At 39.2% G+C, this 72089-nt stretch overlaps 1 protein-coding gene across 1 annotated transcript; it reads left to right on the forward strand.

Moving 5' to 3' along the window:
* The first annotated feature begins 32377 nt into the window (after positions 1-32377).
* Positions 32378-55446, forward strand: NPU (ATP-dependent helicase/deoxyribonuclease subunit B). The gene is made up of 9 exons (XM_089150523.1): positions 32378-32634; positions 32744-32806; positions 32899-32954; positions 38251-38344; positions 48387-48447; positions 48879-48960; positions 52244-52299; positions 53872-53935; positions 54077-55446. Exons 1-9 carry the CDS (start codon positions 32494-32496, stop codon positions 54138-54140), a joined length of 681 nt encoding a protein of 226 aa, XP_089006649.1. The 5' UTR covers positions 32378-32493; the 3' UTR covers positions 54141-55446.
* Positions 55447-72089: the final 16643 nt, after the last annotated feature.

A 72089-nucleotide genomic window follows, 5' to 3' on the forward strand; every position in this document is an offset into this window, starting at 1 on the left:
ATTGGATTAGTTGATGGTCTTGGAGTGGTCTCTGTATTGATTCAAAGGCATTTCTAACTCCTAGGTATGTCACTCTAGAGGTGTGCAAAACCCCTTGATGTTTGGACTTGATCTGAGCCTTCAATTCCCTGTTTTGAAGTTGTTGTCTTGATTGGTCGACTCATTGGTCGATTGGACCAATCGACCAATCAATCGACCAATTAATTCTGTTTTTGAAATTTGAATCCTGTCTCTTCTATTTAAGTCTAATCTCGGGAATACTCCACCTCCTCTGCCTCCTAAGCCTCTGGAACGAGTTAGAACCCTAATCTAACCCATTCCCTTGCATTCTCTGTTGATCTCTTACAAAGACTTGAAGAATTCTTCATCTTTCTACGGCAAAGGTATGATCTCACTCACTCTCTCTTCTATCTCTGATTTTCTTTCTTTTATTCTGTTTTCATTGAGATCAGAAAGGTGATGAAGCATTCTTGTAATCATCAATTTTCTGATCTCACCATATTCTTTAAGACTCATGATCATCATCATGATCTTAACCTTAGCCAGTGGAATCTTTGAAAACCCTAACCCTAACCCTAATTCTTTGAAACCCTAACCTGTGTGATTGTCTGGAGAACTTTTGGTAACCTACCTTGGGAAAGGGAAATCCTTTTTGGGTGACCTTGTGTTAACCTAAAACTTAATCATCTATACTTTCCTGTTTTGAATTGTCTTTGTTCATTCAGATCTCACAATTATTTGTCCAGGGGAGCCAAAGGGTGAAACCCTAATTCTCTTGAATTAAACCCAGGAATCCCCTAGTTGATCATGTTAACCCAATTATTATGTTTTCTTTACTAGATCTGAATTCTTTCATATCCTAGTTCATTATTGTTGGTGCAACCTAGAGGGGGGGTGATTAGGTTGCAACTAGTGGATTGTCCCAATTTTTCAGTTTGTGCGGAAATACAAAGTAAATTGAAAATTCAAATGAAATTAAACAATACAATCAACCACAAGACAAGTATTTTATAGTGGTTCGACTTTGCAAGTCTACGTCCACTCCTCTCTTGGCCTCAAGAGAGTATTCCACTAGTGATTCTCTTTCAATACAATGGGTAGAGATCAAACCCTTTACAATCTTTGTTACGGGGCAAGAGCACCCTCTTCAATCTTTGTTCACGGGCAAGAGCACCCAACCAATCTTTGTTCACGGGCAAGAGTACCCAAAACCAATTCTAATCTACCTAGACTAGAATTGAAAACAGATACAAGAGAAGGATGTTACCTTAACAAGAGGTGTGACACTTTACCTCTTGTGTGTGTGTGATGCAATAAGAGTTGTATGCTCAAGATATGAAATGTATGCACCACCAAAGCCTTCAATCACCTCAAGCTTACTTTAACACCTTGGTATGTTCTTCAAGGTTGGGGAGAAGGTGAAAGGCAAAGCCCAAGGCTTTCTTGCAATTTGAGAGCTTTAGGATCACTTGGGGAGTGGGTGATCAAGTGTGAGTGTTGTTACTCTCAAATGAGGTGAATTGGGTTTATATAGAGCACCTTTGAGTGCCAAAACCCAATCCCCAACGGATAGAAAACGGACACATTTTTGTCCTATTTTTCAGCCCAGACGGACGTCCGTCTGGTCAGACGGTCATCCATCTCAAAAGTATCCGTTGCAAACAGCTGTAGAGGATATTCTCTTTAAACTAGCCGTTATAGTCAAATCTAGGCCAGACGGACGTCCGTCTGCCCAAACGGACGTCCGTCTGGCCTGGACTGGCTCAAACGGACATCCGTCTGCCCAGACGGTCATCCGTCGGCTCGGGACTCGGCTCAGACGGACATCCGTCCGCGTACGGAAATTCCGTCTCGCCTTCGTTGTTTTTCGAGAAACGAGTTATCGGAAAGACGGACGTCCGTCTGCTCAGATGGACATTCGTCTGGGCTCTGTTTTTCTAAACAACTTTGGGCTGGGATATGGCTTGGATTTTTGGATCGTTTTGACAATCCTAAGCATTGTACACCTTACTAACATGTCCTAGGTCACTCTAGTAACATGGATTACATATTATGGATGCATTTACATGTGTGTGTATGCAAAGGTGTCCTAAGCCCTGATTTAGCCTAAGTCTTGATCTTTGACTTGGTCTTCAACTTGATTTTGTGCAACGGTCTTCATGTCCATCTTGGCATGGTCATCTTGACTTAGACTTCATGTCCATCTTCATGTCTGTCTTGGCATGGTCATCTTGACTTAGACTTCATGTCCATCTTCATGTCTGTCTTGGCATGATCTTGGCTTTGACTTGCATATGGCTTTGACTTGGAGTTGGTCCACTTGTTCTCATCTTGAACTAAAACATCATAACTCAATATAGCCATTAGTAATTCATGCTTATTATCATCAAAACCAATAGAGGCTGATGTGGCAAATGCTGACATGGCATTTCCCAACAATTATCTTTAATCTTTCTATTTTTCCCTCCTAACCTATGTTAACCCTAATTAGGTTAACCTCATGATTTCTAGGTTGTAACTTGAGAACTTGTTTTGAGTTATGATTTGATATCCTCTATACCCTAGAATACTACCATGATAATTCCCCTCTTAATTGTACCCTTTTGAACCATCGAATTCGGTTCTGGATTCTCAAAATTCGGATTCTTGCAGGCCACTGTCTACATTGGTCGACTCATTGGTCGACTGGTCCAGCAGACCAATCAATCGACCAATGAGTACAGCAACCTCAATCTTGGTCTGTTTCGATTGATTTATGATCTTTTCCTTTATGCATCTTTCCTAACATGTTGTGTACACTTGTTTAGAACTGTCTTCTCAGGTTTAGTCAAGATCATACTTGATTCTTTAAGATTCCATTCAAGTTAGAAGGTAAGGACAGTTAATTCCTTAACTAAATAGATTACTTGTTCTCTGGTTTCTACTTTATGAAACTATGAGATTACCTACTGTTGTTGTACTTTAATTCTGATCTCTTACTGTGGGAATAGTAGCACTTGTTTATATTGTCTTTTTATTATTCATGATATATGAATTACTTATTACTGCTTAATCCGATGTTGCTTTTACATTCTCTTTTATATGATGAACTACTGGTTGTGGATGTCATGATTGATCTGAGAATGTGTTTGCTTAAGTTTGGTTTGGGATTGGGAAGTGTCCTTTTGACATTCTGTCCTTGGACATTATCGGAAATAGTATGGGATGTTTCCGGGGTTGCCCATCGACACTTTCCCGAATCAATGGTTGTCATACCTAGGGATGTCTAGTAGTGTTTGGCTAGGATATACCCCTGTTATATCAGACCCAATTCGAAAGGGTATTGAGACCGAACGACCCATGGTAGCAATGGGGATTCACGGGCGCTCAAGACCAGTGAAATGATCCGTGAGAGGACGGGAATCACATTGTGGGGGCCATTTATTGGAGGGTTGCATATGGCTAGACTTGGGCTCATGGGCGCTCAAGACCGGTGAAATGATCCGTGAGGGGACATGAGAGCTTCCCGTTTACCATATGTGGATAACCATAGGGTTGATGAGTCCGGTGAGTAATATCCGTGACTCTAGTGGAAAGGATACTGGAAAGGATCGCCCGAGGCGAGGAATGGAAGTATCTGGACCTGAGTTGATGTAACTGAGTAGATGACTTGCATTGGGCTAGGCTTTTCCCTGACATGCGCCAAGACTTATGCCAAATGGTTGTGAGAGAGTGTGTTGACTTAACCCCTTGCCATGGTTTGTCCTGAGGGATGAAGGACCCATTACCAACCGGCTGCTCAAGACCGGTGAAATGATCCATGAGAGAATCCAAGATATCTTAAATGGTTGAGGATGTGAGCGGACCTTCCCAAAGAAGTACGGTGCTATGACTTAAAGCATGTCTGCCATAGAGACCAGCATACATAGAGTTAGACGCATGCATACATTATTTGTTTCATACTGCATTGCATCATGTTATGTTTTGCCACATGTTATCTATGATGTTATGGATTAACTACCTTACTGAGTTTCTTCGAAACTCATTCCTGTTGTATATTTCTTTTTGTTAGATTATCCTGTAGGTACAGAATACTATGACGAGCAGTACAGCGAAGCACAAGCTGATGAAGCGTATTACACGCAAAGTGCTAGCAACGATCAAGATTACTTTGATGATCCCCCGGCGGATCAAGCTGCGTACTACTTTTGAGAACGGCATAGAGTTAGAACGGATTCATTGGATTGATGAAGTCCATACTTGTGAAGACGTTATCTATAAACTTGAAGACGCTTGATCTTAGTTTATTTCTTAGTACATTTGTTTCAGTTGTAATCCCTTTTGATTTTTATACTACGTTCCTTTTTTTTTGGTAAAGTGAGTTTCCGCCTCACTTCACTCCTTTTTGATATCATTGGATATCTGGTATCTTTCCGCACTTTGATTATACTGATTGTTCATTTCTTGTTTTGAACCTTGTTTATAATATTAAACCTTGATTTATTTCTGTTTATGATTATGTTATTGTATATGTGGGAGGAAGATTTCCTCGATACTTGATCTTCGGGGCTGTGGATCACACTCTCGGGTATGCCAGTTAGGATACCGGCTGGGAGGATGTGACAGGATGTTTCCGGAGATGCCCTTTGGACACCTTCCTAAACTGTTGGATGACATATTTAGGACTGTCTAGTAGTGTTTGGCTAGGATGTCTCGTTATGTCAGACCCTAATCGGACGGGTATTGAGACCGAACGACCCGTGGTAGCAATGGGGATTCATGGGCGCTCAAGACCGGTAACCAATCCGTGAAAGGACAGGAATCACATTGTGGGGACCATTTATCGATAGGGTTGCATATGGTTAGACTTGGGCTCACGGGCGCTCGAGACCGGTACCAACCCGTGAGGGGACATGAGAGCTTCCCGTTTACCATATGTGGATGACCTATAGGGTTGATGAGTCCATAGTCAGGGACTATGAGGACTCTAGTGTAAAGGATACCGGAAAGGATCGCCAGGGGTGAGGAATGGACGTATCTGAATCTGACTTGATGTAACTGAGTAGGAGACTTGCATTTGGCTAGGCTTTGACCCTGACATGCGCTGGTACTGAGACCAATGGTGATGTGAGAGAGTGGTGACCTATACCCCCAGCCATGGAATGTCCCGAGGGATGCTGGACCCACTACCAAAAGGCGTTGTGTGATTAGACCTTCCTAAAGAAGTACAGTGCTATGACTTAAAGCATGTTTGCCAATAGAGACCAGCATACATAGAGTTAGAATCATATTGCATCATGTGTTTCATATCATATAGCATTTTACTTCGCTTTGAAATCCTGCCATTTATGTTGTTATGGATTAACTGCCTTACTGAGTTTCTTTGAAACTCATTCCTTTTGTGCAATGTTTTGTTAGACTACTCTAAAGGTTCTGAGTATCATGACTGCTCGTATGAAGAAGCGCAAGGAGAAGAGGCATATCTCCAGGAAGGTGATTGCGGTTACGACTGTCACATCCTCCCAGCCGGTACCCAATCTGGCATACCCGAGAGTGTGATCCACAGCCCGAAGATCAGGTATCGAGTAATCAACCTCCCACATAAACAATAACATAATCATGAACAATAATAATCGATGTGCGAAAGATAAACCATAGATCCAAATAAGGAAAAAATAAATCATATATAAATCAGAGTACTAAATATAATCAGAGCGTCTAAATTAGATAAGTAAAGTGAGGCGAAATCCCACTATACAACCAGCGGAAATGTAGTTCTAAAAGGTTAGAAACAGGATAGAATCTAATCCCAATAGCAGATACAATAGGTAACTAAATTGTTCTCAATCTTATAGACAATATCCCTATAAGTATAAATCTCATAAATGGCACAAGGGTGCTTCCACTCTATGGTCGGACTAAGCATCGTACGGAGCATAGCCACTCGCGGGATCTTCAGTGTAATTGTCGTAACCGCAATCACTTTCCTGGAGATATGCCTCTTCTCCTTGCGCTTCTTCATACGAGCAGTCATGACACTCAGAACCTGTAGAATAGTCTAACAAACATTGTACAAAAAGGAATGAGTTTCAAAGAAACTCAGTAAGGCAGTTAAATCCATAATAACATAAATGGCAGGATTACAAAACAAACATATATGCAATATGGTATGAGACAAACAATGAATATATGAATCTAACTCTATGTATGCTGGTCTCTAATGGCAGACATGCTTTAAGTCATAGCACCGTACTTCTTTAGGAAAGTCTCATTCACTCATCATCAGTTGGTAATGGGTCCTTCATCCCTCAGGACATTCCATGGCTGGGGTATAGGTCACCACTCTCTCACATCACCATTGGTCTAAGTACCGGCGCATGTCAGGGTAAAGCCTAGCCAAATGCAAGTCTTCTACTTAGTTACATCAAGTCAGATCCAGATACGTCCATTCCTCGCCCCTGGCGATCCTTTCCGGTATCCTTCACACTAGAGTCCTCATAGTCCCTGACTACGGACTCATCAACCCTATTGGTTATCCACATATGGTAAACGGGAAGCTTTCACGTCCCCTCACGGGTTGGTAACCGGTCTTGAGCGCCCGTGAGCCCAAGTCTATCCATATGCAACCCTACCAATAAATGGCCCCCACAATGTGATTCCTGTCCTCTCACGGGTTGGTTACCGGTCTTGAGCGCCCATGAATCCCCATTGCTACCACGGGTCGTTTGGTCTCAATACCCCTCCGATTAGGGTCTGACATAACGGGACATCCTAGCCAAACACTACTAGACAGTCCTAAATATGTCATCCAACAGTTTAGGAAGGTGTCCAGAGGGCATCTTCGGAAACATCCCATAATATTCCAGTAGTAGTCCTAGGACAGAAGTGTCAAAAGGACACCTCTCCTTTCCAAACCATACTTAAGCATACACAAGCATCAATTCATAACATCCCATATATGGTAACTTCATATATGGAAAGAAATCAATAATTACAATCAACTTGTATATAATTGGTAAGTAAATCATACATGAGTCAATTTAATATAAACAAGTAATGCTCAGGAGAGGGGCACGAAAAAAAAAAAAAAAAAAAAAAAAAAAAAATAAAAAAAACGAACAAACACACAAAAAAAAACAAAAAAAAAAAAAAAAAAAAAACAAAAAAAAAAAAAAAAACAAAAAAAACCACCCCCCCCCCAACAAAAAAAACCAAAAAAAAAAAAGAAGGTCCTAAACAAGTGTATACAACATATTAGGAAAGATCCCTAACAGAAAAGATATCAAAACATCCAAAACAAACCAAATCTGGAGTTGTTGTACTCATTGGTCGATTGGATTGGTCTATCGTCCTGCGATCGACCAATCAGTCGACCAATGGAGACAGTGGCCTACAAAATCAGAGTTTTAAGAATAAAGAACCGAATTTGGTGGTTCAAAAGGGTACTAAACAAGGGGTAAACTACATTGGTAGTATCCTAACATAGAGGACCTCAAAACACTAATCGAATCAAGTCTTCAAGTTACAAATTAGGAAACAAAAAGTTACCATAATTAGCTCAATCATGGTTCTTGTAGAATTCAAGATAGAAATCATAGACAAGAACAATAGGAGAATGAATCATTGATTCAGATAAAGATATCATGGAAGGCATACTTAGATCTTCAAGAAAATAGATCTAAGAACATAAATCTAAATAAGGAAACAAAACCTACCATAGATGTAACTATCATGATTCTTGAAGAAAGCATGGTATGGTAGAAGAGAAACAACTAGAGATTGATAGATCATGGATCATGTAAAGAAAACACAGCGATTGACTACTAACATGATCAATATAGTAGATCTAAGAAGATTAGAATTTAAATCAAAAGATGAACAAAGACAAGATCATGATTTGATCATGATTCCTTCAAAAGCTTGCAATGATCATGGTTAAGATCATCGCATTAGCCATTAATCCTTAGGAAGATCATGAGAGACAAGTTCAGAGATGTTTGCAACAGAGAATGCAGCATCTCCTCTACTGTCTCAACTCAAAAAGGAAAGAAAATAAGGATAAAGAAGAAGAAGAGAGTGTAAACATACCTTTTTGTGTAAGAACAAGAGTTTTGACGAAGATCCGTCAAGATAAACACCAAGGACGCAAGGGAGATGACTTGCAGAGGTCTTTGGTTCGTTCCAAAGAGTTTGGAGGCAGAAAATACGAAGTAGACTCGAGATTGGACTTAAATAGAGCAAGCAGGACCTAATTACCAAAGACAGAACCCATTGGTCGATTGGATTGGTCGACTGGTCCAGTCGACCAATGAGTCGACCAATCGGTTCAAACAACCTCTAAACGAGGGAATTGAAGGCCCAGATCAAATCCAAACCTAAAGGGGTTTTGCACACACACCAAGTGACTTACCTAATAGGTAGAAATGCCTTCAAACCATGATAGAGAGCACTCCAAGTCCATCAACTAATCCGATCTTCATCAAGATTCAGTTTCCATAAATAGAACCTCATCATCAACACTCATGGATTCAAAGCCAGACACCAAGTCCTCCATTGGGATGGCCCAAAGCTGACTTCTTACTTTACTTTGGTCACTTTGGACCTACAAATAACAAAGTTTCCGGGTCAAGGTTAGGGCTGGGTTTCACATTCTCCCCCCCTTAAAGAAATTTTGTCCTCGAAATTGAAAGCGTACCTGTGCTTCCAAAGAGGTGAGGAAACTTCTCCTTCATATCTTCTTCCTTCTCCCAAGAATCTTCTTCAGGGGTATGGTTCTTCCACCGAATCTTCACCAAAGGGATGGTGCGGTTCCGCAGCTGCTTGTCCTTCTTATCCAAGATTTCGGCCGGCTCTTCATCGTAGGTCAAATCAGCACTAAGTCCTTCAAGTGCTTGTTGCAAAATGTGTTCCGGATTCTCTATGTATTTCCGGAGCATCGAAGTATGAAACACATTGTGAACACCAGCAAGAGGCGGAGGTAATGCTAATCGATATGCAACAGGTCCAACCTTTTCCAAAATCTTGAAAGGTCCAATGAAACGAGGGCTAAGCTTTCCCTTTACATTGAATCTCATCACACCCTTCATTGGTGAAACCTTCAGGAAAACTTTCTCTCCAACTTGAAATTCCAAATCGGTCCTCCTCTTATCAGCATAAGATTTCTGTCTTGACTGAAGCGAGACTTAATCCTTTCTCTTATCATATCAACCATAGCACTCGTAGCTTCAATCATCTCGAGACCTAAGACTTTTCTTTCACCTGTCTCGATCCAGACAAAGGTGTCCTACAAGTACTTCCATACAAAGCCTTGAATGGAGCCATGCCTATTGTTGCTTGATAACTGTTGTTATAGGCAAACTCAACCAAAGCTAGGTGTTCATCCCAATTACCACCCATATCCACCACACAAGATCTGAGCATGCCTTCCAATGTCTGAATTGTCTGCTCAGATTGTCCATCAGATTTTGGATGATGAGCTGTACTCAAGTTCAATTGGGTTCCCAAGGCCTTCTGCAAACTATACCAAAACCTTGAGGTGAACCTAGGATCACGATCAGAAACAATACTCAATGGCACGCCATGCAGGCGAACCACATTATCCACGTAAAGCCTTGCTAGCTTATCCAGAGTATGAGTGATCTTCATAGGAATGAAGTGGGCTGATTTGGTCAACCTATCAACAATCACCCACACGGTGTCATTGCCTTTACTTGTCCGAGGCAAGCTAGTCACAAATTCCATAGAGATATCCTCCCACTTCCAACTAGGAATAGGAAGGGGTTGAAGTAATCCAGATGGGGGTTGACGAACGGCTTTCACACGTTGGCAAGTCTCACACTTGGCAACAAAATTATCAACATTAGCCTTCAAACCAATCCACCAAAAATGTTCCTTCAAGTCCTTGTACATCTTGGTGCTTCCTGGGTGTATAGTAAAGACCGATCGGTGTGCTTCCTTCAATATTTCCTTTTTAATTTCTTCGTTTACGTGCACGCACAATCTTCCTCTAAACAATAAAGCACCATCCATGGATATACCAAAGTCGGGGTCCGACTTAGGATTCGAAGAAATCTTCTCAACTTTGATCAAAAGTTCTTGATCAGAACTCTGCAGAGCAACAATCTTATCTCTAAGGCCAGATCTTGCCATCATGGCAGAAAGAATAAAATCAGAATTCTCAGGGACAATTTCAAAATCAAAGCTCTCAATAGAAGACCACAATGGTAGACTCAAAGCATTCAAATCCAAAGTCTTCTTCTGGTTCTTCCTACTAAGAGCATCAGCAACAACGTTTGCCTTCCCAGGGTGATACTGAATATCACAATCATAATCAGAGACTAGTTCCAACCATCTCCTTTGTCTCATGTTCAACTCCTTTTGGGTAAAGAAGTATTTCAAACTCTTATGATCCGTGAAAATGGCAATCTTCTCACCGTAGAGGTAATGTCTCCAAATCTTCAAAGCAAAGACAACAGCGGCAAGTTCTAGATCGTGAGTGGGGTAATTCAACTCATAATCTTTCAATTGCCGAGAAGCATAGGCTACGACCTTGCCATGTTGCATCAGTACGTAACCCAATCCAATCTTTGACGCATCGGTATAAACTCGTCATACCACCAGAACTATCAGGTATAGTCAAAACCGGGGCACTTGTCAATCTATCTTTCAACTCTTGGAAATTTTTCTCACAGGCGTCAGACCAAACAAACTTATCTTCTTTCCTGGTCAACTTAGTCATAGGAGCAGCCAACCGAGAAAAGTTCTCAATAAACCTTCTGTAGTAACCCGTCAATCCAAGAAAACTTCTTATTTCCGTTACCGACTTCGGTCTTTGCCAATCAGCCACAGCTTGGACTTTTTCAGGATCGACACGAATACCTTTAGCTGAAACCACATGGCCAAGGAATACTACTCTCTTAAGCCAGAAATCACACTTGCTAAACTTGGCGTACAACTTCTTTTCTCACAACCTTTGCAAAGTGAAACTTAGATGGCTCGCATGCTCTTCTTCGCTCTTCGAATAGATCAAGATGTCGTCGATGAAAACAATCACAAACTTATCAAGCACATCGTGAAATACTCGGTTCATGAGGTCCATGAACACCGCAGGAGCATTGGTCAATCCGAAAGGCATGACCCTAAACTCGTAGTGGCCATACCGTGTTCGGAAAGCTGTCTTGAAGATATCACTAGACTTCACTTTCAATTGGTGATATCCGGATCTTAAGTCAATCTTGAGAACACAACTACACCTTTTAACTGATCGAAGAGATCATCAATTCTGGGCAGCGGATATCTATTCTTGATAGTCAGCTTATTCAACTCACAGTAGTCGATGCACAGGCGCATACTACTGTCTTTCTTCTTGACAAACAAGACCGGAGCTCCCCAAGGTGATACACTAGGTTGTACGAAACCTCTATCAATGAGCTCATTCAACTGGTTTTGCAACTCTTTCAACTCAGTAGGAGCCATCCTATACGGAGCCTTAGATACCGGAGCGGCACCAGGGACGAGATCAATAGAAAACTCGACATCCCTGTCTGGAGGCACTCCCGATAGATCATCAGGGAAGACATCAACAAGGTCACAGACAACCCTGACTTCATCGACTCTTTTCTCCGCTTTACCCTTGCCTTCAGATGAAGCATCCTCCACTAGGGCATAGACTTGCATCAGTGCAGACAGCACCTTCTTACAAACCCTTCTTTTCTCACCAAGAAATTCAAAGACCGGACTTCCACAAATATGGAACTGAATCTTCTTTGAGGAATAAAGAAACACAGCTTTGTGGGCTGTTAACCAATCAATTCCCAAAATAACATCGAAGTCCTTCATATCAAGAAGTACAAAATTGGCTTCCAAGTTCTTCTCACCAATCAACACAGGACATTTAGTTAACCCTTTATCTAGTTTCACAACAGGACCAGTAGGTGTACTAATCAATAAACAACTAGACAACTTCTCAAGGATTAGGTCAGTCTTCTTGATGAATGCAGATGACATGAACGAATGAGATGCACCCGTATCAAATAAGACAAATGCAGAAATAGAAGCAACTAACAATGTACCAAGTAATCACTTCATGGCTTGGATCCGCTCAAGCCTTGGAAATACTGAACACTCTACCAGAGGGAGGAGTAGGAGCACTCTTCACCACTGGAGCAGGCTGCTAAACAAGGCTGCTTCGGACAGGCACGAGCGAAATGACCAGCTTGCTTGCAGTAAAAGCAAACAGGATTGCTGGGTCCAACTGGGGTAGCTGCAACAAGGGGCTTCTGAACAAATGGCCTAGGATTCGCATTCACAGGCCTAGCACTTGCACTCACCGGTGGTCGGTTTCGCCATCTTGTCTAAATCGGCCGAGCTGCTGAAAACCCGAGTTTCGGCCTACACTCCTAGGCTAAAAAGCAGGAGTGGGGTAGGGTGTAGGTCTCACAAAACGCCGATCATTACGATCCACCAACCCAGGGTTCCTTGGCTGCCAGGGCCTTTGCATACGAGCATTCTCCTTCTCTGTTTCTTCCAACTTCTTCGAGTTCTGCACCACTTGAGCATAGCTCACTATAGGCTGGATTGTGAGGTAAGCTTTAATGGCGGCGCGAGTCCTTTGAAGAACTTCTTCGCTTTGGCGAGATCGACCTTCGAGAGAATTGCGGAGCAAAGAAATGAAGCTCCTCAAACTTGTTGGTACTCCAACACAGGACAAAGATCCTTGTGTGAGAACCATAAACTCAGCTTCCTTCGCATCTTTCACCACCTCGGGGAAATAATTCAAGCAAAAAGCTTCTTTGAACAACTCCCAAGTTACAACTCCTGCATGCAAACCTTCCAAAACAGGCCGAGTGGAGGTCCACCATGCATCGGCTTCTTGTTGCAACTTCGTTCAAGCAAACGAGAATCTTACGAGCTTCCGAGCATTGCGGATGTCGGAAAGCCTTCTCCAACTCACGAAGCCACTTGTTAGGAAACAAGGGATCCTTGGTAACTCCGGTGAAAGTGGGTACTTGCATCTTGGGAAAACTCTCCATCAAAGCGAGTATGAGGAGTTCAGCTAAACCTCCCGCATTCGGGACTACGGCATGAGGATTCACATTAGCACCAGTTCGGAGTCTCATTATGCGAGTCATGAAACCCACCAACATCTGGTTGAACCGAGCCGCTTGCTTCGCTGCATCATATTGCCCATAATATTGGCAATATCACGAAAGCTTCCAACATTCGGGGCACCGGGTATCTCATGGGTACCCTGATCAACATTAGGTATCTCACCACCTCCATGAGGTATTTCACCACCTCCATGAGGTATTTCACCATCTCCCTGAGGTATTTCACCACCTCCCCGACCACTTTGGATTCACCACGCCCACTTCTCGGAGTAACCATTCTCGCAAAAAAGCGAGAACATCAAAATACCGAATTTCGAAGTTTCAACATAAACCACAAGTCCAAATGATTTGAAAACTTAAATCATGCTTAAATATATCCATATAGTCATCAAACAATAATCCATAAGGCAAAAATCACATTTTCCAAAAATTCAGCAGAAAATGAGGTCTCTGTGTCCATTGGTCGAGTGATTGGTCGTCGACCCGTCGACCGACCAATCAAGATAGAATACGAAAATTTGCATTATAAGCCTCATTTCCACATTCCAACTTCATTTTATCCTCTTTCAAAGGTGAGAGAGCTCTAGGGAAAGTCTCCAAAGGTTCTTCCAAGTGCTCTTGAGGTGTTTTGGTGCTTCAACAACAACACTTCAACACACAACCGTCACAAACAAGGTAAATCTTTCATTCTTTCTTCCATTTTCATCTTCTCATGCTTGCATTTCAACAAAACCATGTTTTGCTTGTATCCAATGCTAGAAATCATGCTTAGGAATACTTAGAAACATATTCCCTAGGTTTTAAACACAATGCCATGCATAGACAACAAGTTCTAACATATTGGTGTTCATCTCGCAACGTTTTCATACCGAAATTGTTAACTTTAGAAAATTTTCGTTTTCTCACAAACCGCTTGAAATTTCCGCACGAAATCAAATGCTACATGCTCAAGATGATATTGTAGATAGGTCCATAAAATTTGATCTAACCAATTTCAACTTTTCAAAAATCCAATTTTGACCTAAATTGCAAAATCCCCAAATTTTCCTTCTTGCTGAATTTTTCGCTTTAATTCAAGTTTTCGATCGATTTTCTTCAAACAAACTTCATAGACATGAAATTCCAAGTATTGCGCACATGCTAGTATGTTCAAATCAAATTTTCCCCAAATTTGAAATTTTTCGAAAAATTACGAAAATACCCTTTTGGCTTAAATCTTAAAGTAGCACTAACTGGAAATGTCTCTTGTCTCTTTCACAGATACACACTATGCAGAGGGGAGGGCGAGGGACGAGGTAGAGGTCGTGGTCGTATTGTAGGGGCACTTAGGGGCGGAGGTCGGGTTCCTTCGAGCCTAGACGGGAGGTTCGAGAGACCGGACATGTTCGACACACCTCGGGCCGAGTTTTGTACGAGGCCTACTTCGATTCTTCGCAACATCGAGCTGGGACGTACGCTTCACCTACACTAGCTCAGAGTCCTTAGGATTCGGCAAAGATTCGACACGTTGCAGTGGACACATCTCTTCACTGAGGATCTGCCGGTATACCCGGAGCTAGTGAGGTTGTTCTTCAGCAACCTTACTTACACAGAGGAGGCTCGAGGTCAAGGTCATCCACTTAGACTTGTCCTCGGGAGCGGGGTCTTCCCGGACTCGGATTCGCTTTTCCACCCGATCACCGGGCTGAGATCTTGCGGGTTCCTTACTATCCACAAGCAGTGTGTGTGGATACCTGCGATAGCAGATTTGGACAGACTATCCGATGCCGTATGAGCTACGCGAGATATGCTCCACACTATGGGATAGTCGTCGATGCTTCACTCCGTGGACCAGCGGACGGATGACGGATTCTGCACGGATTATCGGTCGCATAGTCGGCCGAAACATTATGCCGAAAGCCGGACATCACCATCGGGTCACAGTGATGGAGGCCTTAGTCATTTACCGCATCTACTTGGGCTTCGAGATCGATCTCTCCTACATCATTCAGCAGATCATGCTTTGGACTTGGTTCTCTGCGGCCTAGCATGCGGAACCTTTGCTATGGGGAGGCTAACGACCTTGATCTTCGGGCATTTTGGGGTGAGTTTCGAGGATACACCGGTGGACACTGGTTCACAGGGATATGTCATCGGGACTCGGACCATTCGTCAGATGAGACTACAGCAGAGTGTGAGATCTCCTGGTCCGGAGGGTGAGGATGATGAGGAGATAGAGGATGAGGATCAGGAGTCAGAGGATGGAGGAGAGGATATCGGTCCCGATAGTGATGATCGGGCCGGAGACGATACTGAGAGATGCACGAGGCTGGGCCGGTGCATCACGAGTTTCCTTCATCGCACATCGAGGCGGGTGGCCCCTCTCATGCGGTTCCGGGAGACTTCGGATCTTGGGGCACAGATGAGATCGATGACTTCCATGCTAGAGAGGATGGAGGTCGGACGGAGCAGATGTATGAGAGGATGGAGTCACGACGAGGATAGGATAGAGCATCGGGTGACTCAGCTAGCGGAGGAGTTCAGAGCATACAGAGATCAGAGGAGATCACCTAGATAGACTGTACCCTAGGGTTTTCATTTATGCATTTCAGATGTAATCGTTGTAAAAGCTTTTGAAGGCCCAGATCAAATCCAAACCTAAAGGGGTTTTGCACACATACCAAGTGACTTACCTAATAGGTAGAAATGCCTTCAAACCATGATAGAGAGCACTCCAAGTCCATCAACTAATCCGATCTTCATCAAGATTCAGTTTCCATAAATAGAACCTCATCATCAACACTCATGGATTCAAAGCCAGACACCAAGTCCTCCACTGGGATGGCCCAAAGCTGACTTCTTACTTTACTTCGGGTCACTGGACCTACAAATAACAAAGTTTCCGAGTCAAGGTTAGGGCTGGGTTTCACAACGACAATTACACTGAAGATTCCGCTGGTGGTTATGCTGCATACGATGCTTAGTCCGACCATAGAGTGGAAGCGCCCTTGCGCCTTTTTTGAGATTTATACTTATAAAGATGTCGTGTATAAGATTGAGAACAATTTAGTTACTTATTGTACCTGCTATTGGGATTAGTTTTTATTCCTTTTTCCTTTTCTTTTAATACTACTTTTCCGTTGGTTGTAGAGTGGGATTCCGCCTCACTTTACTTTATTGATATGACATTCTGATTATCTTTCGTACTTTGATTATATATGATTTACTGTTTCCTTATTTGGATCTTTTGTTTATCTTTTGCACATTGATTATTATTGTTCATGGTTATGTTATTGTCTATGTGGGAGGCTGATTACCTCGATACTTGGTCTTCGGGGCTGTGGATCACACACTCAGATATGCCAGGTAGGGTACCGGCTGGGTGGATGTGACACCAAGGCACTCGACCAATGAAGGCAGTAGCTTCAATTTTTGCTCAGTTTGATTCGTTTGCTCTCTGATCTTTTAGGCATCTTTCCTAATGTTATATCTATGATTGTTAGGGGTTTATTTGCTAAGTTTGGAGCCTCTCTCTTTGAGCTTTGGATTATCTTCGGTGATAATCAAGGTAAGAACAGTTATTCCTTAATTACATAGATCGCATACTCTCTGGTTTCTACCTTATGAAACTATGAGTTTGTTTACTATTCTTATATTTTATACTTCTGATGTACTACTGTAACTACAGTAGCACTTCAATTATGTTTTCTTTTTATTATTTAAGCTTATATGAATTGCTTATCACTATATTGTTTAATGATTAGCTTATGCTTTTACATTCTCTTTCATATGATGAATTGTTGGTTGTGTACGTCATGACTGATCTGAGAATGTGTTTGACTAGGTATGGTTTGGGATTGAGAGGTGTCCTTTTGACACTTCTGTCCTTGGACATTATCGGAAATACTATGGGATGTTTCCAAGGTTGCCCATTGACGCTTTCCCGAATCATTGATTGTCATACCTAGGGCTGTCTAGCAGTGTTTGGCTAGGACGTCCCCGTTATATCAAACCCAAATTGGAAGGGTATTGAGACTGAACGACCCGTGGTAACAATGTGATTCACGGGCACTTAAGACCGGTAACCAACCCGTGAGAGGACGGGAATCATATTGTGGGCCATTTATCGGAGGGTTGCATATGGCTAGACTTGGGCTCATGGGCGCTCAAGACCGGTGAAATGATCTGTGAGGGGACATGAGAGCTTCCCATTTACCATATGTGGATAACCAATAGGGTTGATGAGTCCGTAGTCCGGGACTATTAGGACTCTAGTGGAAAGGATACCGGAAATGATCGCCCGGGGCGAAGAATGGAGGTATCTGGACCTGAGTTTATGTAACTGAGTAGATGACTTGCATTGGGCTAGGCTTTACCCTGACATGCGTCAGTACTTAGACCAAATGGTGATGTGAGAGAGAGGTGACTTAACCCCCAGCCATGGATTGTCCCAAGGGATGCCGGACCCACTACCAACAGGAGCCGTACGCGTGACCTACCCAAAGAAGTATGGTGCTATGACTTAAAGCATGTCTGCCAATAGAGACCAGCATACATAGAGTTTAGATGCATACATATATTATCTGTTTCATATTGCATTGCATCTTGTTATGTTCTGCCACATATTATTTATGTTGTTATGGATTAACTACCTTACTGAGTTTCTTCGAAACTCATTCCTTTTTTTTGTACAATCTCTTGTTAGACTATTCTACAGGTACTTACTACTATGAAGAACAGTACAATGAAGCACAAGCCGAAGAAGCATATTACACGCAAGGTGTTGGCGACAATCAAGATTACTCTTCTGATCCCTCAGGCGATCACATTTCGTACTATGATTAGAGGCAACGTGGAATTGGAACATCTCTGTTGGATTGATGAAGTCCACTATTTTGAAGATGTCATCTATAGGATAGAAGACTCTTAGTTTAGTTTATCTTTCTTATTTCCTTTGATTTAGTTGTAATTCCTTTTAGACTTACATACTACGTTCCGCTGTATTTGTGGAGTGAGTTTCCGCCTCTCTTTACTTCTTTTGATATCTTTGGATATCTGGTATCATTTTCCGCACTCTAATTATATTGTTTATTCATTTCTTGATTTGAATCTTTGTTTATAATATTTAAACCTTGATTATTTCCTGTTTATGATTATGTTATTGTATATGTGGGAGGATGATTTCCTTGATACTTGATCTTCGGGGCTGTGGATCACACTCCCGGGTATGCCAGTTAGGGTACCGGCTGGGGGGATGTGACAGTAATACGTTAATAGGGCGAGGGTTGCTATTTATAAAGAACATGGGTAAATTAGGGCAATTTCCCGCAAGTAGGACCTAGCGGTCGCTTGGGGCGATTGATTGCCCAATCAACTGCCTTAAGCAACCGCCCCCTAGTACATTGCTGTACTTGAGTGCTTTGATCAAGGTGTTGACACCCAACCTCAACCTAACCTTAATCAACACATGGGGGAGGTCTTACCTTCATTCCGGACATCTCCGAACACCTCTTGCCTTCCACCAGAGATCCAACTTCCCAGTAAGGCAGGTTCTTCATAAAGAGAATCTAGATCCATGGGTTCAGTGTATGGATCATGGACTTCTATCCGAACACTCCACAACTTAACCCAGCTTGACCTTCGGGTTATCGAACTTGCAATACGGATTCCGGGTTAGAATTATGGGGGTTATTACACAGCCAGCCTCCAGATCACCAAGAGAACCCAAAGCTACCAAGAATAGTTCAAGGATCAAAACCAGCAAGTGTTTGGAAACATAAAGAAAAAAAAATCAAAGACCTATGGAAGAAACTTCAGGCCTTCCAATCCAAAGACTAGAGAGATTTCTCGATGGAAGCAGTCATAAGGGTAGAAAAGAACTAGCAGCTAAGTTAGAGAAGGAGGAAATCTTCTGGGCTAAAAAATCTCAGTTGGAATGGCTGAAATGGGGTGATAAGAATACAAAATATTTCCACTCAACTACATTACAGAGGCGGATGTCGAAAAAGATCCTTGCCATGAAGGACAGAAATGACACCAGGATAAATTTTGAATCAGAAGTGAAGTCTCTTATTGAATCACATTTCTCTAATCTCTTTACTTCTGAGTCTGTAGATCAAGATGCTTTGTCCTTTGTATTAGATCAAGTTGACCCTATCGTGTCAAGTGACATGAATACTCTTTTGTGTGCTATCCCTACCCTAGATGAAATTCACTCTGCCATTAAAGCCATGGCCCCTTGGAAAAGTCCCTACCCAGATGGGCTTCCCCCAACCTTTTATCAGAAGTATTGGAACTTGGTCAAAGATGATGTAGTGCAATTTGTCTTAGAATTTTTTTTCATACAAGTGCTATGCCAAGAGACCTTAATGGGACCTTGATCTGTCTGATCCCTAAAGTTCTTGTACCTGAATTTGTGGACTAATCGAGACCCGTCAACCTCTGTGATGTCGTTTTCAAAATTGTAACCAAGTTTATGGCTAACAGGTTATAGAAGGTTATGGATGAGATAGTTGGTATAACCCAATCAGTGTTCATTCTTGGCCAACTTATCTGAGACAATGCTTTAATTGCTCATGAGCTTTTCCATTACCTAAAGAAAAAGAAAAAAAGTAACCAAAAGTTTGTTGGTCTTAAAGTGGAGATGAAAAAAGCATATGACCGTCTTGAGTGGGCATTTGTGGAAGGAAGGCTCAAGAGATTGGGATTCCATGACAAGTGGGTCTCTCTCACCATGGCTTGTGATGAGCACATTTATGTGTGAAATCTTAGGGCATAAAGCATGCATTTTATACACTTAGCGTGGAGTTACCTTGGGTTTTATGTTGTTTTTGCAGATTTTAGGACTTTTCAAGATTTAAGCAAATATTTGGAGTTTTGGGCTTGAATCATGCTATTTTACACGTCAAGAAGTCCATTCAAATTCTCAAATGCGAAAATGGGCCTGATCTGGAGCATGATGGGCTAGAGATGTGTGATTATGGGCCAACTCCGAAATATTGAAGAGATAAAGACGGCAAATTTGATCTACGACTGAGATTTTAAATCAAATCTACAGAGATATTATTGAGAGAGTCCAAATGGAAAAGAGTCCTTGCATACCTCAATATCTTATCTCTTATCTTGGATTTAATTAAAGAAAGAAAAATAGGAAAAATAATTATATTCAAAAAGAAAAAGAGGAAAAATCCCGTTTTTGAATGCCTCTGTCCAGTTTCGATCAAACCCTTCATCGAACGGTCATCCGATGTCCGATCGTGCTGATTTTTGGAGGAGAGCTTCACGACTACTTAAACCTCAAATCCAACGGTGGAATTATGCATCTGATCTCTCTAAGTCAGCGCGATTACTACATCAAAACCCTAATTGGTTGAGTTAGATAGAAACCCTGAGTTTTATTCAAATTCAGTCGTGCTTCATATCTCATGTAAACTCTATAAAAGGAGAGCATACTCCATCAAAGGAGAACATGTTCTAGAGCTTAGTAGAAGCATTCTTTCTTCTCTCTTCAGTTTATTTAAGTTTTCTTTAGTTTTCTTTGCTTGCATTAGTGAGATTTAAATTTCTAGATTAAATGTTTAGGTTTAATTTTTTTACGTAATGCAATTCAAGTTCAAGTTCAAGTTTCAATTTTTTCAGATTCGTTTTTCTCTGGGTCTAGCAATTGCAGATTTAGATTATTCTAGATCTATATCTGGTTGTTAGGGTTGGTTGAGATTCGAATCGTTTGTTCAATTCGCAAGTAAGTAACCTTCTTTATTAATCTTCTCTCCTCCCTCCATTCCCGCTTCTATCTACCCCTCCATATTCTTAATTTAGGATTTACTTTCAGCATTATTTATTGTTCTGCCTATTCATTCATAATCTCGGACCACATAACCGGAGCAAGCCTACAGTCGTGCCTCTGCTTCTGGTGACGGGTGGTGTTGCATCTGCATTTTAGTTATTTCCTTTTCCTTTTATTGCTCTGTTTATTGCTTTGTTATTTACTTTCTGTTATTTACTTTCTACTATTTACTTTCTGCCTATTCATTCATAATCTCGGACCACATAACCGGAGCAAGCCTACAGTCGTGCCTCTGCTTCTGGTGACGGGTGGTGTTGCATCTGCATTTTCCTGTCTTTTATTTATGCATTGATTGTGTTTAATTTATTGTTCGTTTCAATTCGATTGCATTAGACGTATAGATTAGGATCGTTTAGTTTAGTTAATTAGTTAACAAAAATTGAATCATTCCACTCTCGCATTACTATTAAGAAGTTGAATTATAAGTGGCATATCTCCTTGAGATCGACCCGTTAGCTACACGATACCGTGCGCTTGCGGTTACTTTTAAAATTTCACAGACAGCTTGCATCACCTCGGCACATTGCAAAATTCTTATTAATGAAGTTGCAAGAGACACAATCACACAACCAGAGGTATTCGATAAGGAGACCCTCTCTACCCAGCCATCTTTATTTTGTGCTCACAAGCTCTATCTTCTGTGATCATTAAAGCTGAAGAAGCAGGTTTGGTCCAAGGTGTGAAGATTCGAAGTCGTGGCCCATCTATTACTCATCTTATGTTTGCAGATGACTGCCTCTTGTTCTCAAAGTTGAAGCTAGAATTAGTGAGTAACTTGAAGGCATGCATTGATATTTATTGTCGTGCCAGTGGTCAAGCTGTAAACCTCAAGAAATCCACCTTGGTCTTCATCTCAAATACACACCAAAAGTTTCGAAGGTGGTTCGACAGAGTCCTAAGGATACCTTATGGTGAACGCCCATCTAAATACCTTGGACTCTCTATAGAATTCGGTATATCAAAGAAATATTTTTTTAAAGAAGTGGCGGACCGAGTTGAGAAGAAGTTCCAAGGTTGGAAGAATGCTCTATTATCTCTAGCAGGTTGAGAAGTCATTCTAAAGTCGGTAGCTTTTCCTATTCCAAGTTACCAAAGCTCGCACTTCAAACTTTCAATAGCAACCCATGATGAGATAAGAAAGAAAGAAAGCTGCAGGATTTTATTGGGGTAAAGGGGGAAAAGGATCTAAGATCCATTGGATCTCCTGGGAGAGATTGAGCAAACCAAAAACAAATGGTGGGTTGGGCTTCAAAGACTCATAGATCCAAAACAAAGCTCTTCTATGTACGATTGCGTGGAGGATTCTCTTGCATCCCAAAAGCCTTTGGGCCCAAGTAATCAAGAATACATATTTCCCAATACTAGTTTCCTTGAAGCAAAGTTGGGTCAACAACCATCATGGGCTCGGAAAAGTGTGACTGAGGGAAAAAATCATTTGATAAATGGGATTTGCTATAAAGTAGGCGATGGAACCGGTGTTTGAATTTGGGGCGATCCATGGATACCTCAATCCCTGGATTCAAACCAATTACCCCGAAGCCTCTCAGCTGCATATCCTACTTGTATAAGAATTGATAGACAAAGAAAACAATTGCTAGAACTACCAAATCATTGAAGCCCTATTTGAAGAGAAAGACGTAATAGAAATTCGGAAGATCAAACTTAGCCTATTCAGCAAAGAGGATACTTTTTTGTGGGCTGTAGCCAGAAACAACAACTTCTCAGTGAGGCTAGCCTACAATATGAATGTGGGAGAAGAAGAAGAAAAGAATAAAAACAAGCCATCATCCTCGAAAGGGCACACTTGGGATGAAGTTCCAGATAGCACATGGAAGAGTATTTGGGGTTGTTTGATCTTGCAAAAAATTCAACAATTCCTATGGCGAGCATGTCACATCCTCCCAGCCGGTACCCTAACAAGCATTCCCGAGAGTGTGATCCACAGCCCGAAGATCAGGTATCGAGTTATCAACCTCCCACGTAAACAATAACATAATCATGAACAATAATAATAGATGCGCGAAAGATAAACCATAGATCCAAATAAAATAAGAATGAATCATATATAAATCAGAGAACTAAATATAATTAGAGTGTCTAAATTAGATAAGTAAAGTGAGGCGAAATCCCACTCTACAATCAGCGGAAATGTAGTTCTAAAAGAGAAGAAACAGGATAGAATCTAATCCCAATAGCAGGTACAATAGGTAACTAAATTGTTCTCAATCTTATAGACAATATCCCTATAGGTATAAATCTCATAAATGGCACAAGGGCGCTTCCACTCTATGGTCGGACTAAGCATCGTACGGAGCATAACCACTCGCGGGATCTTCAGTGTAATTGTCGTAACCGCAATCACTTTCTTGGAGATATGCCTCTTCTCCTTGCGTTTCTTCATACGAGCAGTCATGATACTCAGAACCTGTAGAATAGTCTAACAAACATTGTACAATAAAGGAATGAGTTTCAAAGAAACTCAGTAAGGCAGTTAAATCCATAATAACATAAATGACAGGATTTCAAAACAAACATAAATGCAATATGGTATGAGACAAACAATGAATGTATGAATCTAACTCTATATATGCTGGTCTCTATTGGCAGACATGCTTTAAGTCATAGCACCGTACTTCTTTAGGAAAGTCTTATTCACTCATCATCAGTTGGTAATGGGTCCGGCATCCCTCGGGACATTCCATGGCTGGGGGTATAGGTCACCACTCTCTCACATAACCATTGGTCTAAGTACCGGCGCATGTCAGGGTAAAGCCTAGCCAAATGCAAGTCTTCTACTTAGTTACATCAAGTCAGATCCAGATACGTCCATTCCTCGTCCCTGACGATCCTTTCCGGTATCCTTCACACTAGAGTCCTCATAGTCCTTGACTACGGACTCATCAACCCTATTGGTTATCCACATATGGTAAACGGGAAGCTCTCACGTCCTCTCACGGGTTGGTTACCGGTCTTGAGCGCCCGTGAGCCCAAGTCTATCCATATACAACCCTACCAATAAATGGCCCCCACAATGTGATTCCTGTCCTCTCACGGGTTGGTTACCGGTCTTGAGCGCCCATGAATCCCCATTGCTACCACGGGTCGTTCGGTCTCAATACCCCTCCGATTAGGGTCTGACATAATGGGACATCCTAGCCAAACACTACTAGACAGTCCTAAATATGTCATCCAACAGTTTAGGAAGGTGTCCAGAGGGCATCTTCGGAAACATCCCATAATATTCCCATAGTAGTCCAAGGACAGAAGTGTCAAAAGGACACCTCTCCTTTCCAAACCATACTTAAGCATACACAAGCATCAATTCATAACATCACATATATGGTAACTTCATATATGGAAAGAAATCAATAATTACAATCAACTTGTATATAACTGGTAAGTAAATCATACATGAGTCAATTCAATATAAATAAGTAATGCTACTGATATCAAGACAGTACCACAGTAGTATAACATTATAAGAATCTAATTAAAGAAATAAATTAACAAGATTCAAATATAGAAACTAAGAGATGCAATTTATGTTGTTAAAGAAGTAACCATCCTTACCTTATATAACTTGCAAAAGAATCCTAAGAAATCAAATAAGATCTTGACAAACTTGAGAAGAAGGTCCTAAACAAGTGTATACAACATATTAGGAAAGATCCCTAATGAGAAAAGATATCAAAACATCCAAAACAGACCTAATCTGGAGTTCTTTGTACTCATTGGTCGATTGGATTGGTCTATCGCCCGATCGACCAATCAGTCGACCAATGAAGACGATAACCTACAAAATCAGAGTTTTAAGAAATAAGATCCGAATTTGGTGGTTCAAAAGGGTACTAAACAAGGGGTAAACTACATTAGTAGTATCCTAACATATAGAGGACCTCAAAACACTAATCGAATCAAGTCTTCAAGTTACAAATTAGGAAACAAAAAGTTACCATAATTAGATCAATCATGGCTCTTGAAGAATTCAAGATAGAAATCATAGACAAGAACAATAGGAGAATGAATCATTGATTCAGATAAAGATATCATGGAAGGCATACTTAGATCTTCAAGAAAATAGACCTAAGAGCATAAATCTAAATAAGGAAACAAAACCTACCATAGATGTAACTGTCATGATTCATGAAGAAAGCATGGTATGGTAGAAGAGAAACAACTAGAGATTGATAGATCATGGATCATGTAAAGAAAACACAGCAATTGACTACTAACATGATCAATATAGTAGATCTAAGAAGATCAGAATTTAAATCAAAAGATGAACAAAGACAAGATCATGATTTGATCATGATTCCTTCAAAAGCTTGCAATGATCATGGTTAAGATCATTGCATTAGCCATTAATCCTTAGGAAGATCATGAGAGACAAGTTCGAGATGTTTGCAACAGAGAATGCAGCATCTCCTCTACTGTCTTAACTCAAAAAGGAAAGAAAAACAGAGATGGAGGAGAAGAAGAGAGTGTAGACATACCTTTGATGCAAGAGGAAGAGTTTTGACGAAGATCCGTCAAGAAAAACACCAAGGATGCAAGGGAGATGACTTGCAGAGATCTTTGGTTCGTTCCAAAGAATTTGGAGGCAGAAAATACGAAGTAGACTCGAGATTGGACTTAAATAGAGCAAGCAAGACCTAATTACCAAAGACAGAACCCATTGGTCGAGTGGATTGGTCGACTGGTCCAGTCGACCAATCAGTCGACCAATCGGTTCAGCAACTCCTAAACAGGGAATTGAAGACCCAGATCAAATCCAATCCTAAAGGGGTTTTGCACACATATCAAGTGACTTACCTAATAGGTAGAAATGCCTTCAAACCATGATAGAGAGCACTCCAAGTCCATCAACTAATCCGATCTTCATCAAGATTCAGTTTCCATAAATAGAACCTCATCATCAACTCTCATGGATTCAAAGCCAGACACCAAGTCCTCCACTGGGATGGCCCAAAGCTGACTTCTTATCTTACTTCGGGTCACTGGACCTACAAATAACAAGGTTTCCGGGTCAAGGTTAGGGCTGGGTTTCACAGAGCATGTGCACATGGACTGCCTACAACCCAAGCCCTAAAACACCGAAATATCCCAGTCGATTCGAATTGTATGAAATGTAGGAAGGGTCCATAATCGGTTGAACATGTCCTTCTCAAGTATGAGTTTGTGAGAACAGTCTGGTTCGGATCCGAATTAAACCATAGAGAAAATCAAGAGCAGATGATACATGGGTTCAATGATTCGTGGGGTGTCTTCAAAGAAGAGAGTAGAGAGAGTTAAATTTGGGTTGCCTAGGATTACTCTCTGGCCCGCCCAGCCCATCCTGGCCCATCCCTAATTTTGGCCCTGATTCAGGCCCTGATTCTAACCTTGATTTTGGCCCTGATTTTGGCCTTGATCTTGGCCCTGATTCTGGCCCTAATTTTAACCCTGATTCTAACTCTGATCTTGGCCCTGATCCTAGCCCTAATATTGGCCCTAATCTTGGCCTTGATCTAGGCCCATGATTTTGGCCCTGATTTGAGTTTGGACCCTTCACCCATATGGAGAGAAATTAATTATAATCCACATGGGTGAATATTTGACACCTGTCAAATTTTAAAAACATGATCATGTTTTGTAAAAACATTAATAAAAATAAATTATATCTTCATTACCAATGTAGTAAGCATACAACTGATTTTGGCCCGATCCTGACCCTAATTTTGGCTCTAGTCTTAATGTTAATTTGACTTTGATTATGTATTAGATTTTTACCCTAATCTTCACATTAACATTGATATAACTATATTCTTGACTTTGACCTTCAATCATTTTGATAATATTAGATTATGAGTTCACTTTTTATATTATTTTTAAGATAATTTTTATTTTTTGAATTAAGTCATTTTTAGTTCAAATGATTTTTTTTTTGACTAAGGCGAGATAATATATTATAAATAATAAAAGCTAGTATATAGAGAATTTATATCTAACAAATCTACACCCCAACTTCTCATCATGAATATTGTCATATTTCTTTTGCCTCCAATGTGATATTTCAAAGAAAAGAAAAGGAAAAAAAAAAACTTATTAAGGATAGATAGCTATGTTTATAACTAAAATATAATTTTCTTTAACCATGAAAAAAAAAATCAATACTAAATTATTGTTGATTTACTTGTTAACAAAGTTTTAAATATTTTATTTTTATTTTTTTTGTTGTTGTTGTTGTTGAATAAGGATGTCAATGGGAGGAGTTTTCAATTTCCATCACCAAAGTAATGGGAGAGGTTTTTAATTTCCATCATCAAAGCAATGAGAGACTTTCAAAGATCAATATAGAATTATGGAGTATGAATTTATTTATGTTTAAAGCAACACTATTAACTTATTGACTATTTTATCATTTTGTATGAGCTTGAATCATCTTATAATTCTATGAATTTTATTTTTAGTTTACTTATGATACTTTTATTATTATTATTATTATTATTATTATTATTATTATTATTATTATTATTATTTTATGAATTTACATTTGTTATTTTAAGTCAAAGAATATGACCAATAAGGCTAGGGCCAAGATAGGGTCAATTATTGTCACATCCTCCCAGCCGGTACCCTAACTGGCATACCCGAGAGTGTGATCCACAGCCCAAAAGATCAAGTTTAGGAACGATCATATCCATTTAGCACAATAATATAATCAAAAGCAAGAACAAATCATTGTATTCTAATAAGTTAATAATAAAATTCAAGAAAAGATCTCAAAAGAATCACTAAGAATATCAGAGTGCGAAAACATGATACCAAATCAAAAGACAACTGTAGAGTACAGCGGAAATATACTCCACAACATATGCGGAAGGTAGATCGAAATCTAAGTAAAGCTCTAAGCTAATACATGTAAAGTAAAAGATAAGTCTAGAAGAAACAAGAGAAATCTAATCCACGTCTTCAGTCTGCTCTTCTTCGTCTTCAGTCTTCATCTTCTTCACCTTGCCCTTCCTTATATGGACCGTCATCATATTTCAAACCTGCAGAGAAGTCTAACAAAAGATATGGTACAAAAGGAGTGAGTTTCGAAAGAAACCCAGTAAGGCCGTTAAATCCATAATAACATAAATGGCAGGATTTCAGAACAAACATAAATGCAATAATGTATGAGACAAACAATGAATGTATGAATCTAACTCTATGTATGCTGGTCTCTATTGGCAAACATGCTTTAAGTCATAGCACCGTACTTCTTTAGGAAAGTCTCATTCACTCATCATCAGTTGGTAATGGGTCCTTCATCCCTCAGGATATTCCATGGCTGGGGGTATAGGTCACCACTCTCTCACATCACCATTGGTCTAAGTACCGGCGCATGTCAGGGTTAAAGCCTGGCCAAATGCAAGTCTTCTACTCAGTTACATCAAGTCAGATCCAGATACGTCCAATCCTCGCCATTGGCGATCCTTTCCGGTATCCTTCACACTAGAGTCATCATAGTCCCTGACTACGGACTCATCAACCCTATTGGTTATCCACATATGGTAAACGGGAAGCTCTCACGTCCTCTCAAGGGTTGGTTACCGGTCTTAAGCGCCCGTGAGCCCAAGTCTATCCATATGCAACCCTACCAATAAATGGTCCCCACAATGTGATTCCTGTCCTCTCATGGGTTGGTTACCGGTCTTGAGCGCCCATGAATCCCCATTGCTACCACGGGTTGTTCGGTCTCAATACCCTTCCGAATCGGGTCTGATATAACGGGGTATTCCTAGCCAAACACTACTAGACAGCCCTAGGTATGAAAACCAATAATTCAGGAAGGTGTCAATGGGCATCTTCGGAGAACATCCCATACTATTCCCTTCAATGTCCAAGGACAGAAGTGTCAAAAGGACACCTCTCCTTCCCGAACCATACTTAATCAATCACAATCACAAATCAATCATATCATACACTTTTACAGTATATAGAAAATATACCATAATAAGATCCATCTCATATATAGTTGACAAATAAAGACATTCATAAACTAAAGAAAGCAAGTAAATAATACTACTGTAATTGAAGTAAATACAACAGTAATATATTCATAAAAGAATCTAATTATGGTAACAAATCTGAAAGATTCTAATATAAAAACTAAAATCACACAATCTATGCTATTATAGAAGTAACCATCCTTACCTTATATAACTTGAAGAGAATCTCCAAAGATCAAGGAGAATCTTCCTAAACTTGGCAAGAAGGTCCTAAACAAGTATATATATCATATTAGGAAAGAAACCTAGAAGGAAAGATATCAAACATCCAAAACAGACCAAATCTAGAGTTGCTGTACTCATTGGTCGATTAGATTGGTCTACTGTCTCAGTCGACCAACAGAGACAGTGGCCTACAAAATCAGAGTTTTAAGAATAAAGAACCGAAATTGGTGGTTCAAAAGGGTATCAAACAAGGGGGAAACTACTATGAAAGTATCCTAGTATATAGAGGACTTCAAAACACTAATCAAACCAAGTCTTCAAGTTACAAATTAGGAAACAAAAGTTACCATAATTAGATCAATCATGGTTCTTGAAGAATTCATAGTAACAATCATGGACAAGAACGATAGGATGATGGATCATTGATTGTGATAAAGAAATCATGAAAAGCATGCATAAATCTTCAAGAAAAATAGATCTAAGACTGAAGAACATGAATCTAAATAAGGAAACAAAACTTACCATAAATGTATCAGTTATGGTTTTCGAAGAAAGCATGGTATGATCAAGAAGAAAGAACTAAAGATTGACAGGTTACAACTCTTGTAAAGAAAACACAGCGATTAACTACTAATATGATCAATAAAACAGATCTAAGAAGATCAGAATTTGAATCAAAAGATGAACAAAGACAAGATCATGATTTAGATCATGATTCCTTCAAAAGCTTGCAATGATCATGGTTAAGATCATTGCATTAGCCATTAATCCTTAGGAAGATCATGAGGGATGAGTAGAGAGATGTTTGCAACAGAGAATGCAACATCTTCTCTACTATGTCAGCCCAAAAAGGAAAGAAAAACAGAGATGGAGAAGAAGAAGAGAGTGTAGACATACCTTTGATGCAAGAGGAAGAAGATTACTTGAGTTCTTGCGAGGGATCAACCAAGGATGCAAGGAAATTGATTAGAATGGAGTTCTAACTCGTTCCAGAGGCTTAGGAGGCAGAGGAGACGAACTAATCCCGAGATTGGACTTAAATAGAGCAAGAAAGACCTAAATCTGGAAAACAGATCTCATTGGTCGATTGGATTGGTCTACTGGCCCAATCGACCAATCAGTCGACCAATGGAGACAGCAAGGTACAGATTGCACTGTTTTGGTCATAACTTCTTCGTTTGAAGTCCGGTTGATCCGAAATTCGAAAGGGAACTTCACACAAACATACTAAGACTATCTAGCATGAATTGGGCATCATCCATGGTCCAAAAATCAGTACTTTATAAATTGGGAACATGCGTTTCTAAATTGGAAACAACATGGTTCTCATAGCAAACTCACCATGGATTCAAGGGAAGAATTAGAGAGAACAAGGCTTCTCTCTAATGGAATATCAAGAACATATCAGAGGCAATAATAACTAAATAGAAAATCAAAAGAATACTAATCCTAGACTGAGAGGAATCAAAAATAGAAACTTATTAGAATGCTTATATCAATGGTCAACATAGAAGGCTAAAATGGCTAGAAAGAAAGGGGAATTGATTCAAAGAGATGAAACACATTGGAACAGCAGTAAAGGCTAAGATCAAACATGTTAAACATTATTGAGAAAAGAAGCTACAGTAGCATGATCATGCTGTCCAAAACTCAATCAAAATCAGTGAAGAATTGAGGAGATTCACCATGTGGTTTCAAGGAATGGATAGAGTGATTGGGGGTTCACTCTAAGACATAAGGAGATTAGAGAATAGGAAGTTATAGTAGTGTAACACCTTCTCCATAATCAGAACATCAAGATAGAACATAAGAAGAAGAAAAGAGAGAAGAAGGAGATAGAACACTGAAATCAAGGTCCAACTTCAAGGTGTAACATTAAACTAACATTTCTTCACCCAAAATAGATAGGGTGTCCTGGCTAGGTTTGGGCTGGATTTCACAATTATGGCTAGGGACAAGGCTAATTAGGGTCAGGGAGAGGGTCAATCAGGGCTAATCAGGGTCAGGGCCAATTATGGCCAATCAAGGCCAATCAGGGTCAGGGCCAAGACCAATTAGGGCCAATCAGAGCCAACCCATCCCGACCTTGCCCAATTAGGCCCAATTAGGGCGGGAATGGGCTTGGCTTGGCCTTGTAGGGCTTAGGGTCAGGGACAATAATCCTTGGCCCTAAACTAGGGTCAGGGTGGGAATGGGCTCAGATTAGAACATATAGACCTGGGCTTGGGATTGCAAAAGCCTAGCCCAGCCCAGTTACAACCCTAATTCCGATGTTGCAACCAAAAAAGGCTCGAATTCGGGTGGAATCAGCATTGTAATTAGAGACCACATGGGTATTTGCAAGCTAGGCATCTCCCTCCTTACCCAGTTCACGTTCACTGTTCACCCACCCTTTTATTGGTGAAGCTTTGGGCCTCAGACATGGAGTGCTCCACGCCCTCGGAGAATGCTACGATATAGTAGTCGCTGAATGGGACTGTTTGGAGCTCATTACCTGCCTAAGAAACCAAGGAAGAGGCTGAGAGCTCAAGCACAAGTGATTATTGATGATATTTTGTACCTTGCATCTAAGTTTGTTTGGTGCTCTTTTTCTTTTATTTATAGGGAGTCTAACTCCATTGCAGATTCCCTCGCTAGGAAGGCCATCTCTCTTTTGAGCGAGTTGATTTGGCCGATTTCCGTTTATTGGCTCCAAGACGGTTGTGTTTCGGATGCCTTGCTGTAACTCGCTTTCAAGTTATCTTGAACGAATTGTTACAAAAAAAGAAGAAGAAAAAAACTAATGATAGTATTATAATTTGACAAAATGATAAATAAGTAAAAAGATAACTCTAGTGTTATTTTTGAGATTTTGAGAAAATATATAGATGCCACTTCATTAGTAAACAAACGAAACTTAACAGTAAGGAGGGGCATTAGTAATAAGTAGACAATGTTAAATATTTAATTAGTAATTTTAAAAAGTACATAAGATAAAGCAGTATTAATTTCATATTACAGGGACAATAATAATTGTTCCTTAAAATATATATATATATATATATATATAAATGATTCAAAAGCTAAAACAAAAGGTCGGCCATTTGGCAATTTTAAAATATCGGGGAGGATAAGAGGTAAAAATTTACGTTTAAAAAAATCAAAAGTAAAACTTCTGATAAGGAAGTAAAAGTAAATAAAAAGTAAATACAGCAGAGTAGTTGAATTTTTTCAAATAAAAATCATCCAAAGCGCGATTCTCATCGTTAAGGTCGTTAATAGTCACGCGGGCGTGGCCCTTGTGCGTGTTCATCGGAACCCTAAGTCCTTGTATTTTCATTTCACCCCTTAACTCAGAAGTTCTTTTTTCCTGGGCGAATAGTTCATCGGAGAATCGTCAATAATGGTGAGGAATTACAGGGGTTACTCCACCAGATCCTCAGATGTGTTGTTATTTTTGTTTTTGTTCCTGTTCGTATCAATTGGTCATTCTTACAGGCCTGGAGATATCATTCCCATGAGCAAGATGGGTCAATACCATTCGGTATGAACAAAACAGAGAGAGTGTTTTCATCATTTCGTTGTTACCATAGCTCCGGTTTTGGATTTCGCCAAACTTACAAATTTTCTGTTTTTTCTTTCAACAATTTCAGACCAGAACTCCTTGGCATGATGTGATCGGTCGCCATTGCCCAACTTTTGCTGTAAATCGCGAGGTACAGTTCTTTAACTTAATATCGAAACCTAATAGACTTCTAACTTTTCCCTTTTCCGTTAAATAATTCTCGGCTTCGTTTGGTAATTATAGGTATTGATGCCCATAGCGAAGCCTACGGGTTACACTGGTGCTGATCCTTATAAAGTGTAAGAAGAACTTTTAGCCCGCATAATTCTTCACTTGCTACTTAGTTACGTTTTGAATTCAGGTGCTGCACGTTGGCTTTTCTATCTTAGCACATACTAGAAATTCCTTTTTCTCTTGGTTAGATGATTAGTGTATAAAGCAAGAAGGCTGATGATCCGGCTCTGTGAAGTAGCGAATATGCTTTTGCTAAATGGGGAAATAAGAAAACCAGTTATTTCTCACTTACGATGGTAGAACAAATACTAAGAAATCACGAATAGAAAAGGACACAAACGGTAGACAGTGGTTCACATACCAATGCAATATATTATGCCCATACGATGGAGAAAAGAACTTGATTATGTAGGAAGAAGATTACAATGGAGATCTCTTAACTAGTTGACAAAACAATGTTACAAAAACTCACCCAAAACCCCGAAAATCCAAATCTCATTATGATTCTGTAAGAGAGCATAAGTTTCAATCCGGTACATGGGTTGAACCATCGGGTTGAGTCATACCATATGTGGATAAATCAAATCGAAAGCAATTGGATGTCTCCCTAGGGCCTATATAACATGGTCACTCAAAAGAATTACTCAACACTAAACCTTAGTTATACATTTACATGACACTAAATAGATATTATATTCATGAAATATGATTCACTCTCAAGATCCCTTTGTGGTGAAATGGTAGACATGTGAGACTCAAAATCTTGTGCTAAAGAGTGTGGAGCTATATCCTTGCACCCCATCAGTAATGAAATCAGTGATGGCTCTAACAAGCCCAAGCTCTCTACTTCAATCATAGATCTAAAAAATCAGGTCATTTGGGTAGTCCACCAACCACCAAAATATGTCGGTGCAAGTTGATCTTCAATGCTAGGTACAAAAATTCAGTCATAGATAACATAAGACAGTATCTAGTTTGAAAAAGTTGCTTGGGGAGACTATAGAAGAGAAAGTTCTAGTGCTTTAAAGAGGAGAATAAAAAACTGACTCCTTTAAGCAAGAACTGCCCATAAACTTATTCAGATTTTAATTTATAATATACTAGAAAAAATATTTAGTGCAGAACTGATATCAGTAGCAGAGTGTTTTTCTTTTCTTGGTTCTTTGGGGACTTAGGAGTCTTGGAATGCTTAGTTGGTATTATTGAGCCATGTTGGAGAGCCAGCTGGAGAAAAAGCTATCAAACCTTGCTAATGTTAAAAGTGCAAGACCAAGGGCTTTTGGTTTGGTCATGCTTGTTGGCATGGTTTTGGAGTAGTCTTCAACTTATAATTTGGTCGCATTGGCTGGTATCTTGGTTGGTTATTTAATACTTGCAAGAACTCCATTAAAGGTGTGTGGCTTGCTAAACATTACTAGGTTTCCAGTTAGACAAGAGTATAAGAAGCCTGAGGCTTCCACCATTGAGGTTTGGATTGGGGTTAATGGTTTTGAGGAGGATATGTAATTCAGATCCCCAAGGGATTGTGATGGCTGGTTTTTGAGTTCTTAGGTTCCTTGATTATAGGGCAGAGTAAGGTTCAAATTTCTTCGGGGTTGGGGGGGGGGGTTAGGGGAATCAAATAGAAATTGATTGGGAATAATAGAGAATGAGATGGGGATGCTGGATGGCAGTTAGCGAGTGGGAAAGCTTTGTCTAAATTTGTGGAGGAGCTGGAGTGACTTGTATAGGCTGAGTCCACACCCAATTGAAGGATTCCTAATTGTCTTCAATGGAAACCTTTAAGCAAATACTTTGGAGGTACCACTCCAAGTTTAGTTGGAGACCTCTCAAGGTCTCCCCGAGATCTCATGAGATTTCTCCATTTAGCGAGACATCTCAGGATCAACCTTCAATTTGTAACTTTGATGATTGGATTACCATTTGAACTTTGTATGAACCATGAACATGTTTAATGTATTATACTTGTCTGAATTTCAAACTTTGAGCATCAATGTATGAGCATCTAATGCGTACAATAGGCCAGTTTAAGGATTTTTTTTCAGCATAGTGGTTTCCTATTTGGGTCTGGAGTGGCACTCATATTTATATTAATATTTTTTCTTCTTCATAAAGTCGAGGTTCCTAGTGTGTCCAGGAGGGCTGAGATATGCTGGATAACAAGTTCAGCTCCAGATGCTCCTTAATCCCCCTTGATTTGGAACCATGAGTTGGGGGGAAAAACTCCACCAACTCGGCGACATCTTGCTGAGATCTCAAGCCAACTCTCTTTTTTGAGTTGGTGAGATGGGCCTTGAGATCGAGATTTGAACATGACACCAAGGCTTGGTCACTATTCTAATTGAGAACAGTAAAGAGATAATAGAATAGTGGGAGAGCTGAATAACTTTCTTAAATAATCATGGTAATTTCTTCTGATCGACTCTGGTTATTGTGGGTCTTTTTTCTTGGGCGTGGTTGAGGTGTGGGGTGGCGGTGGTTATTTATAGCCTTAAAGTGGAAGGCATATTGAATTAGGACATGGACTTAGACTAACATTGGGTTTTCTACTTGTACTTGATCTATCTAGACTAACATTGGGTTTTCTACTTGTACTCGATCTAGGTCTTATAGGATGACCCTTGCATGGACTTCCATCATGGGTGTCTTATTACAATCTAAATCTGAAATAAAATATTCACATAATGAATTTAAATAGGAGGACCAGACTGTTCTAACCTGGCTGTGCATAATTACCAATACTGTCCTTACCCAGCCAAACTTTTTTTCAGTCGAAAAGCTCTAAGCATGAGACTTATGCAAGCCCATTATTGTGCTGCTGTGCAGCAACCTAGCTTGGTGGGCAGCAAGTTTAGGGTTTTCCTTGACCCTTGGGCTTCCACTTTACATTAATCCTTCTACTTGTGTTTAGATGCATCCCTGGTTCCTCAACTTGCCTTTACTTGACACTGCATTTTTTACGATCCCCTTTTAGGCCTATGGAAGCCTTTAGTATTTATTCAGTTTGGAAGAAGCTTAATAAATTGAAATTAGATCAACAAGCAAACCCTTCTTGATAACTCCTTCCATGATATCTACTCAGTTCTGAATTGTAACCTACCCTTCTCGGCAAAATTTGAATATTTCTCTAATGTTGACTCCTTGAGACGTAACATCATATGAAATGTTGAAACCCAAGAAAGATGATGTTTCTACCAAATTGTGACATTACATTTTTGAATCTTGTTCATTTCGGTCTCCAAAAATGCGCTTTCCCATTGAAATTTCAGTGTTTTGGTCATTTCATTATGTATGTTTGTCATTTTGGTCTTTCTGCACATGAGACGGCCAAGCAATACTCAGAAAAACTTGTTTCCACTAAATTCATGGTTTTGGTCCATCAAGACCTGAGATGGGACAAAATTTCAAACTATGGTTCACTGTATGAAGGGCCAAGTCATATGCATTTAGCCACCATCTTTTTGTTACCTCGGACCACTCTGCCAAGCAACGTATGCTAGATGTCAAGCTTCATTTTAAGGTGTTTAAATCCTCATCTATGTTGTCTTAAGAATGCTTTCACTTGCAGAAGGGGTACAGAACCCCTTGTTGCCTTGAGTTTTTGGGTTTTTGGCATTCGTTTGATTTTGCTTTGTCTGTTGTACTTGCTAGTTGCTACAAGATCCTTCTATCATGGTTCTCTACCTCCAATTGTCCCACTGTCTTGCCTTAAAAGTAGTTCTTCCAATTTCATCTATTTTGCTGACTGTTGTGTACCAATATAATTATAGATGCCTGACCTGTACCATGTCATTGAGCTTTATGATGGTTTAAGATCTCAATCTCAAGTGTTATCTTGCCAACTTAGACAAGAGAGTTGGCTCAAGATCTTTGTAAGATCTTGCTGAGTGGGTGAAATTTTTTACTGCAACTTGAAGGCCCAACTTGAGGGTCATTTGAGTTGAAAGTAGCTGTCCATTCTATTTCAGCCCTTCTAAACAACTAGTGACCTTAGAATTATGACAAAAAGAGAGTGTAAATTTGAGTTCCACTTCGGATCCCATATGAGAAATGGCCTATTGTACACATCATATACTCATAACTCATAAGTTAGTGCTCCAAGTCAAAATTCAAACTAATTAAATACATTACACATGTTCATTGTTCAAATTACAAAGTTCAGTTGATAAACACATCATCAAAGTTACTACTCGGGAGTTGAGATTTGGGACCCTACGTGCTAAGCACATCATCTTGTGGACAATCATTTCGTCTTGCTAAACGGAAAAGTGAGAAATCTCGCAAACTCTCGGTGGGATCTTGAGAATTCTCTTACCATGAGCTTTATTTGCCCCGTCAGCCATAACTGACTTCCTGATTCTTTGTTTATCCTACATATTTTGCCATCAATTTCACTTATAAATAGAGCTTCTTGCTTGCATAGTTGCAAACTTCTTCCAATCATCATTTCCCTTAGTCGCCATAGGCTATCCTTTTGCTCAATTTTTTTGGCATAATGTTGTATGGAGTTGGTTTGGCTACCAATAACCAATAGTAATTTTCTTATCCCACTGGTTGCCAAGATCTGGATGAAAGTACCTTACTCTCATCGAAGCCTTCAAGAGTGGATTGGTGACTTCTGTCTTGCTGGACATTGTCTGGATCATACCAATGCTTCTTGCCTACTATTTTTCCCTTTAGATTCTTAAATGTGGGAAATAAAGACTCTACTTATAGGAAATAGGTTGTCTTATTTATCAACATAGTGCTTATTTCCTTAATAATTGAACTACCTACGGTTTTCTCATTTCATGTTAAGTTTTAGCATAGTACACTTGGGATCTTTTGGTTGATGGGCAAAGTCTTTTGGACAATGTTTTTTCATGCTGTTTTCATCTGCCTTGGGGTGGCAGCTGATGGCAAGGATACTTGTGCTGGGAGTCCATAGTATTTGCAAAAGTTAGCAACTTTATCTAGTCAGATGGCTGTTGTACTAGAGGTTGTCTTGGATGACCATTGTCTTCTAGTTTCCCATGTTTAGGATTTTGGAAGGCTAATGGGAATTGGTTTTCCTAAGGTACTCATAGGAATATTTTGTATGTATCTACTTGACCTGAATTCAGTGGGGACTATACTATCCTTTTGATTTCTCAATTTAAAGTATATTTTCCTTTTAATTAAATCTATTCCTACTGTTTCACGTATTTGCCTCCTTTAGTTTCTGGTTCTATATCACAAGTCCATGGTTGTATGCATATCTTATTCCTATTGTTCCACACATTTGCCTCCTTTAGTTTCTTATTGTACATAACAAGTCCATGGTTGTATGCATATCTTGTTTTCATTACAGTCCAAAAATTTATGAAATGGTTGTCTATGCAGATCATTTCAAGTCGGGAGGGAGAAGTTCCTTATTCCATGGCTTTTTATAATTAATCGGAAGAGCGCAGAAGTTCCAATGATTGATGTCCAGCTGGTAATATGGCGTGTGATGATGCACTTCTTTTTTAAATTTTAAAACATTATGAAGAATATTCATGCTTGGAAAAGAAATCAATGAAAGGCACTGTTATGAGGTGAAATGTGAAATATCCAAGAACCAATCCATTACCCAGCCAAACCAAAAATGTTGAAGATTCTGCAAGAACTAATCATGATGCTAATAACACCCATTTTCTCTAGCCAGAGATTGGAAAACCTTAAAGCTTCTACTGATGGTCTGTTTGGGCTTATTTAACTTCCGTTTAATTTTATGCTACCTCTCTGTGATGAGGTACCATTATGGAGGTCCAGCATCCTGATTAGATCGGAAATCAAGAGTAGACCTGGTCTTTATGTCCCTCTACAGGGGAGGTGATTTAGAATCAAAGGCTGGAAACAAGAAAACCATGGAAGCAGGACGAAGTGGACTAGCAATGGGCCAGGCAGGCTCAAGCCAGTCCATTCAATCCAGATGGTCTTTTAGTAGGGCCAAAAAGAGGCCAAAACACTGTTCACTTCAACGGTGTCACTGCCCACTAGTTGACAACTTGACATATTGGGAATATTCATAGAGGATTTTGTGGGTCGCCAAAATCAGATTACATGAAGATTTTGGATCCTAGTTTAGTTTTTATTTTAGATGTTATGCATGTGGCTGAATTATGAAGCCTAGTGGTTTCTACTTTTTATTAGTTTCTATTTTCCATAAGATTCTATTGTCACTAGCGCCCAAGTTATTAGTTTCTATTTTCAGTTCAGAGATTTTTATTTTTTTTATTTTTTTGTGTGAAATAAAATTTGCTGGCCATGTTGCCATTGCTTATGGAGGAATCCATGTTCAACAGCTGAGGTAGCTATGGTTGAGAGACCTAGGGTTGAGATAGCCCATCCCATACCCCTTCTTCTATCTATCCTTCTTCTATATCCCCTTCTTATTATCCTTCCATGATCTTCTTTCTTATGCCCCCCCCCCCCCAAAAAAAAAAAAAAAAAAAAGAGTCCTAATTATTATATTTTGTCTTCATTAGTTTGTTGATTCTGGTTGCAATTGATCTACCTATTCAAAGCAATTTACGCGAAGGACTCTCTTTAACAGAGATCTCCTACCAGTTTCTCCGGTTTGAGGTCACTTTTGCATTAGGAGGCCCTGTGATCTTTTCCATGGGAGCACAAGGGTACATAATGTCAAGGTGTTACCTAGGTGTCCAGGCAGATTTATTGGGGTCTAGGTAACTGTTGCTGTAGTAGTATCGGATGCCTTGGTTGCAAATAATCAGGTTTGCCATGCACTTTCTTTTTCTTTTTCTCTGATAGGTAAGCTGTTTGTATTATTGAGTACATAAAAAAAGTCAACTTCCTAGAGATCCCCATAGGGGAAGGGGGATTCCGAGCCTCAAGTTTAGGTTTTGTTATGCCAACATCATTTTAGGCTTTCTTTGGTACAATTTAAATTAATGATTTTTTGACTTCTAGATATAAATAAATGTATTTGGTACGATTATGACCCCTATTTTTCACTAAAATAAATCAATTTAAACTTAAATGCATAAATAGGTAAATGCCAGAGGTGTTGTATGATTTATCACCATATATTGTTAATTTTTTTTATGTGGGTATCATTAATGAGCATGTGCAGAATTACTACTTAAGTGGGGTTAAAATGGTAAAATGACAAAAATTTAGACAAGACGTTGCTTTTCTCTCTCTCCAACCTCCACCTTGCTCCCATCTCCACTTCAATAATATCTTAGGGATATCAAAACTAACCCAAGACAATATAAACGAACCAAAACCAAAGCCAAAGCCAATATATACATTTACAAGGTAAACCAAGATCAACTAAAACCAGACTGATAATGCATAATATAATATTCACCCAACTATATCAAGCCTATTTCTTGTTATGTAATATATTATGTCTAGGATGACTGTTATTTATCAGTCATGATCTATTATAGTATTATCATAATTGATTATCATAAATAAGTTATAAATATAAACATAAATTATGCCAAGAGAGCTTTTAGTGAGATTTCTTTCATGAATAAACAAATAATCTCCTATTGAAAATTGATATCCAATAAAGATAGTCAAAATATAAAATTCCGAAAAGGATTACAAGTCAAACCCCCTAGTTCAGAGTGAAAATAAACTGGTGAAATTTCTAACTTGCTAATGTCAAGGTTTTTATTAATCCAAAAATTCCATAAATTGTAATATGGTAAAACCTTGCTAAAAATCAAAAGAGTAGTAAAATATTTGTTCATTTTGATGTCTAAAAGATTATTTTTTCTTCAGAGTGATTTGATAATATTCACAAATATGAGAAAAGGTTTGACCAAAGAATAACTGCTTTAATATGAATCAGATTTAAGAAATCTTGGACGGAGAGCTGTTTTTTATGCTCTACCTCTACTATTGCAAAATGTCTCATGTAAAATTAAATTTGTTAGACAGTCAAACTGCTTTGAAAACAAGAACAAGAACAACAAAAGCTCTCGTATCCCATCTAAATTGGTCTGCTTCTTGAATCCTTTCAAGTTGAACTTAGGAAAATTGATATCCACAAAAAAGGGAAAGGAAAGTAATTGGGATGAAGAATTAAAAAAGAAAGAAAGAAAAAAAAGAAGGTAAGATGAGAAAAAATGAGATGGAAAATAGAAAACAAAACCAAGAGGAAAGTTGGAAAATCTTAGCTACATGGTATTAATAACATGGATCCTAGCCCTTTGGTTGGCTCCATATGAGGTCATACTTGGCATAAGCCTCAACTATACACTTCATTCTTCATAACCTCACCTGTGGTTGTCTTAGGCTGCCCTTAGTTCTTTTAGCTCCTCTTCGAAGGCCTTAGCTCTTTTAGGTCGTTCAATCAGAATCAAACTGCTCCTTATCTGGGGCTCCCTCAGGCCTGTTTTGCACATGGCTAAACTACCTCAGACGACATTGTTAGAGATTGTCGTTGATTTGAGTGATTCCTGTGTCAGCTTTAATACATTTGTTCCTCCACTTTGTCCTTCAAATTTTGTCGCACATTCATCTTTATCTTCATCTCTCTACAACACGTAGCCTTTCTATATGCCAATTCTTTACGGCCCAACATTCTGCTCCATATATCATATACCAGGATGGACAACGTTTCTTACAGAACAAGAAACTTCTCTAGATCGAGGAGATATTAATTATTTATATAGATAATATCTTATTTTTAAAATAAACCTAAAGTAAGATTAGGTATGCCAGGACAATGACAGATTCCAAGAACAGCATAAATAAAATGTGTTTCTTGATTGTTCAAATTTCCAATAACTTGCTTCATCAGTTTTGCTGTTTTCTATTTCTGTGGTGATATTTGATGACTTGATGGGTTTTATATTGATTTTTGGTGAATGTTGGCTTAATGTTGATTTTATTTTATTATTATTATAATTTTTTTTTTTTTAATTCATGGTGCATATTGTAGCATACTAAATAATTTGGCTGCCTTGGTCACCTAGGTCACCTAGGAAATGCCTAAGTGGGCGTGGTACCTTCTTGTCTAAGCAGTTAGGCTCCCCTTCGCCGCCTTCAGTTGCCTTTTGCGTGATAAATACATAGGGGATCAATTGGTCTCTATTCAAGGTGGATGGGCAAATTGGGAAGGTTTTAAGCAGAAGCATGTTTTAATTATAGTCCACAAGATGGAATTACTTATAAGACTCAGCAGTTGAGGGGTAATGTAATTTTGAATTTCTTTCAGTCACAGGAGTCATCAAATTACTGGAATTTGGTTGGGGGCAGGGAGGTTAAACTGAATGGTGATGGTCCATATTGTTTGAGAGCTTCTTTACTTTACCCCTATTGAATAATTGAGTCTATCGAGAAAGAGAGTATATTAGGTGACAGCAACCCTAGCGAAAAAAAGATAAAAAAAATGCCAATAACGCATGCAGGGTATAATGATCCTAAGGGCAGCCTACCCTGTGGTTGAAAGTGCAAATAAAATGTATGGTAAATAGGGCAAAAATGCAATTTGCGAGAGATGATGAGAAACCTAAGCAAAGTAAAACAAGTTCTCTTGACATGAACAGTAGCTGCAAAGGCTTTTCTCTGCACTGACAAGTAATTACATTGTAACAGAATTCAGGAAAGATAAGAAATCTAATTGAATGTCCTATTTGAATTGAGGATAAAAGAAACAGATTGATTAAACAAGGATAAACTGATCAAAAGATAAAGAGTATTAATCTTAGAGTAGGTATTAAATTGAATTATAGCTAAAATGTTGATTAAGGATGGACTGTTCCTGCGGTTATTTGTTGATGCATCTGTCGACTTTGCCCTTCCCTATTAGTTCAGGCCTTTAGGTGAAACCTAACAATCATAGAACCAAAGCAGGTTGGTCAAGTGCTCAACTCTTTTGGAAGTGCATCGGAAGAGTTTGCCTGTCAATGAGCCTAACTTCTCTTCTCTCTTCATATTAAACTTGAATTCCAAAATATCATATGGTCTCCAGTTCAAGAGTAGAATATTTGGAGGACTCTTTCGACCATACAGGAAAATCTGTAATTGTTAGCAAAGTTGCTAATTTTTTTTTGAATCCAAAGAAATTCTAATTACTTTCTTTTTACAATCAGGGTGAGTCTGGTGCCGAAGGCTTCCGCACAAGCAATCTGGGGGTGGGGGATTTTCCTATGCACCCTTATCCCAACAATTTTTGCTCAAACTATTTCAGTACCTTGACCTCAAGCTACAATTGTGGTCCACCAACCAGCATGCCAAGGCCTGCCCCCTTCCTCTTTTTTTATTTTTTATTAATAAAAGGTTAACTTTATTAAGAAATAATAAAAGAAAATAAAGAATAGAAGGAACTGAAAACACTCAACCCTGCAACATCAATTGCCCCAATACCCCCAAATCTCACTAGACTGAGGGCATTGCCTGCTGTCTTCTTCTTCTTACCAAGTTACCCCTTACATTCCAAAAAAGAATATTCCTAGAAAATTAGTGTAAATTGGTACCTTCCATTTGAGCCGCAGAAGATTTGCTAGCATGGTTTGAAGCCTCCTCCACTAGTGCTCGACCCACCCTCTCCAAAATTTCAAAAGCGTTATGAAAACCATCCGTCTGAACGGGCTGGGAAGACTAATGATGTCCACGCCCACGAACTAAAACCCTTCCCTCACTTGGGTGCTTAGCAAACCTGTTTCTTTTTGGGCCTGGCCGCGAGGCCCAATTGAAAAAGGTGGTCACTAGTGCTCGACCCACTCTCTCCAAAATTTCAAAATCGTTATGAAAACCATTCATCTGAATGGGCGGGGAAGACTAATGATGTCCACGCCCATGAACTGAAACCCTTCCCTCACTTGGGTGCATAGCAAACCCCTTTCTTGTTAGGCCTGGCCACATGGCCCAATTGAGAAAGGTGGTCCGCTCCTAATTTTTGGGAATTTGGAATTACTTTCCTTGAGTAATTAATCTTCACATTTCCTCCGATGCACGTTGAACAATCAATTCTCCCTTTTACCTGAGGTGGACCCAGAGTGGGATCCACAAGTCGATCCTCATTTAGAGGATGAGGTTCGATGAGAGTGACAGTCCATTCGAATTTTGAGATGGAGAGTTATAAAGAGAATCCTTATATGTCGGATCACATTCAAAGTTTGAATTTGCCATAGAGAGTGTTCAATCACCTCGCTTGATCAAGTTGATCCCATGTTTTCCTCCCTTCGATGTAGAACGTTCACTTCATACCCTTTTTACCCTAGGTGGGCCCTGAGTGGGTCCACGAGTCTATTCTAATCAAAGTGATGAGATTTGGATGAGTATGGCACATCATCCGAATTTGAAAGTATTTAGTGGAGAGAAGAGGGTCTACGCCTTTATCTAAATTTCCCACATCTAAATTTTGAATTTCAAATATTGAATATTCTTGATCTGTACTAGGCGTGTGGGACCCGATGTCATCTGACGGTATTTGAGCGGGACCTGATGTCATCTGACGGTATTTGAGCGTCAAAAGACTGAGAGATCAAAGGAGTCTTAACCACCTTTGACACCTCCTCCCATAGAGTCCTTGTTGGACCAAAGTTTCCATCAATCGAATCCTCTCTCCCCTCTAAATTACAGAGTTCGCCGCCCCTAGAGTCCTTGAACAAATTCGTCCTCATCTGAATCCTCTCTTTTCTCTAGATTGCCAGTGTTTGCCACCCTCTTCTCTTGTTCTAGCAACTTGACTGATTGTGCTTCCGTCGGAGCTGAAATTTTCCTTGAATTGCAGTAATTGACATGGTGTCCAATTCGTTTACAAGAGAAGCATTTCAGCAGACCATTCTCATGCACCACCTTCTCTAGGAGGCTGAACACTATGGAGGATCTTGGCTCACATCGATTTGCACCTCTTCTACTTGCTACACGTCCAAGTCCTCTTTAACCAAAACATGAGCAAAATTGCCCAATGCCCCCGCATGAGTTATCTTGTCCAGAATTGATAATAGAATTTTAAATGCTAGTATTCCATTGGAAGATCCTGTAAATGAACCCAAACTAACTTCTATGAAGATTGTGCCATATGAACATTAAATCTGGCTTCCAAAGCTGAAACCATAACAATCGCGAGTCCAGCTTAAAGGGGTTCCGTCGCCTATCTACTATCGTGTCATTCTCATTCCCGAACTGAAAAATGACATGACCCTTTCCCCGAGAATGCAGAAAAGGGGACTGTAAGCTTCCACATTTGATGAATTTCCCGTCGGCCATCGCACCACACCCATCAACGTGTGATGAAAATTAAATCTACAAATTAATGAAAATTTATAAAGATTGCGTTGTTCCTCGTAGGCTAATTGAGGGATGACAATACACTGAAAAATTCGATCCTCCTACAACAACCCCTGCATGGGTCATCTTCCTAACTAGTGCTTGAGTCGCCCATTCATCACCACCTTCCCTGCTGGAGCAACTGCTGGAAAGGCCTCCCTACTCCAAAGCCGAATTCCTCTCCTAATATCTGAACCTTCTCTCTCCTCTACCATTTTTTATCCACATCACCCAAAAATCACCATCAACGATTTTGCTGCCTCAATCTCACTTACAAGGCCAGCCCCTTAGTTTTACTTTATGATAAACGCAATAAATAGGTCGCTGAATTGAGTGAAAAGGTCACTTCTGCATTTACTTACCATTGGTGCAGAAACCTTGACGTGGACTTATACAAACCTGTAAGTTTCCTAGACCAAGATTTAGAGGGTCTAGTAGAGTATTATAAATTTATTTTATTTTGGTAATAATATGTTATTCCTTCATTTTTAGAAAGGGGGATATGTTTTTAAGAGTTGAGTTAGAGTTGACAGGATACTTGGGAAATTACCCTTGTTAAAATTGATTTTTCTTTATTAGTTTCCTTCATTATTTGGATATTTTACTTTTAAATGGCTTGTATTAGGATGAAGATTTTACAGGGATTGAGTTTGTGGTTTGCAAGAGCTTTTGTGGCTATGAGCATGCTCACTTTTCTCCCCCCCTTCTCTTATGCAATTTCTCTCTTCTTCTAATTCTCCCTTGTGATTGCCCATCATAGCAGACCCTTCTCGAGTCTGCATTAGGAGGCCTATATCCAAGTCTGGGACGTTCATAAGGTGTTGACCAATGGGCTAAAAAGGACCTTTAGGTGGTTATATTGTAGACTGGGCCTTATATTGTTTTTAGGGGGTTTGATTGTAATAGGCCTAATTTATAATCCTATAAGATGGGAATAAAATTTGTATGCAATACTAGTAGTCCAGTGTTTGATAATTTGTTCATTCAGGGGTGGGGGATTTGTTTTAGTTAGTTTACCATACTTAATAGTTAGAGTTCTGTTCTGTTTATCGAGTGTCTTAAGAGTCACAAAGAGTCCTTTTTATGTGATTTCCGTCCTTAATAATGCGGTTGCTTTCTTCATTTTAGATCCATAGTATGAAATTTTGAGCAATTTCACCATCTCAGCAAGTACCTAAACAAAATAGGCCTCAAAATTAAAAAGTTCAATATCTTGGCTAAATATAATCGATATTTCTGTGACTTTGCCAAAATTTCAAAAATCTTGGTTAAATTTTGCCAAGATCTTGAAAATTTCGGTGAAATTTTGAAAATTCCAAGGGGTTGTACCGTACAGGGCTTAGGACTTATGGATATGGATATGGTGGAGCATGTGGTGGTTCATCTGCTAATTCCAATAGCATGTCTGCATAAATGAATTAAGTGCATCATTTGTGGACTCCATCTTTGGATTTCCATCAGGACCAGCATAACCAGTTATGCCAGTTCTACAACCGGGTTACAGTCCATAGCTGTACGATACATTTTCCTAGGATACAGTATCTACTTAATGTTGATGATGCTACCTATAGAAGGCCAATGATTCTTATGTCGAGTATTCAGAGTACTTTATGAACCAAGTGATGGATCCAACACGACATATGCTTCTTTATTGATCTCTACTTGTTATATTTGTTGGCACATTTTAATGAAAATCTTAATGTTTTTTGCTTAATATTTGTATTTATATTTGAGAAAATACATGTTTTAGACCTTGAGTTTCACCTGCATATAGCTGGGCGTGAGTCGAACAAGAACACCACTTTGGGTTAGGTTTTAGGCAAAAATAAGGCTTCCATTGTGTTTGTTGACCATAAGTTAGGTTGGACACCAAAAACCCACCAAAATAGAGTCGAAACTAAAAAAAAATTCTGAAATTTTGCTGAAATTTTGGCATTTCGATCATCTCGCCAAAGGGCGAGATGGCGAGATGAACCTGAATTTTGAACCATGCTCAGATCTGATCATTGGGCTTGCTTGAGTCGGAGACCCACAATCTTGAATTTGAGGTTGGATTAATTAGTATCAAAGGCAGACTAGCCCATGCTTACCTGTGTTTTCAAGACCAGAGTTTGTTTGACCAATAGAAAAATTGCTATTTTATCCATAGATGATGGGTAGAATGACACTGGCATCTTGCACTGAGTTTAATCAACATGGAATAGGAGGCAAAATCCAGGTTGAAAATTCAGTCCTTTCAGTTAAACATTCCCCAAAATGGCGTGGCAAAACCCTAGAAAAGATAATTGTTTTGGTGGAATTTTGATGGTCTGCTGAAATAAGATTTTGAACTATGATCACTGTCGAGATGTTATCAACAACCAAAGAAATCACCATTGAATCTGAAGATGATGTAGATAAGCACCATTTCAAGAATTGCATCTGTAGGCTTGACAAGAATTAGGTCCATACTCGACCCTGTAGTTCTGGCCGGATCAAGCCCATGGTCTGGTGTTACTGGTCATTCTAAACCAGAATTATGGCCTCATGGAAGTAGCCAAGTAGTTTCCTATTTCCTATGCTGCTAGCTTATTTTATTACAATGAAACCAATTTAGAGTTCATATTTCAAGGATTGATTGAAAAAGAAAGCAAACCCTTTTTTGTGATGATGCTTCTCTCTCACAATGATGTAGGTAACTTGTCTCAAATTTTGAGAACTAGCTAACTGCCAGTGACAGGTAATTTGGATGATTGGACAATCTTATTTTAATGAATTTTGGAAGAAACCCTAGTGCTCATCATCGTCATGAATGTTGTGGGAATTATAGCAGTAAAGATTATGAGGACTAGGATAAGAATTGTTCTGGACAATGGGATAAATTATTTGTATGTGGTTCCATGTATAAGCTTACAGTATTAGTTATCTATCATTTTGTATTGATATTAACTGAAAGCCTTTAAGACACATGCAAACATACAGTTCCCGCAAGTCTAAATGGGTGCTGGAGATTTGATGTGTAACAATGATATGAAAGAATTAATGAGACTGTAGACCTCAAGAGTCCAATGCATGAGAATGATATCTCCTAACACTCGTTAAGTCGTTGGTAGAATGAGTTTTTTTTTTCAGGTTCTTGCCATGATACATTTTTTTTGTGATGCAAGGATGTCAATCTCTATAAAAGTTATAATGCATCTATTATTTAGAAAAATATTTTAACTGATTGGAACTTAATATGGAGGATGCATGTCGTGCAGAGGTACTCAGGAGGCGATATACTTGGTGTCACGGCTAAAGTTGTGGACATGCCTCATCATTGTATGTGAAAGTGGAACTCCAATCTCATTGCTCTATCTACTGTTTTTTGTACATATATTATGACAAGAATCCCACCTAAACACCCCCCCTCTTTTTTTCCCCTCCCTTACCCCAACAACAATGGCAAGAACAACAACAAATAAGGGGAAAAAAAAGAGGAAGAAGAAAAAAACCAATGAAAAAAATAAAGTGTCTGGGTTAATGGCATCAACATTATCGAGTTGGAGATCCAAGACGTTGTCATGAGCATAGTCAGGATGCATGGTTCTAGAATTTGTTATTGTCTAAACTGTGTACTAAACTATAGTAGCTGGTTAGTCGCTTTTTCCATCCCCATCCTTTGGCAATCCATTTCAGCTTTCAATTTTCCATGACTTGGGTGATATTTGCGACTATGATTCCTATCTATACTTCTTTGTTGTTCTAAGCAGATATTGAAATTCATCCAGAGATACGTAAGCAGTTCTGGGATCAGCAACATTGGCCAAAACATTTGCTTGTCAGATATACATGGTTAGTTTCATTATCTGGTTTCTTGTAGTTTCAGGACTTAAATGAGATGCTTCCCTTTATGAAATTTTGGGACTTAGGCTCTCTTTGGCTTGATTTGTATTTCTGTATTTATTGAATATAATTTATAAAAAGAAATTTGGCCTAAAAATAAATCCTGTTTGGCTACTATTAATAAAATTGATTATGAACTGTAATAATTGATACTTTTATTTCTCAAAACAAAATTTACAATGTTTATGATTGCAGTTGACAATGCTGACCTTGGTTGAGGCACTTTTTTGAACACTTGATTAACATTGTTGGTTCTAATGAGGTTGATCTTGTTGAGCTCCACAACATTGACCCTCACTGAGGCACGTGTTGAACAATTGATGTCTTCATCCACAAACACTTGACTATGCCACGATTAGATAATGCATACTTCTGGCCGATTATATTTACCTTGCTGTTTTGAAATAATTGCAGTTTATAACTGTCAAGACCAATTCAACCGATCTGATCCCAGTGATTGAAATCTTTAGGTGAATTCGTTGCTCAATTCTAAGCCCATTGGTACTTGTTCTCGTTTTTGAATCCTCAACATCTTGTTCTCAAGCAGTTTAGAAGTGTCCAGAGGGCTAAAAACCTTTGCTGGCTTGCTTAAAAATTTGCGACAACATATCCTTTCAGGCTCGTATATGGAGAATCAGAAACCTCAAGGTCCTACTTCTATGGCTACACTACTAATTGTCTAGAGCCCACTCTTCTGCTAACTCCCAAGAGCAATTAATTGGGAACAAATAGCTACTGTACCATTAGGTAATTCAGTTTTCTGACACAAGTAGGGTGAATGGCAAGTTACGTATTCAATTTGTGAACATACCCACTTAATTGGATAGCTTCAGATAACCGCAAACCTAGGGTTCCTGGTGATGCTTAAGCTTAGGATGAAGAATGTCATGAAGCTTGCATAAAAGATTGAGATGGTCTGTGATGAAAATCAACCTAGAGGAGGGTGAATAGGTTTACCTGGTGGTATAGCCTTGTCTTTGCAATTAATAGTTACAAATTAAAGCAAATAAAATAAAACAATTGAGACAAGACACAAGATTATATTGTGGTTGGATTCTAATGAAACTATGTCCACTCCCTTCTAGACCTCTAGAAGGATTCCACTATTATGCCCCTTTCAGTATGGTGGGTGGGAAGACAACACCTCTTACAAACCTCGTTGTCTAGGCAAGAGTACCTTTACAAAATCTTTGATTCCAGGCAAGTGCACCCAATTACTAATAATAAAACTAAATAAAAGAAAGTTGAAAACACTTACTAGACCTTAGGGTGGCACTTCCCTCTGTATGTAATGAATGCAAGAGCGACTCAATATGGTCATTGGAAACTAGCCGTGAGAAGGCCAGCTGTTTCCACGGTCAATTGACGATCAATTGGGACCATTGCCTGTGGGGCTAGTTGGTCTGTTGATCGACCATGGAGTCTTCATGGTATGTATTGTGAGCTCTCTGAAATGGTGTCAATTGATAGGCATTTTTTGCTCACTGTCGACAGGCACTCAGACAGTGGGCTTTTTAAGGGCTTTCTGAGAAAATGTTTTTGAAATTCCGTTTCATCCTTACAGACTGACCCAATACTCCCTTTTACCCATATAATAAGTTTCTTCAAAACTTTTAACTTGAATTTCTCATGCAATTACATGTGCTACTTTCCTAATCTATATGCATGGTCCGTAAGAGCTTTCTTATCATTCCTGAGTCTTGAACTTGTACCTGCACATGGGGATATTCATTTGTTGGTCTTCCATGCTTTGGGTTCTTAAATTGTCTTTTAATCAGTACTGGACTGCTTCCGTGCAATATACACTCTCTTCTTTGGTGTTTCGTTTTATATAGCTTTTGATTCATCTTAAACAAAAGGGAAACATTACATCTCAACTTTATGTGTTTATGATCATCAAAACATTTCAAGGGTAGTGGGGTCATTTCCCTAAAATGCAATGGCTTCATCGGCAAAGCATGGAGAGGAGGATACTCTATGCTAATGCAGTCCATTGATGCTTCCAAAAATGGCAGAAGCAATTGTCATCTTGATGTAGCAGAGGATAGAGGAGTGTAGAGACACCGGAGATGAGGGAGAGAACAATTGGGAGCATCTTAATTTGTTCCTTTTCCCTGACACTTGTAAATCAAATGAATTTATATTATAATCTTCTTTTTAAGTCGTTTATGAACACACTCACTAGATATTGCACATAAATGAACATAGATAATTTGTTGCCGCAAATCACAGATAGACCAGGAAAATAGTCCTGACCTTAGTAGCCTATTTGTGATTTTTTGTTTGTTTTAGTTTGTAATAAATGCGAATAGTATAAAATCATATCAAACACATGTAAAATTAGAATGTAGCCAGACAAATACAAATTTAAATCAGATGCCAAAGAGTCCCTTATTCTTGACAAAATCAAAATTATAGTATTGGTGCTCTTGCTTCAACCCCTAAGATTTCTGCATTAAATCGAACATTCTCTTCTCTTATGCTTAAACATACACTGCAGTTGAAAAGTTTCCCAGGTCAACATTCTAGGTTTTCTGATTTCTGTGCTGGCTTTGCTTTCCAAATATTGGCTAGCCTTTAGATCAGCCGTGGACCTGAAGTTGTATTATTAATTTCCTAAATATGGCAAAACTTGAATGTTTTGTGGCATTGGTTTTTGGTCTTGGGATTTTTTTTGATAGTGTTTTACATTTTTTTTAAGGCAATGATCTGTCAAAACAAGACAGTAAATTTTGGTTGGTTATAGCTGCTATAAGGGCATTGGCTATTCTTATACGGATATTGAGGCTGCCAAACTATTTTGTTATTTTCTATTTTGGGATGGAAATTTTGGGGCATACATTGTGCAACAGTAAGGATGCTCCATTTTGACATTGCGGTCATGATTTCAAATTGGGAAACAGCTTCTCTGTGAATCAGGGTAAGTTACATGTTATGACCCTCCCAGACCTCCAAGTGGTGGGAGCCTTGTGAACTGGTGCGCCCTTTACTATGGGAGTACGGGGGCATGTAATAAAACCAGAGTGTGGCAGAATGAAATATTAATTATGAGACTTTTCAAATTCATCTGTTTGTCTTTTTGTATTTGAACGGTCACTGGGTACACTATTTAAGCATTTGCTGTTATGATTGTTCTAAAATTAAGCTGTAAGCAAAAGAATGATAACTTCCACTGTTTGTTCATTCTACATTTTGAAGACAGTGATGGGAATTATTGTGATATTTGTTACAGGGTGGAGCAGTCGGAGATAGATGTTACTGCTGGATTTTATGTTTTATTTGGCTCAGGTAGAGGAAATCTGCATCCCTTTTTTTGATTTGGTGATTCTAATATGTTTGATCATAGATGACATGACATCCAGGCAGCTTCGTCTGGACTGGTCCTCTTGGTTGCCTAGGCTATGATTTGGCACCTTGGTGGTGTCATACTTGCCTTTGGTCTTCCTAGGCTGTGACAACTGTGTTTGAGCTATATGTATATACCTCAAATGCTTTCCGTTCTGTTGCTCCAGGCTCGAAAGCCTGATGTCACAGTAATATGTAAGAGATATTCTCTTGAATATATCTGATGGTGTTCCTCCAAAAGAAAAAGTCTATCTGATGGTGCGCCGCCTTGGTTATTTCCCCCTTTCTTTGATTAGCATGTTGTGATTCCTTTGTGCACATCTGTCCCATTTCCATCCATTCAGCACGTGTATTTTATGTTCCTCCAATGAGGGGTAGCAGCATCTTTTTCCTTATGAGTTCAGAAAAATGGATGAGGATCTTTTCTTTTTTTGAGCTTCCAATAATGAGGATGATGAGGACTCACTTGATGCCATGTGGTAAATGGCTATTTTGTTTGGGATTTCATTGACAGAGAGTGATCTACTGACATTTTACTGGTAGGAGAAGTTACTCATCAGTTATGTATTGCCTTTTTGATCTTTCAGAAACACCACAACGTTCTTTTGTTATTTATGTGGCCAATTACTGGAATTTTCATACTGGCCATTTTTTTTGGAGAATGCTACTGGAAGTTTATATCAGGATTGCTGTGAACTGTAACCAACTGTGTAGAATGCGGTATTATGTGCAAAGAGTTGTAATTGTCTGCGTCATAATACCAAACACCACACTAGATACTTGTCTTCCTCCTGATTGGGGCACTAGTAATGTATATTCTGTCCTGGACAATAGACACAGGCAGACACCAACACCCCTCCCAAAAGGCTGACCCTGAAATACATATAAAGATATCTTAAGTTCTTGAGAGACTAAGGATATCTAAATATGGCTGAAATTTCTAATCTTTTGAAGGAGTAAATGTACTATTTTTGACTTTTCTCTGAGATGCCAAGCTTGCTTGCATTTTTAATTTATTTTAATTTAAAAAAAAAAATTTTTGGTTGATTGAAAAAAGTTAAGACTGTTAACCGTTTTCTGCTTCAGTTCAAGTTTTCATTAAGGATTTGTTTTCAATGGAGAAGCAATCTAGATATATTTGTTTTTATTTGATTGAAATGTGCTTTGATATATGGGTAGCTGGGCCACAGAGAATCCTCTTGAGCTTTCATGAGCACTATTGAATTTGGTTGATTATGTAGGGTATAATGGTGAGACATTTTATGATCAACTGATGCTGATGTGAAGAGAGAAACTATTAAATATTCAATTTGGTCGTTGAAACAGTTTTTAGTCACTATTTGGCCAGTGTCACACTCTCTCTTACCTCCTTTAGTTGGATATATAAATTATATGAACAGCTAATGTTCAGTTTCTATGGTCTTCTATGAACTATGGCAAATGAGGGATGTACTCATCCGCTTTGGTGTGTATACCGTGGCTCCTAAGAATTTACTTTTGTGGCTTTTCAAACAGGCCTCTTGTTGTCTTTTATCCTCGCGATTTACATCTTACAGTCCTCTCAGGACAAATTGGCCAGGTTAGTTTCTCATCCTCTACTTATCAACATTTGATATTTCTTAAGATGACAAAAGAGGATTGGACAGAAGATACAGGTGCATTGAGTGTGTGATTTTGTGCTTTGGCATTCATATTACAACCTGGAGTTTACCTTTTTCAGGTTTGTGAGGGAGACAGTTGCTGAAAGCAGCATGCCTGGTGGCGGGGTTGCGAAGGTCGAGTGATGATGCTCTCTGAAGCTATTAATACCCATGGTCAGGTTAGAAGTTCCCGTGATTAAAGGCAAATCACTAAACATTCAATCTGAACTGTACAAGCATTAAGTGGGTGTGTGATCTTCTGGTGATCATCCAGTGCTCAATATTGCTGTGGACTCGGATTCTGAAAGTTGATCAACTCCAATTACCAAAAGAAATGAAATGTACTATTTTATCCATGAGGGAAAAGGTTTGCTTGTTCGGTCACCTTGAGTCACTTGGCAAAGGTTTGTCAATTGAGTGAAACTTTTGGTAAATTCATCTTTATTTTGAGTCACTAGGATTTCTGTAATGTTGAAGTTTCAGTTTGTAGAAGCGAATTCAATTAGTGCGAGTACAAAAATGAAAATTTTACAACGTGGATCACATTATATGCAAGGTTGTGGGATTCCATATTCTTCTTACAGTCTCCCACCCTTCCCACCTAAAGAACTATATTTCTTGGCTTTTAAATACTTATTTTAGTTCTTGCAGGTAATAACCAGAACAGATTGCTACTCTATTACAATAAAAGTTGGGAGTGCAGATAATCTTTAAATGGTGAATGCTAATATTTTGAGGAGCTGCTGATTTGTTTCAATTCCAAAATGCAGTTTCATATTTAGGGTAGATTTTCATTATGAAGAAGAGCTTCCCGCTTGGGAGTGTTTTCTGCAGCAATGCCGGGGATAGGGTTTATATACCGAAGCATCAATAAAGATGAGGTTTCATTCTACCTTTCCTAAGATTTTTCTCATTCTGTTGCAGTGTGTATCCATTTCATGTCATTCCACTGAGATGGAGAAGGGTGGGAATTGCAAGGAGAGGATGTTGCTATGATGATTTTGACTTGCGAGTGGAAGGGTTAGTTTGGGCTAATAGGTCCTAGGATTTCTTTAGACTGGAAAAATGTCCTTCATCTTTTGCAGTTGATTTTGCAACTGTACCATTAAGAAATTAAGTTTTAGGACGTAATCCCTTTATTCTTTATTGTTTTTTGTTTTGCTAAATATGGATTCTGGTCATAATTTTCATTTAGTTTCTCTATGCATAAAAACAGAGAGCTATTTGGTCTCCTACCTTCCCAGTCTAATCCTCATACAGATTATTACAATGTTGGGTTTCAATGAATTTGGTGTTATTTTGTGTCGTTGTGTACGAGTAAATAGTTCAATTTAATTATTTAAACCTCTCTTGGAGATTCATAACCTTACCTTTTATTTTGAATCTGTGTTGGCTAGCTTCTCACCTCCATTATTGAATTAGAAGAAGAATAAACTGAAGCGACTCGGGTGCCGCTAACCCAAGTATACATTAGGAGAACCAAAGAAAGAGAAGAAATGAGAAAAGAAAATAATAAATATAGGGAAATTACACATGTATGCCCCAGATTTGTAAATTATTAGGGTTATATCTTTCTTAATTTCTATAATGTTTACATCTTTATGTGTTTATCGAAAAAAGAAAAAAAAAATTACATCGTTTTAAATTGAAGTTTTTTTATGTCTGCCACACTTAAGTTGGCAAAATTTTTTGTTCGCTCTCGTAAGTGTAAATTATATGTAACACAAAACAAAATTTCGTCTAGTCCACGACTAATAGACTATTTAGTACCAGTTAAGTTCTAAAATGGAATGTCCAAAGTAGGAGTGCAAGATTGGCCCTGACCCGCCCTAAGCCCGCCCTGAGTTTGAATGGGCTTGGGCTAAAGATTTTGGCCCTAAGGGCGGGTTAGGGCCAAAATATTCTGGCCCTGAACTAGGGCCAAGGGCGGGCCTGGGATTACTCTTTGGCCCGCCCAGCCCATCCCGGCCCGTCCTTGATTTTGGCCCTGATTGGCCCTAATTCTGACCCTGATCCTAGCCTTAATCTAGGCCCATGATTTTGGCCCTGATTTGAATCTGGACCCTCCACCCATATGGAGAGTAATTAATTATAATCCACATGGGTGAATATTTGACACCTGTTAAATTTTAAAAACATGATCATGTTTTGTAAAAAAATTACTAAAAATAAATTATACCTTCATTACCAATGTAGTAAGTAATCCACTTGATTTTGGCCCAATCCTGACCCTAATTTTAGTTCAAGTCATAATGTTAATTTGACCCTAATCATGTATTAGATTTTTACCTTAATCTTTATATTAACATTGATATAACTAGAAGTCTCGACTAATATTAGACTATGAGTTCACTTTTTATATTATTTTTAAGATAATCTTATTTTTCGAATTAAGTCATTTTTAGTTCCAAAAAATCATTGAATTTTTTTTTGGACTAAGGCGAGATAATATATTGTAAATGATAAAAGCTAGTATATAGAGAATTAATATTTAACAAATCTACACCCCACTTCTCATCATGAATATTGACATCTTTCTTTTGCCTCCAATGTGATATTTCAGAGGGGAAAGAAAAAAAACCTTATTAAGGACAGATAACTATGTTTGTAACTAAAATATAATTTTCTTTAACTATGAAAAAAATATCAATACTAAATTATCGTTGATTTACTTGTTAACAAAGTTTTGAACATGATTTTTCTTTTTGTTGAATAAGGATATCACTGGGAGGGGTTTTCAGTTTCCATCACCAAAGTAATGGGAGAGGTTTTCAATTTCCATCATCAAAGCAATGGGAGACTTTGAGAGATCAATATAGAATTATGGACTATGAATTTATTTATGTTTAAAGCAACACTATCAACTTATTGACTATTTTATCATTTTGTATAAGCTTGAATCATCTTATATTTCTATGAATTTTATTTTTAGTTTACTTATGATACTTTTATTATGAATTTACATTTGTTATTTTTGGTCCAAGAATATGACCAATTAAGGCCAGGGCCAAGATAGGGTCAATCAGGGCCAGGGACAAGGCTAATTAGGGTCAGGGCCAATTAGGGCCAGGAACAGGGTTAATCAGGGCTAATCAGGGCCAATCAGAGTCAGGGCCAGGGCCAATTAGGGCCAATCAGGGCCAACCTTCCCGACCCGGGCCAATTAGGGCAGGAGTGCGCTTGGCTTGGCCCTGTAGGGCTTAGGGCCAGGGACAATAATCCTTGGCCCTGAACTAGGGTCAGGGCAGGAATGAGCTTAGATTAGAACATATAGGGCTGGGCTTGGGATTGCAAAAGCCCGGCCCAGATTGCCTCAGTTGCAGCCCTAGTCCAAAGTACCTTCCTAATATAAATTTTACCAAACTACCCTTGTGAAAAAAGACAGTTTGCAAGAAGTGTTGCTGAATTTATACTTTCCTTGATGCTTGTGAAAATCTATCTCCGAATATTAACATTCCTCAACGCATTTCTAAAAGTGTCACCAAAAACAAATACCGTGGCCATGGTTTTCTCTGTTTGTTGCTATATATGTATTTTTGCGGATGCTTCTCTAAAGGTGTAGCTAACTATATACGTTAAGATTAATTCAAAGAATGTAATAGATATATCACACACATCACATAGACAAGAGATTTACTTGGTTCGATCAAATGACTTGCATCCAAGGATGAGCCCTAAGTACTCAAGGCACCATACACTAACCAAATCAATGAGATGTAGAGTTACAAGACTATAGACACTATAATCAAAAGCAAGAACAAATTATTGTATTCAAGTAATTTAATAATAAAAGTCAAGAAAGGATCTCAGAAGGATCACAAAAGGACATCAGAGTGCGGAAATAACGATACCAAATAACAGACAACTGTAGAGTATAGCGGAAATATACTCCACAAACAAATTCGGAAGGTAGATCAGAATCTAAAGCAAAGCTAAACTATTACAATTAAAATAAAAGGTCTAGAAGAAACAAGAGGAATCTAATCAAAATCTTCTGTCGGCTCTTCTTCTTCTTCAGTCTTCATCTTCTTCACCGTAGGGTCATGCTCTTGTAGCTTCAGGTTAGCATCTAACTCACTATCCCATTGGCGAACAAGATGATGCCGGCTGCCATCAATAGGAACCATCAAAACAGTCCAAACCTGTGAGATGGCTGCCCCAATGGTCATAACCTTCTCCACAGACTTCCGGAGCTGCACCACATGAGGAAGGGTCCTCCGCACCGTAGCACGGGTTCTCTTCCGAACCTGCAAAGTCATCTAAAAACAAGTCCCTTGAAGGGTAAGCTCAAAAGAACTTAGCAAGTATCCAATCACAATAAACATCTTCACACACAATCAAAGGCAAACATAAATACAATGATATGAAACAATATATGCAAGTATGCTTCTAACTCTATGTATGTATGTTGGTCTCTATTGGCAGACACGCTTTAAGTCATAGCACCATACTCCTTTGGGTGGGTCTCAAATCACTCTCCCTCAGCCTTCCAGGCATCTTGGGTTCTCCCTTTGGTAAATGGGTCTTGAAACCTTTCCGGACATACCTTGGCTGGGGTTTAGGTCAACACTCTCTCACATCACCATTTGGCTTGAGTACTAGCACGTGTACAGGGATAATCTTAGCCCAATGCAAGTCATTTACTGAGTCACATCTACTCAGGGTTAGATACGTCCATTCCCTCGCTTTTCGCGATCCTTTTCCGGTACCTTTCCCACTAGAGTCACCATCTCCTTCCTGGCTACGTAGACTCTTAACCCTATTGGTCATCTACACATAATAAACGGGAAGCTCTCGTGTCCTCTCATGCTTCCCGCAATCTCGAGCGCCCACGAGCCCAAGTCTACCACATGCAACCCTACCAATGAATGGCTCCCACAATGTGATTCATGTCCTCTCACGGGTTGGTTACCGGTCTTGAGCACCCACAAATCCCCATTGCTACCCACAGTCACTCGGTCTCAATTCCTCTTTTGATGGGATCAGATATGACAAGGGTTTCCCAGCCAAACATCTTTAGACCAATCCTAGTTATGTCAACCAGTAGTTAGGGAAAGAGTCAAGGGGCACCATAGGAAAGCGTCCCATACCACCTCCACTAGTGTCCAAAGACAAAAGCCAAAAGGGCATTCCCCATTCCAAAACTACAACCTAAGCATTCACATCATACCATGATTCCATACTTATACGGGAAAAATCAAAGTCGAACCAGGTCCACCCGTGGTTCAACCCTTGACCCCGGTTGGGAAGAAACGGACCAACCCGCATTTGAGTGGGCTGGGTTTAAAGATAGCTTGTTGAGGAAGAAACCTAACTCAGTCAACAAGCACGCTCGAATCCGTGATTCTAGGAGTGAATGGCTCGTCAAGGAGACGGTTAACGGCACTTACGGAAGTAAACGATCGTGATAATAAGGGAAGTTATCCACTACCCCACCAACGAACGGATCTATCACTAACGAATCTAAGCGTTAAGATCGGACGGTCACCTGAAGAAGGCTCGAATAAATCCAACGAAGGAGATTAGAAGGTAAACACTATATAAGACATGACCTACGTACAAGAAAGGTAATTGAATCGTATTCCCAATATTCATATTCATACTTCGTCTTTTAAGGGCGGGGGCGCGTGTGTGTGTTTTTTATATTCTCGCCTTTTGTTTGGGGTGGTGTAATCAAACCCCCTTCTTTTCCCCCCCCCCCCATTCTGTTTTTTTTTTTTTTTTTGTTTGTGGGGGGGGGGGGGGGGGGTGGTGTGGGAGAGTTTTTTTTTTTTTTGTTTGTGTGGGGGGGTGGGGGGGGGGGGGGGGGTGGGGGGGGGGGGGGGGGGGGGGGGGGGTGATTAGGTTGTACCTAGTGGTTTATAACAATTTTCCGGTTTAGTTGCAATTTCAAAATGGATTGACAGTTCAAGATAAAATCTAATGAAAAACAGCAATCACAAACACATAATTTATAGTGGTTCGACTCTACGAGTCTACGTCCACTCCTCTCTTGGCCTTAAGAGAGTGTTTCCACTAACGAATCTCTTTCAATACAGTGGGTAGAGAATCAAACCCTTACAATCTTCGTTTCGGGGCAAGAGTACCCTTTACAATCTTCGTTCACGGACAAGAGTATCCAGTACAATCTTCGTTCACGGACAAGAGTATCCAATACAATGAATTCTAATCAACCTAGACTAGAATTAAAATAACCAATTCACAATACGAAAAGTATTAGATATTACCTATCAAAGGAGAGTAACCCTTTACCCTTTGAGTGCAAGTGATGCAATGAATGAATCAAGAATCAATATACTTCAGCGGTTTTCAATAACTCCAGACTTTGCTTCAGTGAAAGCTTCAACTTTGGAATATCCCTCAAAGTTAACCGGAGTTGGGAGGACAACAATAATGATAAAAACACCAAAACTTTGCTTTTTCACTTGTGAGTGAATATGTGCTTGATGGGGGAGAAGAATGATCCTCAAATGGGGGTGGTTGGGCATTTATAGACCCCAAGTTACTACCTTCCCCTTTTCCCTAACCGATATAAAATCTTTGCGAGATTTTGTTCCAGACGGACGTCCGTCTGCCCAGAAGGTCATCCATCTCAAAGGTATCCATTACAAACAGCTGTAGAAGATATTCTCTTTAAACTAGCCGTTATAGTCAAATCTGGGCCAGACGGACGTCCGTCCGCCTGCACGGTCATCCGTCTGGCCTCGGATCGCTCAGACGGGCATCCGTCGCCGACGGAAATTCCGTCTCGGCCTTCTGTTGTTTCTGAGAAACAGAGTTATCTAAACAGACGGACGTCCGTCCGCTCGTACGGACATCCGTCTCGTTCGGACATCCGTCTGGGCTCTGTTTTTCTAAACAGTTTTGGGCTGGGATATGGCTTGGATTTTCGGATCTTTTTGACAATCCTAAGCGTTGTACACCTTACTAATATGTCCTAGGTCACTCTAGTAACATGGATTACATATTATGGATGCATTTACATGTGTGTGTATGCAAAGGTGTCCTAAGCCCTGATTTAGTCTAAGTCTTGATCTTTGACTTGATCTTTGACTTGATCTTGATCAGTGATCTTGATGCTCTCCTCTTGACTTTGGTTCTTTGTCTAAGATGGTTTGATCTTGAGCTTGACTCTCCGGAGATTTCTTTGAACCGGATATTTACAACGAGATTCTCTGCAGTGATGAGCTGGACAAAACATATCTACATGGAAACATTAGTAGAGTGTTTGTCATCATCAAAACTGATTGGAGACTGATGTGGCAAATGCTGACTTGGCATTTTCCAACAATCTCCCCCTTTTTGATGATGACAAACGTGCAAGGGATAAAATGATATAAATCGTAAAACATTTCCATTTATGTATTTGGATGATTATATAATCATGAAGAGTGTTTATTACTCTTAGTAAGCATCATATAACCCATCTTATGTATTTCTAATCTTCATTTTATGTAAACCAAGTCTTTTAACTAAAAGGGTTTACGGCTGTATTTCTCCCCCTTTGTCAGAAACAAAAAGGAGGAAAAAGAGCATGGCATGCTCCCCCTACTTACGAAACTCCCCCTAAACAAGAGCATCCCGCTGTTATCACAAGCAAGAAAACAGGAGATAATAAGAGATAAGAAACATACATATGCAGAGAATAGTAGAAATAAGGTAAAGGGAACAAACAAAATGAAACATAATGTGTCAGCAACCTATAAAGGTTATAACAGCAGCAATTGTTCAACCAAGCATCAGAAAACAGAAACATAAAACAAAAACAGAAAAATGGCAACTAGTCAACAGCGTCACTGCCGTCCTCATCATCTACACTCCCATCGTCATTCCCACTACCACTGCTACTGCCACTTCCTTCAATGTCGTCGGCTTCCTCATCGCTTTCCTCGGCACCTTCCTCATCTTCATCGGCGCCTTCGGCTTCGGCGACTCCTGGTGACGTAGAGGTGGAATCCGAAGGTGAGTCATCAGATGGTGTATCATGATTGTTTGATGAGCGATCATGCTGTCACTAGTATCCAGTCGACGGCTGATGGAGTCAAAGCGGGTGTCGAAGTGCTGTTGCAGATTAGTTAGGCGCGAATCAAGTGCTTGAAACCTTGAGGCAGTGGAGGAAGAGTAGGAAGATGGCTGTTGTGGCCCAGCTGAGGTGCCCTCTACATCCATGGGTTGAGAGGTGCTCTTTCGGCGTGCTTGGGCAGCAGTGCGCTTGCGGGAGGGGACAATGCCTTTTGTGTCTATCCGGGAGGCAGGTGGAGTAGGGTCCTCATTTTTAAAGCTAACGTTGAAGTGTCTGAATATTTTGGTGAGGAGACTGCCATAAGGAAGACATTTGTTCCCAGTCATAGCTGACTGGATCATGTAGGAAAGAATGGCATAAGGGAGGCAAAGAGGAACATGATGAATGATGCAATAGGTGACATATGTTTGAAAGGAAGTAATGTCAGAACGATGTCCCTTTTTAGGGATGACGTTCCGTTGAGTGATCTTGCTTACAACCTTAGCTTGTTCAGTGAACATCGTTTCTTGAATGTCCACGTGGTAGCGAGGAGGGGTCTCAGGTGGGAGAAGGCTTTGGTAGACTGTATCTATCTGTACATCCTCAGGAGGGGTATCTTTGTAGGTCGAAAAACGAAGAGCACCCTCCGTGGAGAGCTGACAAATTGGGTAAAAAGATGGGATAGTGAGAGTGATGTCCACTCCTTTGACATAGGAGGTGACTGTCAGGTTCTCGTTGGTTCCCTCATGCCTAAGATTGGCATAGAAATGATTGACCAAGCGGCCATAGGTGATTTCCTCAGCATGAAGCATAGATTCCCAACCTAGGGCTTCAAACATGTCCTTGATGGGAAACTTGGAGAAGGCATCAAGGTCAACAGTGGAGCCTTGTTCTATGCTACGGGCAGCAACTCTAGGGTACATTCGTTGAGCCTTTGCATCGCAAAACCATTTGTCTAGCCTAGGTGGGCTCGCAGGAGGTGGGTTTCGGGAAGAGCGAGGAGGATGGGCGCTAGAGGCGGAGGCACCACCGCGGACGGACGGATGCTTGCGGCGAGGCATGGGGTATCTGTTGAAAAACAAGATAGCAACAGGTATAAGCAAACACACTGCACAGAGAATGGGTGAAGTGTGATAAGAAAATAAAAAAAATAAAAAAATGGAGCCCTAAGGGCATGTAATCTTTATAGGTTTGAAGATTGTAGGTTGTTTGTACTCAAGTTGAGACTTGTTTTAACCAATAAGTATTCCATAGAATATGGTTTCAACAAGGAGCTCAGAGTATCGGAGTTAACACAAAGATATACCTAGAGGTGGAAGATAAAAACCAAGAGAAAACAGGGGAATTTGAAGGTTTGAGAATACCAAATCTGGGATTGAAAAATAGTGCTGTAAAGAGGAAGATAAGATGGAAAAATGCATAAGAAGGGTCAGTAAGAGAGTGCAAGCATACTATGGAGGTTCAGTATGAAAGCATGTTAATGACCCAACAAGAAACGAAAATATCAACTCATGTGCCAACCATAAAAAAAGAGACAAACATGCCAGAAATCCGATAAAAATCCCGACTTTTAGTGTATGCGATAGAGCAATCGGGAGAAAAATAGAAAGATTTATGGATTTGAAAACTTACCAACAGAGATGCACACAAGAGTGAAGTCGTGAGTTGCGCAAGAGAGAGAGATGGTGCTGCTGAAGGTTGTGTCATTTGCAAGGTGTTGGAGAGTTTAAGAAGGAAGGAGAGGAGAGATATGGGGAGAAGAAAGGAGAAAAATTAGGGATTTGAAACCGTTTGAAATCGTGGGGAGTGAATAGAGGAAGGAGAGAAGTGAGGGATTTGAAAAATAGCGTCATGGAGAGGGTTTTGTATTTAAAAAAAAACAGACGGATGTCCGTCTGAACCAGACAGGCGTCCGTCTGTTGTACGAGTCTGTGTTTTTTGTGAACACAGTGAGCCAGACGGAATTTCCATCTCGCAAACGGAAATCCGTCTGGACTCTGTAGTCAGACGGACGCCCGTCTCGGCAGACGGACGATCGTCTAAAGTGCTGAACTACCCAGTATGTTGGGAAGTTGGAGTTTGAGAGCGAATAGAGTGGATTATGCTACTCTGAGAGATCAAGTAACCCCAATTCTTGTCGTAGTTCAACAAAGCGGTCTTCATTGAGGGGTTTTGTGAAAATATCTGCTAATTGATGGTTTGTATCAATGAATTCAAGAATGACTTCATTCTTTTGGACAATCTCTAAGAAAATGATGTCGGATGTCAATATGCTTGGCTCGGGAGTGAAGCACAGGATTCTTGCTTAGATTGATGGCACTAGTGCTATCACACTTTATGGGACATTTGTGGAGTTGAATCTTGTAATCAAGCAAGGTTTGTTTCATCCAAATGACTTGTGCACAACATTTTTCAGCTGTAATGTACTCTGCCTCTGTTGTTGATAGAGCAAACACGCTTTGTTTCTTGCTGAACCATGACATAGGCAGGGTCCAAGTAGATGACATGTACCGCTTGTGCTCTTCCGATCAACATGACAACCAGCAAAATCAGCATCCGAAAAACTTAACAGGTTAAAGCCTTGATTTTTGGGATACCAGAGTCCTAAGTTTGACGTGCCTTTCAAATATTTGAATATTCTTTTAACGGCACAGGCATGGGACTGTTTAGGATTAGCCTGATATCTTGCACAAGCACAGACACTAAACATGATATCTGGTCTACTAGCTGTTAAGTATAGAAAACTCCCAATCATACCTCTATATTTGGTGGCATCAAAAAGTTTCCCATCCTCATCTTGTGATAATTTCAAAGATGTGCTCATGGGAGTTCCATTTGCCTTTTGAGAGGTAGCATCAAATTTCTTGAGGAGTTCTTTAATATACTTGGTTTGACTGATAAAGATGCCATTGTCATTTTGTTTGATTTGTAGACCAAGAAAGAAAGATAATTCACCCATCATGCTCATTTCAAACTCGTTTCTCATGCAAGTACTAAACTCATGACACAAGGATTCATTTGTAGCACCAAATATGATATCATCTACATATATTTGAACAATTATAATATCATTTTTCTTATGTTTTACAAATAGGGTGGTGTCTACTTTACCCATTGAGAAATCTTTTTGGACTAGAAATTTACTTAGTCGTTCATACCAAGCACGTGGGGCTTGTTTGAGTCCATAAAGAGCTCTTTTTAGTTTGAAGACATGATTTGGAAATGCGGAGTCTTCAAAACCCGGAGGTTGGGCAACATAGACTTCCTCCATAATGAATCCATTTAAGAATGCACTTTTCACATCCATTTGATACAGCTTGAAGTTCTTATGGCAAGCAAATGCAAATAACATCCGTATGGATTCTAGTCGGGCTACGGGTGCATAAGTTTCATCAAAATCAATGCCTTCTTGTTGATTATATCCTTGGGCAACTAGGCGTGCCTTATTTCTAATGACTTGACCATTTTCATCGAGTTTATTTCTAAATACCCATTTGGTACCTATGATGGTATGGTCTCGAGGTCTTGGAATGAGTTCCCAAACATCATTTCTTTCGAATTGATTTAATTCTTCTTGCATGGCCATAATCCAATAATTGTCAGTTAAGGCCTCTTTTGCATTCTTGGGTTCTATAGTTGACATGAATGCAACATAGTTGCAGAAATTTTGGGTTCTAGATCTAGTTTGGATTCCTTGACCTAAGTTTCCTATGACTTGGTCAAGAGGATGATCTTTCCAAGGAACTACCTCCTTAGGTAATTCTTGAGAGTGAGTTCTATTTTCTTCTGGAATGGTTCGAGATTCCTCTAATGATTGGTTATCCACTTTTTCCCTAATGACCTGTTCAGTCCTTCCATCATCTTCCTCGTCAATTAGAGGTTTATATTTATCCTTAGGTGGAGAGACATCACATGTGACATTCATGGATTCTTCCACAACAAGGGTTCTTCGATTTAGTACTCTATATGCTCTACTATTCTGAGAATATCCTAGGAAAATTCCCTCATCGACTTTTTCTTCAAATTTTCCTTTAGGATCTCTAGTGTTTAATATAGTGCACTTACAACCAAATATTTGAAAGTGATCAACCCTAGGCACTTTATTATGATAGAGTTCATATGGTGTCTTGTTTAGAAATTTTCTAATTATCACATGGTTTAAGACATAGCAAGCAGTACTTGTGGCTTCTGCCCAAAGGTATTTGGGCATTGAGAATTCACTAAGCATGGTTCTGGCCATTTCTTGAAGTGATCTATTATTTCTCTCTACTACTCCATTTGATTGGGGAGTTCTAGGAGCAGAAAAATTATGAGTTTGCCTTCTTTGTCACAGAATTGTCCAAAGTAGTTGTTGTTATCAAATTCTCTTCCATGGTCACTTTGGATGGTAGTTATAAGGTATCCTTTATGATTTTGAATTTTCTTAACAAGAATACTAAATTCTTCAAAAGCATCATCTTTATGCTTTAGAAACAGAGTCCAAGTATACCTTGAGTAGTCATCAACAATGACACAGATATAATATTTTCCACCAAGGCTAGCTATGGAAATAGGTCCAAATAAGTCCATATGTAATAGTTCTAGTGGTCTACTAGTAGAGACTATATTTTTGGACTTATGGGATACTCTAGTTTGTTTTCCCTTTTGGCATGCATCACAAAAGTAGTTTTTGTCAAATTTCATTTTTGGAAGATTTCTAACTAGATTTTTTGATGCAATGATTTCAATTTGTTTTTTATTTATGTGACCTAGTTTTCTATGCCAAATTAGAGTTTCTTCAAGAGACATGAGACAAGTCATACTAAGAGATGATTCATTGAACACACAAGTGTAGATGTTGTCTCTCCTAATTCCTTTAATGATTAATTTTTCATTCATATCTTTCACATAGCAAGAAGCATCAAAGGTGACTTTATAACCTATACTACATAATTGACTTACACTAAGCAAGTTATATGATAGTTTATCAACTAGATATACATTTGAGATAGATGTACCTCCAATATTAACTTGACCAATGCCAACAATCTTTCCTTTACTATTGTCTCCATAGGTAACGCATCCTCCATCATATGATCTAAGCTTTGTGAAGAGCTTTGGATTTGACATCATATGTTTGGAACAGCCACTATCAATGTACCATTCACTTCTTTGAGTATTCATTAAGCAAACCTACAGAAGAAAGGATAGACGTGCATTGGTCCCCACGTCTACATGGGTCCAAATTGGTTAGTTCTTATTGGTTCCATGTTGAACCAACTAGGTTGATATCCTTTTGGTCTTTGAAATCTTGGATCACAAATGTCAAATGGTTCTTGGACTTGAGGTTTTTGTCTTCTTGGTCCATTGAAGTTTTGACTTCTTTGTCCATTTGTCTTGTTTGTATTGTTAAAAATGTTTTCATTTCTTCTAGGCATATGTGACATATATGAAGGTTGAGGGATATGCTCATAGGGTGCAAAATAGGGATATGGCCAATTATAATCAAACATCATTTGGTTTTGGTTTGGCCAAAATTGATGATGTTGGTTTTGGACATTTTGATAGTTTTTGAATTTTTGCTGCCTATGTTCATAGTTGTTTTGATTTCTACCATTTCTTCTTGAATAATTTTGATTATGATAATTTTGTCCTTGATTATTCCTTTGTCCATTCTTCTGATTTTCATTTACTCTTTTACTTTGAATGTAGTGATTTTTCTTTTCAATTTTTCTTCTAATTGTTTGAGGTTGAGTCTTGTTCCCACCTTGAATGTTTCCTTGAACATTTTTGGGTGTTGGTAAATGATTCTTACTAGATGTTCCTTTTTCAAAACGAACTTCTTTCCCTTTTCTAGGAGTTTCAGTTTCACTATTGAATCCTAGTCCTTCTTTGTCTTGGGGATTCTTTTTGGGGTTACCTAGAAGACTTTCTAAGTTCTTTTGACCATTTGTGAATTTCACAAGAGAGTTGTTTAAATCTGTATTTTCTCGTTCTATTTTCTCAAATGTTCCCGTAATTCAGTTACGGTGTTATTGAGATAATGTACTTCTCCTAGAAGACCATCTAGATCTTCTTCCTCACTTGTGGATTTCACATTATTTTCTTTTTCTATTTTTCTAATGTACTCTTGTAAGTTGCTTACTGTTTCATTTAGAGATATTACTTCTCCTTCTAGAATTTTGTTTTTCTTTTCAATTTTCTTGCTGAACTTGTATAAAGTTTCAAAGCCACTAGCCAGATCTTCTTCATCAATGTTATCTATATCATTTTCATCAAGCATAGAGTCAAGACTATCATATATGGAACTTACCTCATGATCTTGTTCTTCAAGTGAACTGGCCATCAAGGCTAAGTTGATCTTTTCTTCATCGGACTCTTCACTTTCTTCTTCATCATCACTTGTAGTGTAGACTACTTCGGCTTTGTACGCCTTCTTTTTCCCTTTGGTAGGACATTCGTTTTTGAAATGTCCTGGTTTTCTACACTCAAAGCAAATAACATCCTGATTGTTAGTAGATGAAATTTTACCTTTTGATGAGCTTTTACCTTTGAATTCTTTTGATCCTTGTCCTTTGAATGGAAACCTTTCTTTCCTTCCTTTTAGAAATTTCCTGAATTTTCTTGTGATAAGAGCAATATCACTGTCGGAGTCACTGTTGTCTTCATCGCTTTCATCATCTTTGATGGAACTTTTAAGAGCGATGGACTTCTTCTTTTGTTCTTTTGACTGGCTTTCCTCATACTTCTTGTCTTCTTCAAGTTCTGCCTCATGTGCAAGTAGAGATCCCATGAGCTCATCAAGTGTGATATGTTCTAGATTTCCCACTTCTTGAATTGTTGTTTTCTTGGGTCTCCAAGATGGTGGAAGTGCTCGTAGAATTCTTCTTGTCACATCTTCATTTGCAAATTCCTTGCCAAGGCTATGCAACTTATTTATAATGTTAGAAAATCTAGTAAACAAAGAAGTTATATCCTCATTATCTAACATCTTGAAATTTTCATATTGAAGCATATAGACATCCAAATTTATCTTTTTTATTTGGTTTGTTCCTTCATATGTAACTATTAATTTTTCATAAACTTCCTTTGCATTCTTGCAAGTACCACACCTATTGTATACTTTTTCACTCAAAGCACATTGTAGGAACATTTTTGCCTTGTGATTTGCTTGGGATTTAATTTTATCAATTCCATCCCATTCAGTCCTTGGCTTTGGGACTTTGTTACCATCTTTATCAAGTTTGGTAATCTCATTTGGTCCATACACAATTATATCCCAAAAATCTATATCAATAGCACAAACAAAATCTTCAAATCTATTCTTCCAATAAGCAAACCCTTCTCCATCAAAATATGGAGGTCTAGAGGTATTTAAACCTTCGGGTCTTGAGGAGAATTGGTTAGACAATGATGCCATGATCTTTTACTCTTTTTGAGATTGATTTTAATCTCGATTTGAGCTCCCGCTCTGATACCAATTGTTGGTGCAACCTAGAGGGGGGGTGATTAGGTTGTACCTAGTGGTTTATAACAATTTTTCCGGTTTAGTTGCAATTTCAAAATGGATTGACAGTTCAAGATAAAATCTAATGAAAAACAACAATCACAAACACATAATTTATAGTGGTTCGACTCTACGAGTCTACGTCCACTCCTCTCTTAGCCTCAAGAGAGTGTTTCCACTAACGAATCTCTTTCAATACAGTGGGTAGAGAATCAAACCCTTACAATCTTCGTTTCGGGGCAAGAGTACCCTTTACAATCTTCGTTCACGGACAAGAATATCCAATACAATCTTCGTTCACGGACAAGAGTATCCAATACAATGAATTCTAATCAACCTAGACTAGAATTAAAATAACCAATTCACAATACGAAAAGTATTAGATATTACCTATCAAAGGAGAGTAACCCTTTACCCTTTGAGTGCAAGTGATGCAATGAATGAATCAAGAATCAATATACTTCAGCGGTTTTCAATAACTCCAGACTTTGCTTCAGTGAAAGCTTCAACTTTGGAATATCCCTCAAAGTTAACCGGAGTTGGGAGGACAACAATAATGATAAAAACACCAAAACTTTGCTTTTTCACTTGTGAGTGAATATGTGCTTGATGGGGGAGAAGGATGATCCTCAAATGGGGGTGGTTGGGCTTTTATAGACCCCAAGTTACTACCTTCCCCATTTCCCCAACGGATATAAAATCTTTGCGAGATTTTTTTCCAGACGGTCATCCGTCTCAAAGGTATCCGTTACAAACAGCTGTAGAAGATATTCTCTTTAAACTAGCCGTTATAGTCAAATCTGGGCCTAGACGGATGTCCGTCTGCCCAGACGTTCATCCGTCTGGCCTGGACTGGCTCAGACGGGCATCCGTTTGTCAGACGGATATTCCGTCTGGCTTTTTGTTGTTTCTGAGAAACAGAGTTATCAAAACAGACGGACGTCCGTCTGCTCAGACGGACATCCGTCTGGGCTCTGTTTTTCTAAACAGTTTTGGGCTGGGATATGGCTTGGATTTTCGGATCTTTTTGACAATCCTAAGCGTTGTACACCTTACTAATATGTCCTAGGTCACTCTAGTAACATGGATTACATATTATGGATGCATTTACATGTGTGTGTATGCAAAGGTGTCCTAAGCCCTGATTTAGTCTAAGTCTTGATCTTTGACTTGATCTTGATTAGTGATCTTGATGCTCTCCTCTTGACTTTGGTTCTTTGTCTAAGATGGTTTGATCTTGAGCTTGACTCTCCGGAGATTTCTTTGAATTGGATATTTACAACAAGATTCTCTGCAGTGATGAGTTGGACAAAACATATCTACATGGAAACATTAGTAGAGTGTTTGTCATCATCAAAACTGATTGGAGACTGATGTGGCAAATGCTGACTTGGCATTTTCCAACACTAGGGATAGGGGGGGTGACCCCCTTGGTAAAGGGTAATGGGGGGGTGGGGGGGGGGGGGGGGGGGGGGGAGAAGAATAATGGAGGTGGTGAAGATAATGGTTGGGGGGAGGAAGGTGGGGTGATTGAAAAAAAAGATTTTTTTTTTTGTGGGGGGGAGAAAAAAAATTTTATTTTTTTTTTTTTTTTTTTTTTTTTTTTTTTTTTTTGGTTTTTTTTTTTTATTTTTTTTTTTTTTTGTGTTTGTTTGTGGGGGGTGGAAAAAAAAAAAGAAAAAGGTTTGTTTGGTGGGTTTTTTTTGTTTTGGTTTTTTTTTTTAATTTTTTTTTTTTTTTTTTGTGGGGGGGGGGGAGCCCTTTTGCAATCATTTTCTCATCTGAAATCGTGGGGAGAGCTTTCCAAAGCAACTCCTTGGCTAATGTGAAGGGCACCTCATCAAAAACTCATTGTTTACTATTGATTCTTGTCTACATCTTCCACACCAAGGTATGAATCACCATTCCACTCTCTATCCTACCATTTTCTATTCTTTTCTATTCCTATCTTGCTGGTGAGACATTGGAAATGGTGTTGCAACCTTGCAACCACCACTCTAACTGTCTACACATGATTAACCTATGATCTTCTTTGCCATCCATTGATGCTATACCCCTATCTCATGCCTAGCATATGTATTCTTTAATTTTTCTATTAACATCATGTCATTTTGTACCAAACTGAGTTGTAGGGCATGCTATGTTCATGTTTATCACTACTATATGATTCCAATCAAAATCCTATTAGTTCCCCTAGCTATTACATGCCATTTCCATGACAATGCAATCAATCCCAACTCATGCCATGATGTTTGCCACTTGAACTTGCTAGCTCAATTTGGGGCTTTTTGTTTGGACCATTGGATTGGGTAAATTTCTTGACTTATAGTGTTCTACTACTGTTGTTAAGTATTCCTCCAAGTTTCAAATTGATCCAAACACCGGAAAACCAATTTCGGATGAAAACACCCAAAATCCACCATTCTGTCCCGAAGGAAATTTTGGTCGATCCTTTTGGTCGATACCATCGACCAAAAACATCGACCAAAGTTGTTGCTGACAGCAACCTTGGCCAGTTTTGATCCAATTAATATCCAATCTTCATAATTTCTTCTCTAACTTATTATTGATGTTTGTTTAGGGCTTTAACAATTATTTTGGACTA

The sequence above is a fragment of the Hakea prostrata genome, chromosome 3 (genome assembly GCF_041222555.1).
Source record: "Hakea prostrata isolate BN-2017 chromosome 3, UWA_Hpros_2, whole genome shotgun sequence".
In the NCBI taxonomy this organism is placed as follows: domain Eukaryota; kingdom Viridiplantae; phylum Streptophyta; class Magnoliopsida; order Proteales; family Proteaceae; genus Hakea; species Hakea prostrata.

Bases quoted from the DNA above. Each gene is read 5' to 3' on its own strand.
- NPU (XM_089150523.1), top strand. From the start codon at position 32,494: ATGGTGAGGAATTACAGGGGTTACTCCACCAGATCCTCAGATGTGTTG. The intron at 32,807-32,898 runs GTACAGTTCTTT...TGGTAATTATAG, and splicing joins CTTTTGCTGTAAATCGCGAG to GTATTGATGCCCATAGCGAA. The intron at 38,345-48,386 runs GTAATATGGCGT...CATGTCGTGCAG, and splicing joins CAATGATTGATGTCCAGCTG to AGGTACTCAGGAGGCGATAT.